The sequence below is a fragment of the Triticum urartu genome, chromosome 7, assembly GCF_003073215.2.
Source record: "Triticum urartu cultivar G1812 chromosome 7, Tu2.1, whole genome shotgun sequence".
Classification (NCBI taxonomy): Eukaryota; Viridiplantae; Streptophyta; class Magnoliopsida; order Poales; family Poaceae; genus Triticum; species Triticum urartu.
The window spans coordinates 703428476-703500564 of record NC_053028.1 but is presented as its reverse complement, the minus strand read 5'-3'; the positions used below and the strand labels follow the sequence as shown (position 1 = coordinate 703500564).

General features: G+C 45.9%; 5 protein-coding genes, 1 non-coding gene and 4 pseudogenes across 6 annotated transcripts; 4 read left to right on the top strand and 6 right to left on the bottom strand.

Annotated features, from left to right (window-relative positions):
• Window positions 1-15863: 15863 nt before the first annotated feature.
• LOC125519502 lies at window positions 15864-21256 on the bottom strand (annotated as a pseudogene).
• Window positions 17139-17210, top strand: TRNAH-GUG. Its single transcript has one exon. It is a non-coding gene; the product is annotated as a tRNA-His (tRNA).
• Window positions 21257-30112: 8856 nt separating the features above from the next.
• Window positions 30113-31195, bottom strand: LOC125519501 (BTB/POZ and MATH domain-containing protein 2-like). Its single transcript, XM_048684294.1, has one exon. The coding sequence runs from the start codon at window positions 31193-31195 to the stop codon at window positions 30113-30115; it is 1083 nt and encodes a 360-aa protein (XP_048540251.1).
• A 5805-nt stretch (window positions 31196-37000) lies between these two features.
• Window positions 37001-38080, bottom strand: LOC125519500 (BTB/POZ and MATH domain-containing protein 2-like). The gene has a single exon (XM_048684292.1). It carries the CDS (start codon window positions 38078-38080, stop codon window positions 37001-37003), a length of 1080 nt encoding a protein of 359 aa, XP_048540249.1.
• A 3648-nt stretch (window positions 38081-41728) lies between these two features.
• Window positions 41729-43582, bottom strand: LOC125519499 (annotated as a pseudogene).
• A 1-nt stretch (window position 43583) lies between these two features.
• LOC125519498 lies at window positions 43584-44650 on the top strand (annotated as a pseudogene).
• Window positions 44651-58353: 13703 nt separating this feature from the next.
• LOC125519496 lies at window positions 58354-59504 on the top strand (annotated as a pseudogene).
• Window positions 59505-60712: 1208 nt separating this feature from the next.
• On the bottom strand, window positions 60713-65176 carry LOC125519495 (BTB/POZ and MATH domain-containing protein 2-like). The gene is made up of 2 exons (XM_048684291.1): window positions 65035-65176; window positions 60713-61584 (listed from the first exon to the last, which is right to left on the bottom strand). Exons 1-2 carry the CDS (start codon window positions 65174-65176, stop codon window positions 60713-60715), a joined length of 1014 nt encoding a protein of 337 aa, XP_048540248.1.
• Window positions 65177-66660: 1484 nt separating this feature from the next.
• On the top strand, window positions 66661-67662 carry LOC125519494 (BTB/POZ and MATH domain-containing protein 2-like). Its single transcript, XM_048684290.1, has one exon. It carries the CDS (start codon window positions 66661-66663, stop codon window positions 67660-67662), a length of 1002 nt encoding a protein of 333 aa, XP_048540247.1.
• A 1801-nt stretch (window positions 67663-69463) lies between these two features.
• LOC125519493 (BTB/POZ and MATH domain-containing protein 2-like) lies at window positions 69464-70459 on the bottom strand. The gene has a single exon (XM_048684289.1). The coding sequence runs from the start codon at window positions 70457-70459 to the stop codon at window positions 69464-69466; it is 996 nt and encodes a 331-aa protein (XP_048540246.1).
• Between the last annotated feature and the right edge of the window lie 1630 nt (window positions 70460-72089).

The following is a 72089-nucleotide window of genomic DNA, read 5'->3' as shown; positions in this document are numbered from 1 at the left end:
AACATCAACTCCGATCTCTATCAAGATCACGGAGGAATCATCTATGGAGCTCGGGGGCTCAACGTCAACATTGCCCACAAGCGACCGCGCTGTTTATTTTGGACAGCGAACTCGTATCTGCCGCCACCACCACCTCGAGTATCTCTTTGGTGGAATTGTGCGGAATTGAATCTATAACAACCCTGGAAAATTTCGTCGAGTTCCGATGGAGGAATCTTTGGCAATCCACGATATACCGGAGCCCTGTCAAATCTGGATGGGAATTTGGATGAGTTTAGGGCGTGGTGTCCAGCTTCTAGCTCGGACGTCCTTTGGAAGATCCAACCGTTGATCGGCTGCGGAATTCCTATATCTACCACCTCTCAAAATTTCAGCTCGATTCGACCGTCCAAACTCCGGAAACCTTCCGATTAGTGCATCACTTTTTGGATCTGTTTTCTGCGCGAAAACAAATCCGACCCGAGTTCATCTTTTTTATGAACGGGATTTCGGACATCCCTTTTGAAGGAAGTTTTGTATGAGGTATTGTGTTTCGTTCCCGAACACATCCCACTAACTTTAAGATCTTTTAAACATGATCTTCAACATCATGCTGGTGTCAAACCAGTCCGGCAATATTACTCCACGGCTGTCGACCTGCGCTAGACACGTCGTCACTTTAGCCGAGCTCAACTTCTTTAGATCATCATCTCGGCAAGCCGAACAAGAGTCCGGCATCACGAAGGATAAATCATCATCAACATCGCCGCCCCACGGATTACACGGAGCGGGCATACCGGCACCGCCGCACGGTCGCTTCATCAAGCCGGCATCGACCACGTCACGACCTGCATCGACAGGGCCGCACTATTGCTTTTCCAAGCTGGTGTCCGTCACGCCGACCTACTTCGACTCATCGGCTGACGTCGAGACTTTGACATCTCGGCTGGACCGGGGGCTTCGCCATCTCTTCATCAACCTACTCCGGACACTTCGGCGTCACTAGCCGACCAGCTCCGTCACGTTAGCTGAGCCGAGGGCTTTGCCTCGGCGAGTCAACCTTTACCAACATTGCCATGCCGTCGTTTTATCGCCCATCAGGCAATGGGTGTGCGGAGCGAGTCCCAATTTTGGGAATCACCTTCCTTCGGATTGCTACAACAAATAAACCAGGTGCTATTAATCTCAGTATTTTTTGCTTGTTTGGGTTCATTTTTCCCAAGAAATTATTACTCTGGTTTGTCCATGATATGTACACAGGTCTATCAAATGGTGACCGCATTAGCGACGGTCGCGTGGTGGTTCGATCAGTTTCCGTACATAGTCCGGCGAACGCCGCATCCGGAGCTCGGACCGACCTGTGAATTCAGGCTTTGCCACGCCTTTACTACATCACGCCGACGCCCTGCATCGACATTGACTTCGGCGCCAGGCCATATTTCTTCTATTTCTCACTTTGCATAAATTATTTATTATGCACCATTTTTTTTAATTATCATTATTACTATTATCTCCGATTTGCACTATTTTTTGTGCACAGGAAAATGATCCGGAGACTTCGGCGTCACTCTGCCGGTCTGCATTGACCGTGCTATGTCACCACTTCGGCGTGTCGAGCTCTCCGCTCCGCCATCTCGGGACCAGCTTGGGGGATGGAGCCTTGCCCCGCATCAATCTCGGACCGCGTCATCAATACCGAACACATTAACCAGCTAAGTCGCTTTCATGCTCAAAGCTTTAATTTCTAACTTGTGTTCGGTTCGACCAAGCATTATACTTTTTTGGAAAAAAGTTGTTTGTAAAAAATTTCCCTGTCCAAACTTTGTTTGTGACGCATAAATTCAAATACCCAATTCATTTGGGGGCTTCCTCCATGAAGCTTTTCCACTTGCATATGATTATACTTGTACGGCTTCGTTCCTTGTTCGTGTATTACGCCACAATATGCACCATATTGACTTAAGCGATTTGCAAGCTGGGTTGCCTCACTCCTGTGTTTACCCCTACGTTCCCGATTGTTCGGCTAGGAAGTAAAGGGAGCACCTCTGCGATTGTCACGATCGGGTCGCCCGAGCCGGACCTTAGACTGGGTGAAGCCGAAAGCTAGCGCTCTTATAGTTTTCAATGATGGTCGGCACACAACAGAACTCATGAGTATAAAAAATCTATTGCACAAGTCTCATAATAACAATGAGCACCGAAGAAAGGTATCAGTGGGGGTACTATTTTCTTCGAAGATGTTTCTTACACTTCACGGTAATATAGCACAAGTTCCCTGAGCGCGCTTTGTCTGTTACAGCCTTATGGCCTGATTGCCTGGTTATTGGAAACACCGTCGATATTCTCGACTGATGGAGTACATAACACTTTTCGGTCCTTGACCGAAGAGGGAGAAGCTGACGGTCGGTTAAGACGCGTTTAAAGTTCGGTTGAACATAGATATGATATAAGTGCTTTGGTACATGCAATCATTCTTCTACCCAAGTCACTTGGGGCTCTTAAGTTTATTTGAGCCGTTTTATAATAAGTGTTCTTCTTCTTAGTCGTTGCAAAGTTTTATTATTATTATTATTATTATTTATCACTCTTTTTTTCGACACGAGTGTGCGGTCACTAGCCGGGGAGCCTAATTTCTCTCTCAAAACCGCTAGAGTTTAGTTTGCTAAACTGGCCTGATGAGAAGTACTCCGCCCTCGGGATAGGAGGTTAAAGCCGTAGGCTGACCCGCTTGAAGTCTTGAGATAGGATGTATCATGTTAAAGCACGACAAAAGCACTTCTTTTTTCTAAGACCAACTTTCGGATTGGCACCGAACACTTGATATTGTTCGGACGTCATGTTTTTACTGACGTTTCTTGGTTTTCCAAGCTTTTTGGCACTTTTAAACTATTTGTGCTTTTCCAGCATTAGTCTCGCAGTGCAACGCCAGACACCTTTAGGGATTCGGCAAAAACATTCTCAGATATTGCTATATATGCATCGGTTTCGAATTGTGTCTTCGGTCAATAGTTGGGTTGCCCCGCTCCTGCACTTGCTTCCTACGTTCCGTTTTGTTCGGCTAGGCGTGCAAAGGGAGAACCACTGTGATTGTGCTTCCAGCTCACACGGTTAAGCACCTCAGTGGAGAAAGTCGAAAACTGACTTTCACAGTAGGCGTAAACTGGTCAGCGATCCGATGACTATATTAAATGATGAGTCGTTCATAACATTGGCCGAAGTGTTTACGGCTTGACCCCGACTATCGCCAAACACTACCGGGGGCTATTAACTGGCCTCCCAAACTAAATCCTTAATATTTTGCTCTTACATTAGAGCTGAGGTTTAATGATCATGCTTAGCATGACAACCCAAAGAAAGGAACCGATAGCGGGACTATTTTCTTTGGAAGACATTTCTTCTGTTAAACAGTAATATAACTCTCTGCGTACCTTTGTTTATAAAACCGTATGGCCAGATTGCCTTGTTTGTTGTAAATCTTTGCCCTCATAAAGGCTTTATAAAGTAGGACAAACACTCCTCGGCTACTGACCGAGGAGGTGGAAGCCGATGGTCGGTCAACAAAGTTTTGTACAATGCGGATCCGAGCATTAATGACGTAAAGTACTTGGATACATAGAGTCATTACACATAATTTGTGATTTTACTATGGATATTGATCCTTAATTCAGCCACCCGTGCCCGCATTAAGCCTCGGGGGCTACTGGGCTTCGGGCTTATTATTTATAAATATTAAAGGGGCACATTGATCCCCTGATCTGGTGTTACCACCTGACCAATGTCTCGGGGGCTACTGCATTGCTTGTCCAATGCAGAAAATTTTATGTGCAATATAGTTTCCGAGGAGATTTTGATCCTCAGGTTGGTCGGCCGCACCCAACCTGAGCCTCGAAGACTGAGCACGCCGCTTTTAGTGTTCCGAAGTATTCTGCCGAGCTTGGACATGATCCTCAGGCCGATTTTGCAAATCAACCTGATTCTCAGCGGCTACTGGGATCAGCGGTCTTACGTCATCCTTCAGGTGCATCTCAGGTTTTAGACCGATACACACCTTGAGGGCTACTGGCTATATATCTCAGCAGAGAATAAATTGCACCAATAAAAAATATTCACAAAAATCGGCCCACATTCGGGGTGGTGCACCACCTCGAAAGCAGCCCGGCATAAAGCTCGGGCGCTAGTGGCTGGCTCCATAGAGGGCATTTACAGCATTAAGCTCGGCTAAACTCCTTCAAACTTCTTTGAACCAAGGTGATTTACGACACCTGGATATAGTCCGGCGTTGGAGCTCGGATACAGTCCGACGTTGGAGCTTGGATATACAGTCCAGCGTTAGAGCTCGGATACATAGTCCGGCGTTGGAGCTCGGATACATTCCGGCGTTAGAGCTGGGAAGCGGTCCGGCGTTGGTGCTCGGTTGCAAAAGATACCTCGAATACAGTCCGGCGTTGGAGCTCGGATGCAAGAGGACGCTGCCGCCCGGAAACAACTTCAAATCCGAGGTGTGGCATAAAAATAACAAGGCATTGGTAAAGGCCGAAAACTTAAAGGGGCTCCTCGGATACCCCGACGTGTAAACTCGTCGAATGCATTTCGGCGATCCTCAAGATCGAAGATAAAGAAGATTTGTTGAACCAGTTTTCAAGACCGACGACCGAAGATGAAGAACAATTCGGAATAATCGAGGAGCGTCCCTAACTTGAAGACCAGTTCAGGGGGCTACTGACGGTGTCCTGGACTAGGGGGTACTCACCACGTCGTCTCCCGATCTATTAGATTGGGCCGAGGCCCCCCATGGCCGTATACTCATGGGCTAGTTCGGACAGCTGCCGCATACAAGGAAGATTCCACAAAGACTTGGCGATCAAGACAAGGACTTCTCCCCACCGGCGTATTCGGCTAGGACTCTTGTTAACCTAGGCCTCTGGTGCATTATATAAATCAGGGCCAGGCTAGTCGATAGAACATACAGAACAACAATCATACCATAGGCTAGCTTCTAGGGTTTAGCCTCTCTGATCTCGTGGTAGATCTACTCTTGTACTACCCATATCATCAATATTAATCAAGCAGGACGTAGGGTTTTACCTCCATCAAGAGGGCCCGAACCTGGATAAAACATCGTGTCCCCTGCCTCCTGTTACCATTCGCCTAGACGCACAATTCGGGACCCCCTACCCAAGATCCGCCGGTTTTGACACCGACAGAGATGCTCTCTCCCATTTATTATTTGATTTAGTTGCCGGTGCTTCGGCCATTATTACGGAAAAACTAAGCAAAATGACTTTGTGAATGGAGTTCTTCGGAGAATTTCCACAAAGGAGTCAATATGTCAAGATGTCGCAATATGTTGATGACACATTTTTTTTCTTCTACAAGATGATGAAAACAACACTAAAAACATAAAATTCATTTTGAGTGCTTTTGAAAAAATGTCTACATCGGAGTAGGATATACTGCTAGACCAGAGTAAAGTACATGCCTAGATCGGAGTAGGATATACAGCTACACTGGAGTAAAGTCCATGCCTAGATCGGAGTAGCATATACGGCTAGAATAAAACCACTTCGATCAAACTAATGAGCAACTAGGAAGGCTATATGCCTTAGACCGGGGATAGTTCTGCTGTTTAAATTCCAAGCGTCGTGTTTGGCTGCGCTGATTAACTGTGAAAGACCGACCCTATTAAGCCAAATGGCGAACTGGTCAATAGATGGATGGATAGGCCATACCCTCTGGTCTGGGGACGTGATTTCACTCCAAAATAACTCACTTTGACTAGAAAAAGTATGCTAACATTTTAATCAAGCAAAACTACAAACAAATTCAAAACCAAAGTTCCGCTATATATATATATGAGTTACTATATTTCTCGTAATAATTTAGTGCGTATATATCTTTCTGGCCATGACAGTTTTTTTTTAAAAAGGAGGATGACTCCCGGCCTCTGCATCTGGGAGATGCATGCGGCAACTTTATTGATTATTCTCGATAACCTTACAAAGTATTATAACAATATGCCTGAATCCGTCATCTTGACATCATATGCCACTACTCCTATCCATATGATGAAGGGGCGCTAAATGGGCCAAATACCCAGTCCACTCACCTAAGCCTATTATCAAAAGCCAGAAGCCCCAGCCAAGCCAAATACCGGTTCTGGGGCATAAACTGGTCTGACGCACTCATATGTGTCGTCGCCGCCATCTTCCACTGGTCCGTCTTCAGAGCAGATATTGAGGCTTCTACCTTGTCAGGCCACTCTGCCATCGACGCCACCATGACGCCAGACAACAACCTCCTCCTGTGCGAGTCCATCACCGCGCATCGGGTGCCGAGTCTCCACTGCACCACGCCGCCGAGATCTGCCGTCATCAATGTGTAGGATGAAGCACCGCTCCACCAAAAAAATCCGCCCACTGGTCCCTCGATCCCGTGTACGCCTCCAAGAATGACGCCCCCAAGGAGGAAACGACACCAACGCGCCGCCGTCATCTGATCTACTGATCTAGGGTTTCCCCCAGAGGTAGCGGATAGAGGTCTCGAGCTTCTCCACGGCGATGCCTTCAAGAAGGTAATGAGACAAAAGAGTGCCGCCAACGCCGGTCTTGGCATCGAGCCGAGAACTAGGTTTTCACCCGGATCCGCTCGAGGAACCTCCATCAAGCATCATGTGCACGGGTCGCCGCCGATCTGAGCCGCCGCACATTGAGCAGGTCACACCGGCCAGATCAGATCTGTCCGGAGGGCAAACCACACATGGCGCCGACCCAACCACCAGGCCCTCCATGCCGCCGCCACCGAACCGAGGTCAGATGGTCCATCGCCGCTGACCCGTCCGCCGCCGCCGAACGTAGCCAAGGTCGCTGCCTGAAGCAGGGCCAGCCGTCGCACCTGCCACCATCCGCCCTAGGCCGAGGCGGCCGCCACGCGCCGCCGGAAGGCAGACCCGCCACGCCACCAAGGCTAGATCGGCCGTGCCTCCACACACCGCGGGGCTCCGCACCGCCCCCATGGCGCAGGAGAGAGGGAAGGCCCCCGCCACCGCAGTCAGCCCCCGCGCTATAGGTCGGCGGCGTCCTTCGGCGGCGGCGGAGGGAGGGGTAGAAGGACGGGGAGCCCCCGGCGGCTAGGGTTGCGTCCCGGCCGTGTCGCCCGAGCGGGGGCGACGCGGGGGTGCGGGGTGCTCTCAAAAGTGTGGCTTTGTCCCTCTGGCCGTGACAGTTCAACTGTCCATATTTTTATCCACTTATTATTTATTAACAACACATTTGATAAAGTTTATTCGTGTCAGAGAAAACCGTGTTTGTATTTCAGTGTATGTCAGCACCTCGATCAGGGCAGGCCAGTAGATCAAACTAGAACAGCTAGACTGGCGCATTTTGGTGTTAATTAAAATTCCCAATGTCACCTTTGACAGTGTAGATTTGCTGCAATTCCAAAGTCAAATTAACTCCAAAGCTCTTGATTCTTTATCTAATAATAAATGACGGAGACTTTCATAGTTCTCCATACGTCATGTGTTTATATTCGTTAACTTTTGTGTAAATCTTAAAGTTTGGCGGCTGAGATTTAAAAGAAGGAAGATTTTTTTTGGCTAAACATAACGATTCACACGTTTCTTAGGCGAAGCACACCCTAGAGAAGGAGGGCTGCTCGAGCACGCCCATTCAATTCGGTTTTCTTTCCCTATAAGAATCGTGGAGGCACAAGGGGAATCGCCGGAGGGGTTCTACAAGGTTCTGTTCGCGAGTTTGGGGATGGACAACGTGGAGATCTCCTCCTGCTCAGCGTCTCCTCCAACCCTCACCATCTCCCTGGCGTCCGTCTCAGCACACAAGTTCTTCCGATGAAGACTTTGGTAGCTTCGCCAGCGATCTCGCCCAGAAGCCCAGCGCGCACCAAAGCCGTAGCCCCAATGGGTGGTGCAGGCGCATGCTTCCAGTCCAACGGCCGACGGGCTTGAAATTGGGCGCGCGGTGGCCATACTGGCGCCCAACAAGGAGGTACGCGAGGAGAGCGCGTGGGGTACGCGACGGGAGGCCCTGCACTAAACTCCGCGGACAAATTACTTGGCGTAAGAACTTCAGGCTTTGGTCGTACGGGTAACAGCAGAAGCCCACATGTACGATGCTGCATCATTGGTTCGACGGATGCAGTGGACGATGTATGAATTTGATTCCTTCTACAGATCCGGCTGCTGGAAAATTGCACCAGCCTGTCCCTCGACGGTTCAGTGGCACTCCAACATGGCACACTCTTCCTCGAGTTGAGACCCCCGGTGCGGGCGTGTGCCTCTAGCAGGAGTATCTACAAGCGTCGGTTTTGCTCGATGCCTCGACACCATCGTTCGCAATCTGGAGGAGGGGGTTGGTAAGACCGAGGTGTGGCATGGCAAGAAGGTGGGGCGGAGGAGTACCTCGTTCTCGAGCGTGCAACAGGCACTACCCAACGTCCGGTGCGTGCCAGTGGAATGAGCTGCTGCTCTCGGGGCTTTAGATGGAAGCATGAATTTTGCCATCTGTTAACCTGAATGCCGAGTTGCTGACTTGCCTGAATGATTTATTTTGGAGCTTCAACAAAACCTACAAATTGAGATGAATATTCAGAGATATAAGTGATACAAACTGCCAATTATTGGGAAGAGCAGATTTTCGTACTGAGGATTGTCGTACCAGATGTGGAATTAGAAAGAGCAGATTTTCTAGAAGTTACAGCCATGCAAGACAAGTCATGGCACAAGAAGCCAACGGTGGAGGGAGAATCACGGTTTGCAGAAAGGAGGCCATGGAGTGAGATCTTGCCGGCAGAAGGCCAGTTGCAGCTGATGGAGGGCCCATGGCAGCGGTCAGAATCCAATCGCTGCTGACCTGAACGACCGATACTCGTCGGCGAAAGGCAGTGGCTAATCTCCGGTGGATGTCTAGAAGGTATTCGCAGCGATCCAGATGATCGAAGACGGACCCTATCAGCTCATAAACGCACGAAGATTAGAGGATTTATTCACCTAGATGGTGAATAAAAGAGAGGGGGTTATCTACTAATTGGTGTTCAAGTGGCTTGCTAGAGACTCATCTCTGATCCATGTTGTTCGTCTGATCTCTGATGGTCCACGACAGAAATTTTCTGATCTTCATGGAAAACCAGTTTTACTGGACACTACGCCACTGATATATGTGCACAGTACCGGTTGCAGCTGATAGTATGATTGGTACTCAATTTGATAGGTAAAGTGCTAATGCACAACTGAGATGGATGCTACTGAATGCTTGCCTCAGCCATATCTGCCTCTCCAAACTGAATATTTTGAAATATTGAAAAAGCTTATTGAGACCATTGATAGTGCTTCTCTACTACTCGAAGGTAATAGATGGCGTTGCCTCGGCCATGTCTGCCTCTCATAACTGAATGTTATGTCTGAAAATATCCAAAAAAAACTTATTGAGACTATTGATAGTGCTTCTCTACTACTGGAAAAGGATAATGAATAATCAATAGCCAATAATGTGATTATTTTCCATTTGAATCCACTACCCTTTTTTTGATGGATTTGTTAGCATCAAACTTTCCCGTCTTTGTAGAGTCATGTTGTGTTGTTTTTTCTTCAGTTGAACGCATTGAATACTGTCTAGAATGCAAGCAATTAGGACATGCTTCATACAGTACTTGGGGATGGTAAAAACCATACGGAGTGTTACTGTGTAAGTTTTTCTGCCTTACATAAGTGCTACTTATCTAATCTCTACTATTGAGTGAAAGGTCATCAATCCATGTATTGATTACTATGATTAACCAATTTAATATTTTTCTTGAGTAATGTTAATTACTGTCATAGATGGACGCATCTAGATTGTTAGGGAGAAGATTTCATCGGTTTATTGCATGGAGAGAGCAGTAGCGTTGTCCATCTTTTTGTTCTCAAGGTGGTGATGTGATATAATTTTTGTTTTATCTGGGTGTGATATAATTGCTAAAATTTATTCGTTCCAAAGAATGGTGGCCTTTTGAATTTGTAATTTAGAAAAGGTTGAATCCCTAAAATATGTGCATCCCCGTTGCAACACACGGCCCTTTTCCCTAGTAACCACTCATAGATCATTGACTGATTTGCTTTAGGTTGCACATCTCAATTGTTCAATAAATTTTAGGGTACAGTGGTGGGCGTTAATTAGGAGTTTGGAATGGATAGATTAGGAAATTAGATGGTTATTTTCCCATCTTTTAATCTATTTGGTGTTCTACACCATAATAGCTTGAGGTTTTGCTCCTAGTTTGTACGTTGGAGACGAAAACAAAATAAGTACAATATTTATCCAAGTTATTTTTTTTCTTCTGAAAGGAGGGCGAAACCTATTGATTGATGCACTACAAACTGATTAATGTCATTGATTGGTTACTCGGTTTGCATTTGAATATGAATACAATTTTGTTTTCCTATGTAAGTTGGAACTGGAATTTGGTTCTGCAGTTTGACCACTTCTCAAAGAAATTGACTATCGACATGGTTAGCACAGATTGAGATCTACCAGTCAATTTCATACCAGTTGTTCACTATATCTGCTGTAACAATGAAGAGTTTATGCATGAGTTCCAGATTAGAATAAATTGATTCATTGTTGTTGATATATCAATGTATCACTTCCATCAGATAGGTGTTTGGTAGCATTGGCTAGAACATGCACTTCTACAGTTGTTACTTTGCAGTTTGCACTAGCTCCCTCTGTGCACAACACCTTATTTTATATTATGAAGTTTGTAATGAAGTAGAAGTCTAAAATATGAAAGATACTAGCAAGCAAGATTATCTTCTGTGTACAAATCTTTTATTTTTCTGTATTATATTTTTTACACTATTGTGCAGTACCGTATCAGTAGAATATTTATAACTTAATTTGTTGGGTTTCTACATATTTCCTTGCTGGTGAGAAGGTTTAGGCGCGCGCTCTTGGAGAAGACGGCGGAGATGGATGCAGCGAGGCAGGAGAGCACCTTCATCGGCCCTACTCTGCGACCTCGCAGCGGAGGCTAGCCTGGTGGAATCGCCTCTGTGAAGCGCCGCGCGGGACTCGGCGGCGGAATGTCTGAGCGACAGGAGGCACTCCTGGAAGCCCTGGTGTGTGTCTGCGAGGAGCAGGAAGGCGTCAAGGAGGCGGTCGCTGGCGTCGCAGGTAGCGTGGCGGGACTCTGGGAGGACGATGAGGTCGGCGAGGGCCGCGTGGAGCGCGTGTCCTGCTGGATCCAGGTGCGGATGGTGGCGATGTAGGCGTGGAGGTTGGCGAGGAGCGGGTGGGAGGAGGTGTCGCATGGCAGGCTGACAGAACGGACGTGGCGGTACTTGGAGAAGGACCTCGCCAGGGTGAGAGGGAAAGAGATGGAGCGGCCCAAGCTGAGAGCCATTTCGAAAGGAAGGTAGGTGCTTCTTCTTGCGCTTGTTGCTAGATGTGTGAGATGACATGCGCTTGTCTCCTGCCTTACATGTCATCTCACACATCTTTTTTTTTTTGAAAAAAAAAAGATGTGTCAGATGACATGTAAGGCAGGAGACGATCTATGTGATATATGTGCGTGGGGGACATGATCCGCTAGGCCGAGAGGTTGGCGGTGCTTCTGTGCTGCGTTGCCCGCCTTAAGTCAAACTCAAAGCTCGACGCAAGGCCATGGCATGCAGGATAGGTGTGGCTTAGGTGTCATCTCCGGAACCGACTAGCCAGCAGTGTGTTGAACATAGACAGCGTCAAGATGATCTGTGCTATGACGCACTGCTGGCCGGCCGGACATAGAATGATTGAAGTACTCATTGTGATCTACCGCTGGATGGATGACCAGGTCAGGTCATCAGCAACGCGCAGTAGGTGGTGGTGTGCGTTCGTGTAAACTGTGCCATATCTCTAGCCCTAGCCAGTCGCCAGCTTGCTACGACGCATATTTTTTTAGCAAATATTCGATCGCAGCGATCCATCTTGGGTGGCCGCCAAGACAGCCAGGATCGCACATGCGGGCACGATTATTTTTCTGTGTAGGCACGTCAATCAAGACTGAGAACAATCGATGAGATGATGAGACATCCGCAACAATCGGATCCGAGAGTGCGTGTGATTTTGTCCCTTCGCATTGCAAGTTGGGGGACATGAGAGATTCCAAATGTGCATGTAGCAGCAGCCTAGATAGCAGCAGCTACCTCTTGGTGCCCTCCATCCATCCCCATGTGTCCACATGTACGTAACACTAGCTGCTGCTCGCTCTTCGGTGGTTGAATGGCTAACTAATAGCATCTAGAGCCGCATATGACAAATATGACCCTTTAAACGCGTGCGGACGTGTTCACAGACAGTTATCGGACACTCCTCAAATAGCGTCGTCCATATACATGTATCTCATACCCTTATTTTCTGCGAGAAATGTTTCTCATATCCAATCCGCTATATCCATACAAATCATGCAACGTCGATCAAACTATGTAGATCAGCAAACGGACATAGAAACGGACATAGGCAAGCACAATACTTTCACCAAAAGATCACGATCCGATGTTTAAAGGACCACCAAAGTTCACATAAACGACGGACAACTTGAAACTACATCTAAAACTTGAAATTAAACTGAAGAAAAGCGGATCTTCACCACTTCCGGTCGCCGGTGCAGCTGTAGCCGTCGGCGGTTGGTGGAGGATCGTCCGAGTTGTCGGACGAGGAGCCGCTGCCGTCGTCATCGTCGGAGGAGGAGACGATGATGAGGCCCTTGAGGCGCCGGACGGCCCGGTCTTGCTAGCACTTGAGCTTCGCCAGCCGAGCCGCCTCCGTCGCCTTCTCCTTGGCCTCGCGCTCGGACTGCTCGACAGCTAGCCGGAGAGCCTTGTCGTTCTTTAGGCAGAGCAGCCGAGCGCCCGTCTCCGCCGTTGTAAGCGATCGGCGGTAGACCCACACTAGGAGCCACTCGTCGCCGTCGGGCTCCGCCGGTAACCCGCGGCGGCGGCCAAAGCTCTCTGTCGCGTCCCTCTCCCTTGCCCTCTACCTCTTGTGGTGGGCGGCGCGCGCCTCCGACTCTGGGGGGCGCGTCCGGGCCGACTGGGCGATCACAAGTACCTACCGGTGCCCGCGTGGGGGAGTAGCAGCCGGCAGGTGGAGTGGACGGTGTGGGGGAGGCGCGGACTGCACAGCCCGCGCGGAGCCAAGCTTGGGCCGGGAGGATCCAACGCCGGCTTCCTCGCTGCGCCTACGAGGGAGAGGTTGGAGAGGCGAGGCGGCCGATCTAGAAATGCCACCCGTGTCCACCTTGGACCTTTCGAGGGCAATGTGGAGGGCCAACTCGTCGGCGGCGGCGGCGGACGAGCGGCTGCCGGCGCTCGACATGGTCGCCGCACTCACCGGAGTCGTCGGAGTCATCGGAGTGGATCAAATTGGAGAAATCGGAGGGAAGAAGAAGAGACGGATCGAGAGTGGAGTGAGGTAGGGTTTTCGGATTGGAGATATTTATGAAGATGGAGTGGGGTCAGGATGGGCCGGGCTGATGTGTCGGACGCACCCGGGCAGCCCTGGATATAAGGAGTGCCGGACAGTCTGGACGTTTGAGGGTCTTTTGAGACGTCCGGCTGGGTCAGATTTTCGTGACTAGCAGTGGCCGGCCCGGCCGACTGTAGATGCTCTAAGCCACTCAATGCGAAGAAACAGTAGGGACACATGGGGTCAAACGGATGACAGCTCAATCTAAATGCAAAACTGGACATTGCACTGGGACTCCAACCTGTACGTGCGCATCATGTCGTGGAATCGCTTAAGTTCTCCACTGCAATTATGTGCGTGATTGTTATAATTTAATAATAGCTACTGATAATAATTTGCGCACGAATGGGTTGTCGTCGTCTTCCTTTACAATTTGTACTAGCTACGTACCGGCCGTCTGGTAGCGTAGCTAGTGGCCACTCAAATGTACTCCCTCTGTAAACAAATATAAAAGTGTTTAGATCATTAAAATAGTGATCTAACTGCTTTTATATTTCTTTACGGAGGGAGTATCAATCAGTTCGTTTGTGCAGGCACACGTGCATCTATTGTTTTACGGGGTTCAACCAATATATATCCAGGTCGATCAACGGATTTCCTTGCTAAGACTTGCCTACAGAATGATTTAACTGAAGAAAATTGCGGGTCTGTCGGCCAATATGCCTGCATGATCTGCTAAGCCAATATTCCAAATGAACTAATTGTGCTTGTTTGGTATGCGCTTTTTCTTTAAAAAGGGAAATATATTAGATATCAAGCGCTTGTTTGGTATGCGCTTGAGTGCTCTGGAGCATCGTACGTGGAGCTAGCTACCTAACGACTAGATATCACTAAGACATTTGATTCCATACAACTTATTTACACGCGCTGGTTTTCATAATTCAATGATATATTTCTTCTGCTGTTGAAATGAGCGCAAGTGAGATTAATACAAGCAAATCTACTGCATCAAAGTTAGTTTTAGCCAATCTTTGGTTTTAGATTGAGACCCGTTCGACCAAATGTATGTAACTAGTGACTCATTAAACTGGAGGGACTAAAAACACACTCTACTCATTAAATAGATCAATACATGTAGTTTTTACAGGTAGTTGGAATAAACTAGATTTTAGTTTTAGCCTGAATTGTTTGCACGGAGACATAACCAGTAAAATTTGACCAATCAAGCTGACATGGCGAGAAATGACTCTGGAGTGTGGACAATCGAGATTAGTCTATCTTGGATATTAAATGCTACTGAGAGATGAGATGAGAAATCTAGAATTCTAGACGAAAATTAAATTAGCTGTAAGTTATTTGTTCTTTTTTTGAGTTAAACTTGGCAACAAGTTCATGGAGATAGATTATTTCAAAAAAAATATCATGGAGATAGTGATATGGACTTCTCTCACCTGCAAATTGTAATTAACCAGAAGACTTGCATACGGGAGCAGAGATTCCATGAACCATCTCCAAATCAAGGATAGAAGATAAAGAAACAAAGGAGACCTAGCCATGGATGCATTAAGATAAACTACTTTGGGTCCAGCAGGACAATGATCATGTCCTTTATAAGTGGGGGCATTCCAGCACAGAAGATGAAACACTCCATCACCACATGATCAATTGTTAAGTTTGAATGGATTTCTTGTGTTTGGATCAGTGTTTGAAGTATATATGAGATTTGTATGGACGGCATATATATCAAGATATCCTAGCTTTTACTTTGCTTCAATTACCAAAATGAACAACGGCAGGCATACTTCACTCCAAGTCTGATCGTTAGCTACTCATCTCAAACAATCCGTTTAAAGGAAATTGCATATTGCTATTGTCCAGCGAACTTGCATAAGGATTAAGGAACTCATACCGTTGGAACTACAGTACGCTTGCAATGAACTTACAAACATTGGCAAGAGACAAAGACGAAATGACAACAACTTTTCTTCGACTACTTTTAATAAAAGGGATTTCTCTCCCAGTTTAATCAAGGAAATAACTAGAATTATGCACAGAGTTCCAAAAAGTATAGCATGTAAAGAAGTAGCAACATCCTGGAGGATACAAAGATAGCAATATGGAACATCCACCCAAAAAGACATCTTGCCGGAAACTTAACTATATGAAACATCCGCCCACAAGGACACATGCTACCCCGTAGCCAGCAAGGGAGAAACGAAACTGAAGATATAGCAATTCCTCGCAAACAAGACAATGTCATTGTTAAACACCTCGGCTGCTGCGTCCAAGAGTCCTCTAGATCTAGGTCCAGGAGCCATCATTCCCTTTTCCTTCTGCAATGACAAACACTGTAAGCAAGAGAAGTGAAAATATAGCCCCAATACGATGAACTAGCATTATTATGAAGAAGTCTTACTTTGCCGGTAGCACGCCAAAGGATCATATCCTTCATAAGAGGGGGTGGGGGGGGCAGCTCCTGCACAAGTGATCAAAGCCGTCCGTGTCCACCACCGCCCTCAGGTTGTCCGGAGACTCCGGACACCGGAGGAACTCGCGGCACGCCTTCTTCAGTCCATGACAACTGTGCTGCCTGGCAAGCGCCAGGATGCTCGTCACCGTACCCACACCGATGTGCTCGCAGAGCTTCTTCTCGCACATCAACCTCAGCCTATGGATATTGTACCTGTCCGCCGCCACGAGCAGGTGCTGCAGCAACACCATGTCCTCGTCATTGGTCTCCTCCTTCACTGCGCACAACGTGTCACCGTAGATGAACCCTAGCATTGCCTTGAACACCGTCGCGTCCATGTCGTCTATCTGCACGACCGACGACGAGGTGCCTGCATTGGACCGAAGAGTGACGCCCTGAAGACAGTAGAGTGGGCTGCCAGGACGGAGCGGTGAGCAGCGATCGTCTTGCCACCAACACAGAAGACCACGTATGTGCCCTGCCCGGCCATGAGAAGGTCAGCAAAGTTCTGTTGCATGTCGGATGGTGGCACCGCAACAAATCGAGAAGTGCCGCATGTTGGATTTAGGACCACGATGTCGCACCGGATGGTGAAACTGTCGTCCTTCAGGTGTTTCTCCAAGGCCTCTCTTTTCATGACCTTGACCTTACAAGTTCGGAAATCGAATATTTCACTGTCGTGGATACATGTCGGATCTTGCTTGTCGGTCTCGTCAACGAAACTGAACTCGAACTGCGCCATCACAGGCTCTTTAGTGCTCTCGATGAGGGTAAGAACAAGTGTGACGATGCGAACATTGTCCCCACTTTTTGGGAAGAAGTGGATGCGCCACCGTTGGCCGCCGATGATGAAGGAGTGAGACCCGATGGGTACGTGGTTTATTGAGTAACCCTGGACGACAAGCAAGTGGTATCCACTGGCTGCGCGGACGTTGAAGATGGGACAGGTGTCAGATCCCAGGAGCTTGCTGCTGGCGATGGCAGATGGCACCTCCTGTGTTCTTCAGAAAAGAAAAACCTCACACACGAACCTACAATTGACGGTGACGGCCAAGAACGGAAGGGCGTACGCAAACCATGGCTATACCTACACTTACGCCGGAAGTTCAACCACACTGGCGTCTTATACAGAGATGATGAAATCATACGAGGACATGTGCCACAATGGCATAGTACTCAACGCGGTTGTCCACGAGCCTTGAATCAAGTTGAGATGCTCACCTATGGATGCATGCTGGTGAGAATTCCACATTGTGGCTGTAGTTTAGTGGTGAGAATTCCACGTTGTGGCCGTGGAGACCTGGGCTCAAATCCCAGCAGCCACACTAATTTTTCTTTTCTTTTTTTCTTCATCGAGCTAGGGTAGTCCCTGCTTTCCACTTGACCATCTAATAGGCGCCATGAGTGGAGAGCACATTGATTTAGATTGCTTTGGTGTTTTTGTCGTGCTATGAGGTGTTCGGCTCGGTTGGACGCGGCCTATTCTGCTCCGTGTCCGTCCTCTTCGCCATTGTTTGGCTTGAGTTTAGGCAAGGCAAGTTGTGTGCCGATGTTGTGTTGGTGGATGTGGGTGTTGACCTCTCGATGTAGCACTTTGCTGAAAGGCATTGTATCGATCATTTCTTTTCTTTTTTTCTTCATCGAGCTAGGGTAGTCCCTGCTTTCCACTTGACCATCTAATAGGCGCCATGAGTGGAGAGCACATTGATTTAGATTGCTTTGGTGTTTTTGTCGTGCTATGAGGTGTTCGGCTCGGTTGGACGCGGCCTATTCTGCTCCGTGTCCGTCCTCTTCGCCATTGTTTGGCTTCAGTTTAGGCAAGGCAAGTTGTGTGCCGATGTTGTGTTGGTGGATGTGGGTGTTGACCTCTCGATGTAGCACTTTGCTGAAAGGCATTGTATCGATCATTTCTTTTCTTTTTTTCTTCATCGAGCTAGGGTAGTCCCTGCTTTGCACTTGACCATCTAATAGGCGCCATGAGTGGAGAGCACATTGATTTAGATTGCTTTGGTGTTTTTGTCGTGCTATGAGGTGTTCGGCTCGGTTGGACGCGGCCTATTCTGCTCCGTGTCCGTCCTCTTCGCCATTGTTTGGCTTCAGTTTAGGCAAGGCAAGTTGTGTGCCGATGTTGTGTTGGTGGATGTGGGTGTTGACCTCTCGATGTAGCACTTTGCTGAAAGGCATTGTATCGATCATTTCTTTTCTTTTTTTCTTCATCGAGCTAGGGTAGTCCCTGCTTTCCACTTGACCATCTAATAGGCGCCATGAGTGGAGAGCACATTGATTTAGATTGCTTTGGTGTTTTTGTCGTGCTATGAGGTGTTCGGCTCGGTTGGACGCGGCCTATTCTGCTCCGTGTCCGTCCTCTTCGCCATTGTTTGGCTTCAGTTTAGGCAAGGCAAGTTGTGTGCCGATGTTGTGTTGGTGGATGTGGGTGTTGACCTCTCGATGTAGCACTTTGCTGAAAGGCATTGTATCGATCATTTCTTTTCTTTTTTTCTTCATCGAGCTAGGGTAGTCCCTGCTTTCCACTTGACCATCTAATAGGCGCCATGAGTGGAGAGCACATTGATTTAGATTGCTTTGGTGTTTTTGTCGTGCTATGAGGTGTTCGGCTCGGTTGGACGCGGCCTATTCTGCTCCGTGTCCGTCCTCTTCGCCATTGTTTGGCTTCAGTTTAGGCAAGGCAAGTTGTGTGCCGATGTTGTGTTGGTGGATGTGGGTGTTGACCTCTCGATGTAGCACTTTGCTGAAAGGCATTGTATCGATCATTTCTTTTCTTTTTTTCTTCATCGAGCTAGGGTAGTCCCTGCTTTCCACTTGACCATCTAATAGGCGCCATGAGTGGAGAGCACATTGATTTAGATTGCTTTGGTGTTTTTGTCGTGCTATGAGGTGTTCGGCTCGGTTGGACGCGGCCTATTCTGCTCCGTGTCCGTCCTCTTCGCCATTGTTTGGCTTCAGTTTAGGCAAGGCAAGTTGTGTGCCGATGTTGTGTTGGTGGATGTGGGTGTTGACCTCTCGATGTAGCACTTTGCTGAAAGGCATTGTATCGATCATTTCTTTTCTTTTTTTCTTCATCGAGCTAGGGTAGTCCCTGCTTTCACTTGACCATCTAATAGGCGCCATGAGTGGAGAGCACATTGATTTAGATTGCTTTGGTGTTTTTGTCGTGCTATGAGGTGTTCGGCTCGGTTGGACGCGGCCTATTCTGCTCCGTGTCCGTCCTCTTCGCCATTGTTTGGCTTCAGTTTAGGCAAGGCAAGTTGTGTGCCGATGTTGTGTTGGTGGATGTGGGTGTTGACCTCTCGATGTAGCACTTTGCTGAAAGGCATTGTATCGATCATTTGGCTACTCCTTTTATGAATATATGATACGCATGATCGTGCATATTTTAAAAAAGAATAGCCAATGGATGCATGCAGGAGACCAAATTGCACTTGATAAACCAAATGCATGCAACGTGGCCATGACCAACCTAGCTAAAACATGACACATGCAAGTACTCCCTTAGTCCCAAAATAACTGTCTTTGATTTAAATTTGCACTAAATCAAAAAATGGAAGACACACAAACACAATTGTGCAGCATGTGTTTCACAGGTTACGGCCCATCGAATGTCTCTTGGGGGAGCTGGTACACGTAGATGCTCACCACGTAGTGACATGGAGGTTGGGGGAGGAGGTACGAAGGAAAAGAGATATCATTTGGCTCATATGATAAAAATGTTTTTACATTGAATCTGAGTTAATGTTTACTTCCCTTAGAAATATCGAGGACAAGAATTAATTCTCTACGGGAACATCGTAGAATTTCTATAGATTTCATATAAATGGAAGAAGCCTAAACTCCCATGATAACAAGACAAGCATACAGTGGCAAAGAAAATCACACACCCATAACGAAAATATCGAGCACATTGATTTAGATTGCTTTGGTGTTTTTGTCGTGCTATGAGGTGTTCGGCTCGGTTGGACGCGGCCTATTCTGCTCCGTGTCCGTCCTCTTCGCCATTGTTTGGCTTCAGTTTAGGCAAGGCAAGTTGTGTGCCGATGTTGTGTTGGTGGATGTGGGTGTTAACCTCTCGATGTAGCACTTTGCTGAAAGGCATTGTATCGATCATTTTGGCTACTCCTTTTATGAATATATGATACGCATGATCGTGCATATTTTAAAAAAGAATAGCCAATGGATGCATGCAGGAGACCAAATTGCACTTGATAAACCAAATGCATGCAACGTGGCCATGACCAACCTAGCTAAAACATGACACATGCAAGTACTCCCTTAGTCCCAAAATAACTGTCTTTGATTTAAATTTGCACTAAATCAAAAAATAAAAGACACACAAACACAATTGTGCAGCATGTGTTTCACAGGTTACGGCCCATCAAATGTCTCTTGGGGGAGCTGGTACACGTAGATGCTCACCACGTAGTGACATGGAGGTTGGGGGAGGAGGTACGAAGGAAAAGAGATATCATTTGGCTCATATGATAAAAATGTTTTTACATTGAATCTGAGTTAATGTTTACTTCCCTTAGAAATATCGAGGACAAGAATTAATTCTCTACGGGAACATCGTAGAATTTCTATAGATTTCATATAAATGGAAGAAGCCTAAACTCCCATGATAACAAGACAAGCATACAGTGGCAAAGAAAATCACACACCCATACCGAAAAGAAAATAAAATCACACACATGAATTAATACAGATGTCACTGAAATCTCATTAACAGAAACTATAGTTATTTTGATCTGACTTTAGGTTAGTTTTTGCCAAGTTTAAGTTTAAATTTAGCTTCATTTAATTGTGATCCTAAATTCTGAGATGAGGAGCATATTAGTATCCACTAAATTTTCGAAACATCCTTTGCAATTATGAGGCCGAGGCTTGGCCCACGGGCAAGTCCAGTGGGCAGGCTTCAACAAGCTGAAGCCTGCCCTCCAGAAAAAGCAAAAAAAAATTACTACTAGTTTGCATCGGCCCGACCCAACTTCTCCACCGCTTAGGCAAGAGCCCATGAGGAAACCTAGCGACCAGCTCTGTATGCGCCGTTCCTTCCCCTCTCGTTCTTCCGTGCTCCTGGTTCGAGCGAACCTGACGCGCCGCCGCCTAACCACGTAGCGGCAGCCTCTGCTCATCCCATCCTCCGGCCATCCCCGCCTCGCCATCCGGCGACGACGCGCCCACCTCTTGCAGGCGGCTCCACAATGCGCGCGGAGCGCATCCAGCAAGCAGCAGCAGTCCGTCCCATAGCATCAAGCACGTCGGGCGTTGGCGACCTCACCGTTGGCTCTTGGCTGGAGAAGCGGAGGCGCCGGCAGCCAACGGCGCCACGCCCTGCTCCGAGGAGGTTGCGACCCATTGCTCGCTGCATCCAGATGTTTAATTTCTAAATTGTTGGCTTCTGTTGATTTCTCTATTAGTTAGTCTAGTGTCAATTACAGTTTGTCTGCAAGTTCATGAACTGTTAATTTATTTAGTGCCAGTTACAATTTGTTTGCAGATTTGAAAATGAAGAGAAAGACTATGGATATGCATAGTTTGTTTGCAAGCAGTTCAACCCCTCCCCAAAGGCCTGCTCCAATCCCTACTGATGTCGAACCTGAACTTGACCCTACCAATGTGACTACAAACCCCCTCCGCTTAATTGCTGTGAGCACAATCCCCGCTGAACCCACACATGAACCAACAGATGAACCCCCAAATGTTGAGAGGAATCAGACCACAATTGATTAGAGTACAAACCAACCAACGCAACCTATACCAGAATTTCATCCAAGTCAAATTATTTCAGATCCAAGACTTAGAATACCATGGTTGCAGAAACTATCATGGTTGTGAATGTCATGATACCTCTAGACGGGGCCCGCTACATACCCCTTCCAAATCACAAATTATCTTTAAATCAAACTTTGAACAAATTTAGGACATAACAAGTCACCGGGGTAACTTGAACCTAGTGGTGGCTACACGGACTAACGAATTATTCTAATGAATCATAACTCATACAATACGTATGCTATGATTTTGACTATTCAAAGCCATTTAATGGTTGCAAAATACAATATAATTATTATAATAGAAAATTAAGTAAAAGAATAAGGGAAGTTCAAATGTCAAGTATATTAGTTTTCCCAATAAGATTATTATTATGTTTTCTATATAGGTTGAGTAGTGTCTTACACATACATATGTGTGCAAGTTATAATTATAAAAGAAACATTTTTAGTTTTTGTTGCTATCGTTGGCCTTGAACTTTATCATGACGGAATAATATATATTCGCCAAAGTTTAGTTTACTAGAATTATCATTAAATATCTCAATAGAAGATTCGAGAGTGACTATATGTCTGCCCTTAGAATGAATTAGTATGCAATTGTATGGACTGGTGATAATTTCAAATGGGTGTCCCAGGTCAACTTTTAGGGGGCGTGAATAGTCATGTAAGAGGACATGCGAATTAGAATGCGTAGGTTAGTATTATAATTTATTTATTAAATACGAGTTGCCAATATTTACAACACCCCCCTTCACCCACACACACACACACACACACACACACACACACACACGCACGCACGCACGCACGCGCACACACACACGCGCGCGCACACACACACACATTGACAAAGTCATTAAGGTCACCACATGCGACGTAAACGTCGCCTTATATTGAAAGAATGATATGCATTAACAATATACACATGCCCTCGAATCTGGAGTTTGATCTCTGGTGGCCCGAAGGTACAAAACTACCTTCCTAACCATCAAACCAATCGATGACTTACTATAGTTGGTGCCAGAACATTTTGTTGCACCTGAAAAAACTTCCAAACAAAACATTTTGTTGCCATTAATAATTTTTCGATGCTCAGAACCCCTGAATTTGCACCAAAGAAAACTACTCCTCAATTTGAATAAAGTTAACGAATTTACAAAAAGTTCATAATTTTTAAAAAAATGTTCTGGTATTCCCGAATTTCTTAATAGATTTGGAAAATGTTCATGTATTCCAAAATAATGTTCAATTTTTTCATTTTCAAAAAAATATTTATGAAATTGGAAAACTTATTGAGAATTTTGAATGTAAAAAGAAGGAAAAACCAGTGTACCAGCAGATTTAGAACAGGAAAATGAAAATACAGTCGGCAGAAGAGGATTCTAGTATGTTCCCAAACCAAAATTAACCACACGGCCTGAAGCGGCTATCTGCTGTGTGCGCTGGCCACGAGTAGTGCACTAAACAGGAAACACACGTGAATGACCTTGGTAATGTTGATGTGAATTTCCAATATGATGCACGGTGCGACAAATTTCTGGTGTATCGAACAGGCGCGAGAAGAGTGGGCAGACTCTTTAATGGTAGAAAATTTCTGATTTTAGGAATGTTCTGGAGGAATCTGCATGGTTTTGAGTCATTATTTTCCTGTTGTTTCTTTACTGATTTTTCATTTTTTTATTTGGTTTTCTTCCTGGTTTTCCATTATTCATTTTCTTCTTTTCTTATCTGTTTTATTTTTTTATAAACTTCAAAATTGCAAAAATGTTCAGTATATTCAAAAATTATACAGAATTTAAAAAATTGTTGGCTTTGTCAGAACAGTTTGGAATTTGAAAAATTGTTCGATTTTCTATAAAATGTTTACATTTTCAAAAAAAAAATTTGAAAATTGTTCATATTTTTTTCAAATATGTAAATTTATTTTAAAATGAGAAATTTATCAGAAATTTATAAAAACTTTTAGGAAATTCGAAAAAAAAACTTCCAAAACTGATTTGTAGTTTCTTAAAAAAAATTCGTTTTTCGAAAAATGTAAATGTTGGTTTTTACGGATAAAGTTAGCTTTTTATAAGAAAATGTTCATTTTTCAAGAATTGTTCATAATTACAAAATGTTTCGCGTTCTTCAAGTAATAGTATAAAATTAAAATGAAAAAACTTCAAGGTAAGCATGTTGATGACCTTTGCTACGTTGGCCCTCATCGTTACGTCTCCGGCTGCGAGGATGACTGTTGACACCGACGATGGGTTCCACGTGGACTTCTTGGCACAATCGGACTGCAAAGCAACGCTGTGTTTTATATAGAAACGAACAGGATCCAAGTTGGGACATCCGAGAGACTTAGTTGAAGACGACGTATACGTAGGAGATGCTTGCATTGATGGCGGGCACCATGCCAGCTATGGATGTCGCGGCATTGCCGGTGACCGCTCGGCCTGACGATGACGACGCTTAGTAGAATAGTGCGAACGAGAGAATATCTCGATTACAAATCGCTCAAGGGTAGTTTCATCACACTGTGTGGAACTGTGGATGCAGTAGTACCACCTCATTTCTCCCTAATATCTTCTAAATCATATATTTATAAATTAGTTGTCTGCAGATGTGTGTGGGCCGTTGTACAAATCATAAACATGGCATGACTTATTGAAATGGCCCTTGGTACAACAATACCATAGATGACCATGCTGATCACGTTGCTTGCATGTTTCTGAAAGTAAAATATTTACCTCCACATTCAATTCAAATATACAAATCATTTATTTTCTTTTTCAGAGAGTTGTCTTTTTTCAATGATTTTTATCATTGAAAACTGCTGAGTTCCTAATTCTCAATTTGTTGTGTCCAACTTATATCAATGTGGCTGCTTGCCTGCATCGCAAATATGATAGAAGCATTTCTAATTGTTTACATAAGGTATATATCAATTAATTATACTCCCTCCGTATCAAAATATGAGATGTTTTTTTACACTATCTTAGTGTCAAAAAACGTACTATTATATTTTGATACATAGGGAGTAGTTGTTATTTTAATAATATAAAAGGCTTTTATTTTAAGTACAAATATGTTCAACGGTATAAATTAGAGCTAAAGTGGTAGTTTTTTTTGTCAAAGTTCGTAATGTGAACTTTTTTGCCATGGTTGGTTGAGTTGTGCTAGTTTTCGGTTAAATACTCTAGGATTTTTTATATATGGTGGCTTTGCTTCCTACTTCAGTGATAGCCAAGATTAAGGGTGGAGTTCGCTAGGTGGAAAGTGGCTGAGAGTGTGACCACTTTAGGATGGTGTGCAGTCGTTTGTGATCGTCTGTGATTGCCACCAATGTAAATCTTTTCTGTAGACTCGATTCCTCTCTTCCCAATACAAAAGGTGCGCAAACACTAGTGCAGAACCGGGCAATAGCACCGGTTCGTGAGGGGCTTTAGTGCCGGTTCGGTAACCGACACTAAATTGTAGGCACTAAAGCCCCCCCCCCCTTAGTACCGGTTCAGCACGAACCGGTGCTAAAGGGCAAACACGTGGCACGAGCCAGCTCCGTGGGCGCGTAGGACATTAGTACCGGTTGGTAACACCAACCGGTACTAAATGTTTTGGTGTGTTTTGGTTTTATTTTTTATTTTTACTTTAATTTTGTGTTTTCAATTTAATTTAGTGATTGTTTTATATTATAATGAGTCGTTAAATCATTCGGTGATTAGTTTGACTGGATGCGTGTGGATCCTAGCTAAGTCATCAAGTATATGTCATATCCATATTATATATACTTGATCACCTACTTAAGTGATCGAGGTAATATGGATATGGCATATATATACTTGATCACTTAGCTAGAATCCATCCAATTGAAACTAATATGCAATTTCTTTCATAAATGATATAATAACTCATCATCATCATCATCATATTAATTAATATAAAAACTCTTGCATCATATATATCATCACCAACGGTTTTCATAGCAAAGATATCATCGAGTTCAACATGGTAATGATATTATAAGCGTTCATAACACCACAAAAGCAAATCACTCTTTGAGATTAAGTTCAGGACGAAGAACACGGACATGAGAGGACAAGTACTAAGAGCATGAACTAGCTAATTAATCACTCCTGCTGCTCTCTCTCTCGGGTAAAATAGCATAGAACATGTATAGCTTTGCTGATTCATCATATTGGAGCATGCAGATGAACCTATCTCCTAATCGTGGGTTGCGCTTCTGATTGCTGCCCCCTAGTACTTCTCTGTGATCGTTCACAATTTTGCTCCAGTCTTTTACTATTAAGCATTCCTCGCTATTAGAAATCCTGAATGCACTAAAGTGCATTGTAGGATATCTTGGCCGTAAGCTAACAATATTCATGGTACCTTTAGTCTCGATCCAATCAGGCACAACATTCATCGGGAGTCCCTGTTGAAGAACATCGTATAGTAACATACTTAGCAATGAAGTTTAGCTTAAAAAAATAATGTATGCAAAAGATGCACTGAGGAGAAATAGTAGAAATCTTACCATCTTTCCTAAATATATGTGACCGTAGTTCAGTACAAACACTATTGGTCGCACGTTTTGAGTACTAACATTTCTAAGTGCAGGAAAGAAATTTGTCTTGACAGCATCAAGATCCTCAAGCCATGAAACATAATGACTTGTCTCCTCGCAGTTTAGTTCAGCCCCGGGACAGTGGATGGTCTTGTCTACCAAGTGCCGGACATGTTTGCTTGATTGGAAGTAAGATGCCAATATTAATTGAGATCTATTAATTACTCAACTGGTTCAAATAATCTCATATCGAAGACATAAATATGGTTGAGAAACTCACATAATGGTAGAACTGGAGGCGTCTGCACATCGACCCAGATGTCTCTATTACCTTCAATATCATCTTCCGGACGAATATCAAAGGTGATAACCATATCAGGCTCAAATGCATAAGCCTTGCATAGTGCTTGCCAAGTTTTGCATTCAAAATAGGTGTATGTGTCTGCATTGTATAATTTGACGTTGAAGGTATAACCATGCTCGGTCTTCAAGTAAACTCTTTTTACCTCCATAGTTTCGTTAGGATTGAAACCTATCTTATCCAAGACAAAGTTCTTGCATGGCAGGGGATACGCTAGTAGAATAGTGAAAAATTAAAATTAAAAGGTGAAGCAAAATGAAGCATAAGTCATGCTTAATTACGAAAAAAGACTTGTCGTTGTGACTTACTGTATCCACTTCAAAGTTCTCATCTAGCTTGATGCTGAAGCGTCTATCATCAACTAGAAAATTTTGGCCGCACAGGTCGCGCTGGTCTTCGCAGTATTCGCACATAATGAAATTGTGTTCGTCGTCAGACGACATTCCTATGTTCATAGGTGAAACATTAAACACTTATTAGTTCTATTAAGTCAACTAATTCTGTTAATTCAACTAGTTCAACTAAGCACTTACGAAGAATATACCTAATTAATTGAACTAATTCAACTAACTAGTTCAACTAATTAATTAGATAATGAAATCTCATATAACTAAATTAAATATATATCTAACATATAATTTATATCTAATATCTAACATATATGTTCATATATAGGTGAAACATTAAACACTTACTAGTTCTACTAATTCAACTAGATAAACTAGTTCTATTAATTCAACTAAGCATTTACTAAAAATAAACTAGTTCTATTAATTTCTTACTAAAATAAAGTAGGTAGTTCTATATAGTAATATTTTGATTAGATCATCAAATCTCATATACCTAAATTTTCTTACTAAAAATAAACTTGTTCTATTAATTTTCATACTAAAAATAAACTAGTTATATTAATTCAACTAGTTCAAATAATCTCATATATATACCTAATTAATATTTAGCTATACTAATTCAACTAGTTCAACTTGTTCTAATTCATGTAAAATATATTTGACATTAATATTTAACATCTTTTTCATATAATTCATCTAATCATTAACATTCTAACATTATTATCTACGTAATTTATCTAACATTAATCTAAATAACAGAAAATAGAAAATAAGTAAAAACAATGTGTGTGTATGTGTGTGTGTGGTGTGTGTGTGTGTGTGTCTCTGTGTGTGCGTGTGTGTGTGGTGTGTGTGTGTGTGTCTCTGTGTGTTTGTGTGTGTACGTACGACCGGGGGGCGGCGGCGGGCGACGACGGGGGGCGGGCGCGGCGGGCGAGAGGTGGCGGCGATGTACAGGCGCGGCGGGGGCGACGGGCCGGGCGGTGACGGCGACGGGCGGCGGGGGCGGCGAGGGCGGCGCGCGATGGGGCGACGGGCGCGGCGAAGAAGTTTGGATCGACAAGAACTACTGGTGGTCGATGAACTGATTTTTTCGTAGGTTCCATATATATAGGAAGGGTCTTTAGTGCCAGTTGGAGCCACCAACCGATACTAAAGGCCAATTTTCGCCAGGCCAAGGGGCGGGAAACGGCCCCTTTAGTACCGGTTCGTGCCACGAACCGGTACTAAAGACCCCCCCCCCCTTTAGTACCGGTTGGAGCCACTAACCGGTACTAAAGGTTGTGCGCTGCCACCGGCGGTGCACAATGTTTAGTCCCACCTCGCCGAGCGAAGGGCAGCCGCACTGATTTATAAACCCAGCCGCGGCTGCTCCTTCAAGCTTCTCTATATAGCAGACTTCTGGGCCTAATTAACAAGGGCGCGCTGCCCTGTGAGCCTGCTGGCCCTTCTGGGCCTGCATTTGCACACCCTAGGTCTGGCAGGCCCACTGGGCAGCGCGTCAACAAATTTTTTATATAGTTTTTTCTTTTCTGCATTATTTATTTTTTTCTATTTATTTTTGAGTAATTTTTTATATAGTTTTTTCTTTTCTGCATTATTTATTTTCTTCTATTTATTTTTGAGTAATTTTTTTGTATAGTTTTTTTTTCTTTTCTGCATTATTTCTTTTCTTCTATTTATTTTCTTCTATTTCCAGTTTGTACACGAAGTGCGTCCAGTTTTTGCCGTCATCCTCTCTACTCTTTCACACATGCTATGCGGGTGAAATGATGATACCATGCCAAGTTTCAACATTTTCATAATTCATTTTGTAGTGATTTTCAATTTCACGGTCATTTAGCTCTCTAAACAATTAGGTAAATGACCGAAAAACAACAAATGATGTCAGAACATGTTGGAAATTGATGACGTCGCTTTGAATGTTGCATACTGAACACAAAAAAAGCCCGGAGTTTAAATAAGTTTAAAAAACATTGAAGTGGCCGTGTAACAGATGAGTTCTCGTCCGAAACCCTGATACTCCGAAAGAGTTTGTCCAGTTTGTACACGAAGTGCGTCTAGTTTTTGCCGTGACCCTCTCTATTCTTTCGCCCATGCTATGCGGGTGATATGATGATACCATGCCAAGTTTCAACATTTTCAGGATTCATTTTGTAGTGATTTTCAATTTCACGGTCATTTAGCTCTCTAAAGAATTAGGTAAATGACCGAAAAACAACAAATGATGTTAGAACATGTTGGAAATTGATGACGTCGCTTTGAATGCTGCATACTGAATACAAAAGAAGTCCGGAGTTCAAATAAGTTATTAAAAATAAAAAAGAGGTGCAATGCTGGTTAATTTGCTTCAAGCCATTCGGAATAGTGTAGACTGCACTGCACATAGCTCAGTGCAATCTATGCTATTCCGCAGGGCTTGAAGCTAATCAACATGCAGGTGAGCATTGCAACTCTTCGTCATTGTCTGTGCACTCACGGCTTATAAACCGCTCATACTGCCTCTCTCTTGACGAGGTGGGACTAAAAATAAGCTTACAAAGAAACTTTAGTACCGGTTCATGGCATGAACTGGTACTAAAGGTCTTCGTGGGGGCCCCAGCCTGACCATAGCCTGACACAACCTCATTAGTACCGGTTCGTGGCATGAACCGGTACTAAAGGTTGCCCACGAACCGGTACTAATGATGCCCGCCCGCCTAGCCGTTGGAACCGGCACTAATGGTCACATTAGTGCCGGCTCAAATTCAAACCGGCACTAATGTGCTTCACATTTGACCCTTTTTCTACTAGTGAAAGTTCTTGCGTCTTCTTGAAAAAGAAAGATGTTTTTTTTAGCATCAATGATTGTTAAGTGCCTAAGTCTCAGTGGTTTGTTAAATTGAACTTATATCAATGTGGCTGCATGGCAAACAGGATAGAAGCATTTCTCATATTTGATGGAAAGGTACATATCAATACACACATAATTTAACTACCTAGCTAATAGATGCAGCTGTTTTACAGCAGCCCGTTTCAAATTATTTTGAAAGGGGAAGTGCATATTTCAGTTGAACAGCGGATTACATGCATGCCAACCAGAACCATATATTGGACAAATCATCTCCTAATCATCAAGGACATAAACAGACGATTACAAAATATGGAAGAGAGCAAGCAATTGCATTAAGATGAACTTCTACTAATTAGGCGGCAGCACGCCAAGGAGCATGTCCTTCATAAGAGTGGGGCAGCTGCTGCAGAGATGTTCAAAACCTTCCGTCTCCACAACCGCCCTCAGGTTCGCCGGATATCGGAGAAACTCATAGCACGCCTTCTTCAGCCCGTCACAGTGGTGCAGGTCCGCAAGGGCCAGAATGGTCGTCGCTGTGCCCACACGGATGTGCTCGCACAGCTTCTTCTCGCACATCAATCTCAGCCTCCGGAGGTCGTACCTGTCCGCCGCCACGAGTAGGTGCTGCAGCAGGACGCCTTCGTTTTCGTCTGCCGCAGGGAAAGGTAGCGTGTCACCATAGATGAAACCTAGCATCGCCTTAAACACCGTCCCATTCATGTCATCTACCTGAACCACCGTCGGAGATGTGCCTTTCTTCATGGGGCCGAAGAGGGCCGCCCTGAAGACGGTAGAGCGGGCCGCAAGGATGCACTGGTGGGCGGCCAAAGCCTCGTTACCGACCTGGAAGACCACATCTGTACCCTCTCCAGCCACGAGAAGGTCGGTGAAATTCTGTTGCATGTCGGAGGGCGGCACCGTGATGAAGGGAGAAGTGGTGGTGGGGATCACATCCCCCGCCACAACAATGACATCACACCGAACTGTGAAACTATCGCCCTTGAGGTGTTTCTCCAAGGCCTCTCTTTTGATGAGCTTTTCGTGCGGGATGTGGTTCCAGTCTTGGAACTCAAATAATTCCTGAGCATGCGCATGGTTGCATGTCGTCGCCGGCTGGTCACTCCCATCAATGAAACTGAACTCGAATTGCGCCTTCACAGGCTTTCCACCTTCCTCGGCGAGGTAAAGACAAAGTGATCCCGGGCCATCCATGTCATGGTTTTTGCGGCCATTGGGGTGGTACAAGATACTCCAGTGGCGGCCCGCCACTGTGAAATAGCGAGAATTGATGGCGATGGATCTGTTGATGCGGGAGTAGCCTTCCACGACGAGCAAGTGGTATCCTATAGTGCTGTCGCTGGCGGTGGTAGGGGAGGTGGGAGAGCCCAGGAGTTTGCCATTGGCGCTGACAGATACACCGGCGAAGGACATGATAGATTGATGAACCTGCAACAACAAGGGATGAAGCTATGACGACGCACATATACGATCCTGCGAGAGAGATGGCAATTCACTAACAAATCCAACAAAATATAAAATTGCAAATGCACAGGTGAACAATTCACTAACAAGCCAATTTCATATTTTACAGTGCTAAGATAGGTTCAAAATTTTGAGTATTGGAGAGAGGAAGTGCAAGTAGCTAGCACCTGTCCTGCAGTGCCCAGATCAGCGCCGTGCTTGCTGGATGCTGCACCGCCGAACTATCGCCTTGCCGGTTGCCGTCCTGTCTTGCGTGCCTGTCGCCGTTGCGCTAATGCCGCGGTCTGCTGGTCCGCTGTAGCGCCGCCACCGTAAGGTCCTAGGGCTAATACTACTACGATTGGATTGGTCACGAGTCGTGCGGTCGATCTTGTCCTGCAGTGTTGCCAGCGTGGAATGCTGACTGGGCTGGCCTGCTGGGCCTCAAAGGTTACTCGGCACTTTTTTCTGATATATATGGTGTTGGGCCAATTTCTCATGGTGTGGCCCATCCTTCCGAAAACCCCTTCTGGGTCTGCCTCTGGGGTGGGAAAAAAACTGTGGCACACCGGTGAGACTTGTCCTCGTTCTTGTGCTTATAAAAAGATGCACGCAGTTCTAAAAAAAAAGATGCACGCGCTGACTTGCAAATTTGCTCCGGCATCCGTCTGCGGACAGGAAGCATTAGTCCACGGTCACGGATGCAGGAGCCGGCCATCCAACGATAACCGCATATAGCAAACCGCCTCCTGTCCCGAGTTTAGATTTTCTCCGCCCCCTGCCGGCGTTGCCGCATGTCTGCCTCGTCCCTAGTGGCCTTAAGGTCATGGAGCCGCGGTGGATCCCAACCCTTGTCGGTGGGAGGGCTCCGTTTCTAGATGTTACTTTAAGTTCTATTAAGGTTTGTGTCCTACTCAGGAAGGCAAGATGGTGGCGGCTTCCTGAAGATGGAATAGAATTCTTCCAGCCTAGCCCTTGCTTCGGTGGTGCCCCTAGCACCGCCTGTGGGCGTGTGGAGATGTGTCTCCGACGGATCTATTTTTGATGGATTTGTTCGTCGTTCGCCTATGTTCATGTGTCTTCAGGTTGGATCCTTTCGATCTACGCTACTTTTCATCGGCGATGGTTGCGGTTCTGGTGTGTTGATCCTATGGTGCCTTTGCACAACGACCTTCAGACTGTCTACTCCAATAAGTTTTACTCGGCTCCGACGAGGGAGAGGCGATGACGGCAGCGCGCCTACGGTTCGCTTCAATTGTTTTAATTGTCGCTAGGTCGTCTATGAATCCGGACGTAATTATTATTTCTAGTGTTCGTTGTATTGTCATCATTGGAGATGAATATATCAAAAGTTTTCTCGCAAAAAAAGATAGCCGCACATGTTCATTTACATTTTAAACGAATTTCAATGAAAGCGATGCAAACTCAAACAAATCGGACGATATTAATTTAAAATTTCATAGTTTTTACATTAAACCGGACAAAACCAAAAACCTACAAAAATTTAATCCTACACTACCCTATACTTACCGGTGACCTCATAGGCCATGTTGGGCTGGCCAGCTGCTCCCTCATCATCATCGTCGGAGCTATTGTTGTCGTCGTCGTTGGTCTTCGGGCGGTGGAAGGGTGCGGCGTCGCGGCAGGGTTTTCCGGCTGCAACCTGACACTCGCAGATGATCCGCTCGGCTTCCTCGTGCGTCATGTGCAGTGCGGGCACAGCCACCAAAGACGTGGGCAGGGGGAAAGGGCAGCGAGCCTAAGAGGAGGCGGCACTGGTGACGGCGATCTCGCTGAGAGACCACTTTTCGCCATACTTGGCCATCTAACAGTCGAGGCGACGGAGACGGTACTTTATCATCTCACCCGTCGTCACAGGCAACATCCATAAGCAATGCCGGACCTCGTCGTCCTCATTGACGATTGTCACCGTTGACATCCTAGAAGCGCGCCCCCAAACGTCCGTTAGAAATGTCAATAGAGCAGATCTAGATGATGAGAGTAGAATGGAAGAAGAAGATTGGGAAACATGAGCTAGAAAGAAGATGAGGTGTCTTCCTCTGTGCCCCGCAAATATTAATGTCCGCGGTCACGGGCGTATAGCAAGGATCCGCGGACGTATAAAATAAACATGTATACTGCCCTGTATTCAGAAACTTAAAGAATTTACATCCATTTTTCATTCATTTTATGTCCAAACATATGGACGGGTCACGTCGCATATAGACCACAAGAGGCATTTCAAATGCTGTGTTCCCCGCACTTATTTTCCCTTGCGCATTTTTGGCATGCATATGTTGTTTCCAAGTGTTTAGGGCATCTCAAACACAGACCTCTAAAATGGGCACACCGGCACAATATTCATTGATTGCAAATTCAACAATACTCGAGTCAGAATCCGTATGCACTGTACTCCTTGAGCTTCATCCAACAATGTATGAATGTAAATGGCCTGCCCTCGGTTCTGTGGTACAAAACTGCAGCACTTCGGGATATACAACATGATGATTATCACGTTGCAACATTGAGTGAATCAATGAGTTGAAGATGATGTATCACCAATGGGCTAGTGAGTTCACACTGTGTCACGGGATCACATGCAAGTCGTAGGGTGCAAAGTGCTTTTGCTAATGAAACAAAGAATGCATGTGCTGTCAAAAGGTTGAGCCCCATTGCCTCATGCCTACAAAAGTGAGCAGATACAACCTTCCATGCATCACACAACAACTCATCCTCCACTACTGTGTACCCCGCCATCGTGCTTACTCTAGGAAACAAAGAGAAGGTAAAATAAAAGCTCAATGACATTTGACCGAATACTTGTCGGGCATGATGTCTGCCATGGATGGCGTCGGCTGGGAGAGAGGGTACGTGACTACGAGTGGATTCGGCGTGGACGACGATGTAGTCAAATGGGGCAGGCACGTGGGTGGGGGTTGCGGACGTCTGGCAATGTCTGGAAGGCGGCCAGAGAGGTGGACCGGCCGACAAGGTTCATTCCATTTCGGTTACCCATCTCAGTCGGATTCGAGTCCACAAATACCATGCTAGCATCCAATGCTACATTGTTTGTGAGATAGAGGCATCCACTATGTTGCATGCTACTTAAATAATGTGAGTCCACAACCTTGACGACTAGAAACGAGTAGAACAATTATCATACACCACATAGTCTCACAAACAAGTCACATACTTATTGATATATATCATCGATAATGTTCAAGGACTATATAGATAAGTTCATTGATACATAGATCATCACAGGATGGCCTCTAGGGCACATTTCCAACACAATAGGATACGAATCCAAAAGAAAGGTCAATAAGACCTTATTATCAATGAACAATGACCAATAAATTTTGAATGCGAAGGACATACAAAACGGTTTATAATTGAAATGCAAACAAATTTTCTATTTGAAGTATGGATCGGATACTAAGAAGTAAAGCCAGTGACACAAATTAACTTCCAAATTTACTCAAAGAATATTGTAATATCATGCCATTCTTATTGATACTCCCTTTCTTTTTGATATGGTGGGCTAGATTTTTTTTAAAATCAAATTGTCTTCCCTAATATCTTCGAAATTATATCTTTATGAATTAGTTACCCACATGTGTGTGGGCCCATGTGCTACAGAGGTTGTAAACTGCTATGCTTGCTATGACTTATTGAAATGGGCCTTCGTACAACAATTCCATATAGATGACCACACCGATCACTTTGCTTGCATGCATGTTACAGAAAACTGAAATACTAACCTCGACATTCTATTCAAAGTGTACAAATTCATTTATTTCTTTTTAGAGTGGTCTTTAAAAAAATGATTTTTATCATGCATAATTGCTAAGTTCCTAAGTCTCAATGTGGCTGCATCGCGAGCAGGATAAAAGCGTTTCTGATTTTTTACATAAGATTTATAACTTCGTATCACTAAATTATGGTTGCTATTTTAAGCTTATAAAATAAGTTGTAACTAGCTGGGTGACCCGTGCAATTGCGCGGCTAGACGTTGATGTGCTATTAGATATATAGACATATCTCATTAGAGCAAACCCAATAGCCAAAGCACTTAAAATTTTTGGTATCTTATGCTAATATTACTTCCGCAGACATGCACTGCCATTCAATTTTACTATGCAAATGTTGGTTCGTGGGCCAAATAAATCCATTATTCTGTGACCCGAAAGGTCAATGGTTTTTTATCTATGGTGCAAAATCAGGAACTTTCAAACTAATTTGTAGGTTATGTCTTGCACACCTCACCCTTTAGTGTCAACCTCCTCACCCCTATTTTCTTAAATTGAAATATATGACTCATACTTAACTTTGCATTCCTCTTCCTCCTTCCTCTGGTAGCCCTAAAGCATTTGTTTTGTTTTGTTGTGTGTGTGTGTGTGTGTGTGTGTGTGTGTGTGTGTGTGTGTGTGTGTGTGTGTGCACTGATATGTCTCTACATGCTATGATGCATCTATATTCTTCTTTGAACTATATATGTCGCTTGCCCTTGTAGGGTGTGTATGTCGACCAACAATTGTTGAAACATGTATCCCTTGCATGGTCTCGACATAGATTGTATCCATGCATGTTGCTTTGTACAAACTTATATGCTTTTGCACATTGGTATGATTTGTTGCTTCAGACTTTATTTTGCCGCAACAACACCATTTTTCTTGGCTCATACAATATGCTCACTTGCACACATCGCACATATTTATTGATATGTCATCCCTCTTCTCGATTTCATGCATGCCTTGTAACACACTTTTTAAAATTTTGATCCTTCCCCGTGTAAAACTTCTCCGTAAACTCCATTTGTCTTGAACATTGCAATTGATCAATTTGTTCTCTGTCGACACCAACCAACGTGGATTTAATCTATACTATAAATATTTTCCCGTAAACTTATCTCAACTATAAATATCTTCTTATATATAAATCTTATAGCTAAATCTATGTTTGATACACTAAACTATTTTTAGCGTGTTATCTTTTTAGTGGGTATCCATCATTACATAATATCTCTGTACAATTTGTTTCAATCTTTAGCTTTTCATGGATTCATACCAGTACTGTAATTTTTTTGGTATTTTATATTAAGAATATCATTTGTAAAATAGGGTTATACTTTGAAAATTCAGTAATATTAATTTGTAGCACGCTCTACATGGATGCACGCATTTACAAATTTGAGTCCTTCACGGAAGTCTGTAGGTGGACATATGCTTCGTACGTATTTGCTTTTCTCTGAACCTACGTGTTTTTTTAAACACCTACGTGCTGCAAAACATCTACGTGCTTTTCTTTTATAAGTTTCTGGGAACCTACGTGCTTGTGTTGGCTTGGTGCCGGTTTGTATCTTTTTTTGTGTGTCCTTTACGGACTCACATTGTCTACCTTTGGTAAACAATGCACGTGACAAACTTGTATAATCGGTTTATTTAGGCAGGCTTGATTCTAGCACCTGGGATGTATAAAAATGGATGGATGGATGGATAGAAGATAGATAGATTTTAACAACAAAGATGTTCTTTTTTAAAAAAAAACAAAGATGTTCAACGGCATAGCGCAACTAGCTATTAGAATTTTCATCACACTGTGGACGCAGTACAACTTCGTTTTAACCACTCCTGAGAGGGAAATTGCATATTTCAATAGAACTTCGCGGATTGCATTCCCAGCAGATATTGGATGAACCACCTCCAAATCAAGGACATAAACAGAAGATTACAAAATATATAAGAGAGCAAGCAATTGCATTAAGATGAACTTCTACTAATTAGGCGGCAGCACGCCAAGGAGCATGTCCTTCATAAGAGTGGGGCAGCTGCTGCAGAGATGTTCAAACCCTTCTGTCTCTACGACAGCCCTCAGGTTCGGCGGGCTACGGAGAAACTCATAGCTTGCCTTCTTCAGCCAGACACAGCCGTGTTGCTCGGCGAGTGCCAGGATGGTGGTCAGCGTGCCCACTTCGATGTGGAGTTTCTTCTCGCACATCGCTCTAAGCCTTCGGAGGTCGTACCTGTCCGCCGCGACGAGCAGGTGTTGCAGCAGGACCCCCTCGCCCTCGTTCTCATCCGTCCTTGGCACGGGCAGCGAGTCTCCGTAGATGAACCCGAGCATTGCCTTGAACACCGCCGCGTCCATGTCGTCTATCTGCACGACGGCCGACGACGTGCCTTCCTTCATGTGGCCAAAGAGAGCTGCCTTGAAGACGGTAGAGCGTGCAGCGAGGACGCAGCGGTGTGCGGCAAACGTCTCACCGCCGACCTGGAAGGTAACATCGGCGCCCTCCCCTGCAATGAGAAGGTCGTTGAAGTTTCTTTGCATGTCCGACGGCGGCACTACGATAGAGGCCAAAGTGTCGACGCATATCGGATCTACGACTACGATGTCGCAGCGGATGGTGAAGCTGTCGTCCTTGAAGTGTTTGGATTTCTCCAGGACGTCCCTTCGCACGAACTTGTGGAATTCTTCTGTCTCCTCCCAGAGTTGGAACTCGAGTACTCTGCTTGCATGGATGCGTGCCGGCTCCTGCTTCTCCGTCTCGTCCACGAAACTGAACTCGACCTGCGCCTTCACGGGCTCTTCGGTTCCAGTGGCTACCTTTCGGAGGAAAATACTAAGTGAGATGAAGCCGGCGTTGTCAGTGTTATTGCCGTTGGGGTAGCAGAGGATATGCAAATGAGTGCCTCCGACTGTGATGCAGCGTGACAAAAAGGGCTCGCCCGCTGGAGTGCGCGAGAGGCCTTCGACGACAAGCAAATGGTACCCGCTAGTGCCAGCTATGGCAGGTGAGGCTGCTTTGCTCAGGATCTTGCCGTCGGCGATGACAGATAAACCCGCGAAGGACATGATTGATTGATGAATCGGCAACTGCAAGTAATTTGCAACGTTATGATGCCGCACACCAGTAGATATGAGAGAGAGAGAGAGAGAGAGAGAGAGAGAGAGAGAGAGAGAGAGAGAGAGAGAGAGAGAGAGAGGTGAAACAGCAAACGAACTAACCAACGGAGGATCGCCTTATGTCGCCGGCCGGCCGGCCGTGTGGGAGACCAAGCTGTTGAACTTGAACCTAGTGCTCGAACTATGGGCAAGATCACAAGGATCGTACGAGAACTGTGGCTACACTTACCCTGGAATTAATCGCACTTTGTCAAATGCAACCAACGCCTTTGAACTTCCAACCCGTGCATGCAACGTGACCGTGACCACAAATACAAGATGGCAACAATGTCTGTTTCTGGAAGCAGATTGTAACAATAGATTAAACACACGAATAGAAGCCAATTTTGTGTGATGCCTCTTCTTATCTCGAGAGAAGCTGACTAGTGATCCGAATAAGGATGCATCATTTAATCTGAGCAGGAAGTTCGACGTATGGGCTTAGATAAGGTGCTAAGCACATTAAATAGTTTAGCAAGTATAGTCCCCAATGCATTGGTGTTTAAGTTGTTGTTGCTAAGCTCCCTTCATTTAATGACTTAGCTACTAAACTCTTTACCGAAAAAGGCTTTCGCCCCGCTTTATATATAAAGCAAAGACCAACATCATCCAGAAAAAACGCACGCCAACACCACACACCCAAGGTAGGATACAAAAGCGCTGAGCTCAGCAACACCACCCCTAGCACACTACCACGAAGAGATGAAGTTGCATACAACGAACCATGGACTCCAAAGCGGCGCCTTTAGGAAGGATACGACACCGGAGCGCCGCCACCGCCAGATCCGAGGATCAGAGTTTCCCCTGGAGCCGCACGACGGGTGGTGAGAGCCGCGACGACGCCTTCAAGACGGGAACGAGCTTCGCCGTCACCGGTCCGTCCGAAGATAGAGCAGGTTTCACCCCGGCCAACACTCACCGCCACTGAACGCTACACCCCGGCTACCACGCCGCCCACACGGCCATGGTCACCGAGTAGCGCCAAGACACGGGCTCTGCCCAAGAGCACCGTGCTACCGCCACCAGGGCCGCCGCCCCGGCATCCAAGACCTTGACACCACCGCACCCGAGACCCGCCGGTACCCCAACCAAAGAGACGAGCGGAAGAGGACCCGCCTTTGCACCCCTGGTCCACTCCCAGTGTCGAGAACCAATAGGTCGGCCAGCACTGGCATCCATCGACCCATCCTGCAGCCCGGAGCGTTAGACGAGTTCGGTCCTGCAGCACCGTGGGGGGGGGGGGACGAGGTCAGTCCTGCTGCACCGTGCGCGAGACGAGCTCGGTTCTGCTGCACCGGGTGCGGGACGAGCGATGGACCGCAGCTGGGAAAGGGCCAGCCCTTCGAAGGGAGTAGCGACCGGGAGCCGAGGAGATGGGTGAAGGCCGAAACGGTAGATCACAGACAAGTCGACAACGGAGAAGACGGTCGCCGCCGCAGGCAGATCCGCCAAGCCACCATGAAGCTGCCAAGACACCGGGAGTCCACCATCGCCGGACCTCCACAATTCGCCGCCCACGGCCGGAGCAACATCCACCCCCGGCCGCTGCCCTACCCGCGTCGCCCAGCGAGCTCCTAGCGTCGGAGCTGCTGGGCACGCACCACCGATGCCATGTGCCGCCGACCGACCCCCACCGCCCGATCCGGCCGGATACAACAGGAGGCCGACTGCGCGCCACCTCCCGAGACGGGAGCGCCGCAGCCTCCCCGCCGCGCGCCAGATCCAGGGCGCCTGCGCGCCGCCACCAGCCAGCCGGCCCGCGAGCTGCTGAACCCCGCGATGTCCAGCGCCACCGCTCGAGGAGGCCGCCCCGTGCCAGCGTCCCACGAGCACAGGGGGAGAAGGGCATAGCCGCCGCGCCCACCGGGCTTTGCCCGACGGAGCTCGCCGACGGCGGCAGAGGGGAGGGGGGTAGGCGGGGTCGCGGCCCGACGGAGCTAAGGTTTGGCCTAGGTTTGCATGCTTGGCATTGGTTCTTCCTGGGGTCACCAAACCCATATCTCTTCTCTTAATTGTCCTGCCACATCAGATTTTTTTGCCTACATGGCAGACTTAGCACCTGTACAAGGTGGAGCATTGGGAGGGGCCTAACTTCAACAGTAACATTGAGTCTAACTCAGCAAATTCTCATTAGCATGCTTCCCTCGTCTAGCCTAATTCAGTAGCCCATCTTAATAAATTTATAGTTGGAATGTTAGGCAATTTTGTGATTAATTCCTTGGCTCATGATTAGCTCTTCTATATTTTGGTATCATCTATCCTTACATATGCATGATTGCATTTTACAATACCCACACAATGCAGGTTGATCGAATCGGTTTTTTGGATGAAATGGCGCATCAGTTATATATCCTTAGATAACTAGTATGCTTTCAGGGCATTTTACTACACGCACGGATGAAATCAGGGGGGCTAAGAGATTTCTTCAGGCAAGTTACGTAACAACCCGTAGGTCCTACGTAAATCTAGCATTTTGGGGGAAACTTGATAACCACGACTTGGTACATTGTGTCCGGTTGGTACACAAACAATTACCCGATGGTACTAGGATTAGGACTTTGTAGCCGGTTAGGTTAGCTCGTGTTGGTTATCCTAGGTGCTTGGATACCAATATATATACCCCTTCAACGAAAAAGGCTTTCGCCAACCATGCACTATTTCAATGTGCACGTTGGCACTGACTATGGTCTTCAACTGGGACTTCTTCCACAATATTCCCATATTTTGTTTTGCTTCAGCACAACCTAGATTATTATTCTTTTTCTGTATGATTATTTTAAAAATAAACCTACAGACAAGTCATTTTTTTGGGGCGGGAAGAGCTACAGACAAGTCAGTTTAACACGGCTGCTATGTTTCAGATACATAGTACTTTCTCTTTTTTTTGCATCGACAATTGCTAAGTTTCAAACAATTTTATTGCAGATTACTAGATCAATATAGCTGCATGACAACAAACTCGATAGGAGTAGAAGCATTTCTGAATATATAGCAATTGACCAGCGGATTTGCATGCCCGACACAGATACGATGAAGCATCCGGTAAACAAGGACATACAGTAAATAGTAATCCTACTAGAAGATTAACGAAATATATAGATTAAGATCCACTGAATTCGCATGAGCTACTACTTAGATGGCAGCTTGGCAAGGAAAGGACGACGCAGCAAACCATTGCACACCTTCTTCATCCCTTCGAAGTGGTGGTTTTGATCACATCATCCGAGGCCACCCAGAGGTCGCACCGGAAGGTTAAGCTGCCCTTGATGAGGTTGTAGTTCATGAACTCTCTTGTGACGAACTTTTCGCAGCCCCAATCCTACTTAGATAGCAATTCGTCCAAAGCTAGAAAACGCCATCCATCACTGAACCAGTGTGAGAAATGGCACCCACCCCTCGACCTGTTAAACACCTCGGTTGCTGCCTCCAAGAGTCTTCCTAGATCAAAGTCGAAGAGCCTTCATTCCCCTTTCCTTCTGCAATGACAAATACAGTAAGCAAGGGATGTGAGAAATTGACGTGAACACAAGAGCTATACATCAATATGATGATGAAGTCCTAGTTAGCCGGCAGCAGTCCAATGATCATGTCCTTCATAAGAGTGGGGCAGCTCCTGCACAAATGATCGAAGCCATCAGTGGACACCACCGCCCTCAGGTTGTCCGGACACCGGAGGACTCGCAGCACGCCTTCTTCAGCCCATCGCAGCCGTGCTACTCGGCGTGCGTCAGGATGGTCGTTGCCGTGCTCAGACAGCTTCTTATCGCACATTGCCCTGAGTCTTGGGAGGTCATACATGTCCGCTGCAACGAGCAGGTGCTGCAGAAGGATGCCTTCATTCTCTTCGGTGCCCGGTGTAGGCAGCAAGCCGCCATAGATGAACCCTAGCATCGCCTTGAAGAGGGCCGCGTCCATGTCATCTACCTGTACCACCATCGATGTGCCTTCCTTCATGGCGCCAAAGAGCGCCGCTGTGAACACAACTGATCGGGCAGCGAGGATGCACCGGTGGGCGGCGAACTTCTCGCCGCCGACCTGGAATGCCACGTCAGAGCCGTTCCCAGACAGGAGAAGGTCGTTGAAGTTCAGTTGCATGTCACATGGTGGCACCATGATGAAGGCACAGGTGTTGCATGTGTGACTTAGGATCATTATGTCACACCGGAAGGTGAAGCTGTCGTCCTTGAGGTACTTGATATGTCCATGCCCTCCCTTCTCGCGGAGTTACCTAGGAATTCGAATATTTTGCCAGCAGGAATACATGTCGGCATTTGCTTGTCGGTGTCGTCAACAAAACTGAACTTGACCAGCGCCTTCACGGGCTCTACTGCAGCGGGCTCCTCTTCATCCTGCAGGGAAAGGGCAAGTGATACCACTACCAGAAACTGAAGTTTTCCTCACAGTGATCATTTTTCCTGTGGGGCCCGAAGCATCTCACAGGATAATGAATTTTCCAGGCGGGTTTACTTAAGCACCGAGGAAAATATCACATTTTACTATAGGTTAGTATATACCTCACAGAAAAATGAATTGTCCCATGAGGCTAGCACACAAGAAAATGGTCAGACCAGTCCTCCAGCGGCAGCGAAACCCACTATCGCGCCAAAGAAACTCGTGCGCGCGTGAAAATTCTCTTTCCGGATTCTTTGTGGAGAGAAGTCGCGCGAAGGCTCGTCCGGATTCTTTTTCCCTGTGTGCAGCGGCCCATGGGAGAAAAAAACTTCGAGACAAAAGGAAACCCTACGCAGAAAAATCACACAGAGCAATTGTCATGGTCAAAAAGAAAAAGAATGCCATTCTCTTAATAATAGCAATGACATCCTATCATTAATAAAAATTTCATCCTCTCAATAATAAAAATATCAACCTCTGTAATTAAAAATGCCATCCTCGTAATAATAAAGTTGACATCCTCTAAATAATAAAGTTGACGTCCTCTTCATAATAAAATGATATGTTATTAATAATAAAATATCATTACTCGGGGCCAAAAATATAGATAGAGGACAGAGAGATGGTAAAAGAAAAGGAAAGACGGGTTGATGTCTGTTGTGCCGAAGGCAAAAACTAAACTATGAGAAATTTTAACTAGGTAAAGATGAGATGTTCTATTCTTTACCTGCCCGCTAAAAAAGAGAAAGAGATGTTTCCTTTACCAATCTCCAGCAAATCCATGTTTATATGGTATAAACCCGGGGCCTCAGCATACTCGGGATAAGGAATTTTCTCAGAGATATATGCTGGCACCATCCGATTCGATCTTGCACCAGATTGAGTTTAGGTCTCTTATTCGTTCCTCCATCATGTGGCGTTGCCTTGTATATATAGCGTACGTACCTGACAGACTTGGCCCTAATCTGCGTACCACGATTTCTGCAGGTACAGGTACTTTAGAGCTGTTTCGTCGATCATGATGACGTTCACGGGTGAATCTGTCTACTCCGGCGGCAATTTCCTCAGCGCGGCCTCCCCCATCATCAACGCGGGCGCAGACAGAGGGTACCACTTGCTTGTCGTTGACGGCCACTCGCGCACCAACAAATTCTTCTGGTCTCTTCCTTTCATCATCCGCGGCCAACACTGGCGCATCTACTATGACCCCCACGTCGACGGCAGCCTGGTAACACTACAACTTTGCCTTGTCATCGGCACTATAGACCTCGTGAAGGCACATTTCGAGTTCAGTTTCGTTGAAGAGAACGACGAGCAAGAGCGGGCACGTATCCATGATGGTAGTGAGATATTCGAGTTCCGAGGCCGGTTCAGCCACCATACAAAGGTCCTCAAAAAGGAGACCTGGGAGAAATTCATCAGAGACGACAGATTCACCATTCGATGCGACGTCATGGTCCTTGCGCAGGGCGCGACAACAAGGACTTCTTCCTTCATCGCGGTGCCACCGTCCGACATGCAGCAGAACTTTATGGATCTTCTCCTGTCCGGCGACGGCACGGACGTCGTCTTCCGGTGGGTGGCGAGACGTTCACCGCCCACAAGTGCGTTCTCGCGGCCCGCTCTGCCTTCTTCAGGGCGCAGCTCTTCGGCCCAATGAAAGAAGGCACGGCGTCGACGAACACAATCCTGCAGATCGACGACATGCACGCTGAGGTATTCAGCATGATGCTAAGGTTCATCTATGGAGACTCGCTGCCAGCTCCTCCCGTGGATGAGAACGAGGGCGTTCTTCTACAACACCTGCTTGTCGCGGCGGATCGGTATGACCTCAGGCGGCTGAGGGCAATGTGTGAGGACAAGCTATGCGACTACATCGACATTAGCTCGGTAGCAACCATCCTGTCGCTCGCCGACCAACACAGCTGCGATGGGCTGAAGAAGGCGTGCTACCATTTCCTCGACTGTCCGGCGAACCTAAGGGCTTTTGTGGAGACCGAAGAGTTTGATCATCTGCAGAGGAGCTGCCCCCGTATTACGAAGGAAATTATCCTTAACATGCTTCCCTCGCCTAGCCTAATTCAGTAGCTCATCTTAATACATCGATTGTTAGAAAGTATTACGATCCTTAACATGCTCACACCGATACATACCAGGAAAATCAAGAGCTCTTTTTTGCCGCCCAGAACAGGTTTGCTGAAGCCAGCACAAATTTGCCGGCCCACTCTGCCCATGAGCTGTTTTTGTTTCACATTGTGTCTTAGTAGGTTTTTCAACAACAGGCCCATTGTCGTATTTTAGGAGCTATATATTTAAGAGCCTATGAAAAATAGAAAAAAATATATTTTCGAGATTGTCCAGTATGTCTTTTATCAAACAATATTCAATGTATATTAAGAAAATTTCTCCGTATATTAAAAGATCTTCATCATTTAATTAATAAAGTTCATTGCGTATTAAAAATTGTTCAATATTCCTCCTCCCCGCAAAAAGGAGATTAGTGTTACTTTGCCTCTCGTGGCCTTAGGAACATGGAACACAATGGATCAAGGCCCTTACGAGTGGGAGGGCTTTATTTTAAGATGTTTCTTTGAGTTCTGTTACGATTTATGTCGTGCCTAGGAAGACGGGCGGCGGCAACACTATGGAATAAGTTTTTCCTCGCCTAGCCCCCATCTTGGTGGTGCGTATAGCATGCTTCGACGGCCTCAGTGATGCTACGAGGCATATGCTTCGACGACTATGGCGACGTGCGATGACATATTTGCAGAGAGAGAGAGAGAGAGAAAGAGAGGCTAGGCTAAGATGCGGTTGTATTCCTTGAATCTCCAGCGGATAATTGAATATATGGGTAAATTCATTACCAAATAATTGAATTGCAGCGGACTGAATTCGGGCTCGGACGCAATAAATATCCTGGGCTTCTTTGTATCACGATACGGCCGGTGGGCAGAAGCGCTTTGACAGCAAATTCATCGATCATCATGTCGTTCATGGGTAAATCTGTCATCTCCAACAGCAAGCTCCTCGGGGACAATGCTTCCGCTAGCATCGACGCCGGGGCAGCAAACGGATACCACTTGCTTGTCTCGCACACCCGCGGATCCATCGGCTCTTGCTTTTTCATCATCGGCGGTCAATGTTGCTGCATCTACTACTGCCCCCATGCCTATGGCGGCCTCGTAACAGTACAACTTGTTAAACATGTCACATTACATATGACTTGGGCATCACATAGAGTAGTTAGGAGGATCTAGTTTGTTAGTACTTGTTTATCTTTTAATGTAATCCTCCTCTTATCTCTTCGGTTGTTTCAACCAACGATGTAATCTATCTATCGATGTATGCCTCTGCGAGAGCTGGCCTCACCAATATCAATATAAATACATGCGGGTTCCCATGTTACGTGAGTTGAGACACTTTACGAAACCTTTCATGGTATACACAGCCTCCTCTCCCACCTCGTCTAGCCTCCATCGTTCCTCTCCTACCCGCCATGGCTTCCCCAAGCCAAACTCCCTCAGCCGGCCTCAACAACACCATCTCTAAACCCTTAACCCGCACCAACTATGTGCTTTGCCGTGCCCAAGCCCGATCCCAAATCATTGGGGCAGGTCTCTTTGGTTACCTTGATGGAACCATCCCTGAACCATCATCCAAAATCATCTCAAAAAAACTCCAAAGGGAAGGACCAGGTCGTTCCCAACCCAGCCTATGCTGCTTGGTTAATCCAAGATCAGCAACTAGTAGCCTATCTGCTCAGGAATCTTTCTAAGGAAGTCCTAGTGCAAGTTGCCTCTCTGGAAACCTCACAAGCCATCTGGTCCGCTCTCACAAACATGTTTGCAGCCCAATCCAGATCGAAAATAAACATCTGCTGCACCGCCCTCACCAACGCCCAGAAGGGATCCCAATCTGCTGCTGCCTTCTTCGGTCACATGAGATCCCTGTCAGATGAACTTGCTATGGCAGGAAAACCCCTCCTAGAGGAAGAACTAATCTCCTTCATAGTTGCTGGCCTTGACATGGATTATGAACCACTTATCTCAGCCCTAGATGTCCGCACCGAACCACTATCTGTTGATGATCTCTTCGGCATGGTGGCGAACTTTGATCAGCGCATGGAGCTTTTCCAGGGCACAGGCGCCGGGGCTTTCAAGTCCTCGGCCAACAGTGCCTCACGGGGACGCGGCGGCGCTCCCAAGGGTGGCTACCGTAACTCACCCAAGGGTGGAAACGGCAGCGGCAACAGCAATTACAACAACGGTGGCGGCGGCTACCGCGGCAACAGCAGCGGAGGTGGTGATGGCGGCTACAACCAGGGCGGCGGTGGTGGCTACCGCGGCTCTGGTGGTGGCTACAATGGCGGCGGTGGCGGGGGCTACTACAACAACAATGGGCCCCCACGCCATAACTACAACAACAATCAAGGTCGTCAAGGCGGCCGTTTCACCGGGTATGAAGAATATGAAAACAAGTGTCAGATTTGCAAAAAAACTAACCACATTGCAAAGGAGTGTAAGTGGCGCTATGCACACGACAACTCTCAGAGGAGACGAGTTGCAGCTGCAGCAGATGCCTCATATGGAGCAGATTCCAACTGGTATCTTGACTCCGGTGCAAATGAGAACATCACCTCCGAGCTAGAGAAAATGACCATGCATGAGAAATACCATGGCCAAGAGCAAGTCCACACTGCAGAAAATGGTCCAGGTATGATGATAAGTCATGTTGGCAAGTCTATTATTAAAACCCCACATCGTGATATTCTTGTAGATGAAGTCCTACACATTCCCAATGCATAAAAAAATCTCCTTTCGGTTCATCGTATTACTCTTGATAATGGTGTCTTCATAGAGTTTCACCCTTTTTTCTTCTTGATAAAGGATCAGGTCACGAGGAGGGTCCTCTATCGCGGTAGATGTGTGGAAGGTCTCTACCCGTTGATTCCCAAGTTTTCCAAGTCAAATAAGCAAGCCTATGGAGCATTCAAGGTGTCTTCAGAACGATGGCACAATCGTTTAGGCCACCCGTCTTTCTCTATTGTCTATCAAATTCTTAGCAAAAATAAGCTCGCTTTTGTTGATGAGCATGATCGTGAAACTATTTGTGATTCTTGTCAAAGAGCAAAAAGGCACCAATTACCATACCCAATTTCCACTAGTGTGTCTACAAAACCCTTGCAACTTATTTTTTCGGATGTATGGGAACCGACTCCCTCCTCTGTTGGTAGGCACAACTATTATGTGAGCTTCATTGATGATTTCAGCAAGTACACGTGGATATATCTTCTTAAGAAACGTTCCGATGTTTTCCAAGTTTTTCTTAACTTTCAAGCTTTAGTAGAAAGGAAATTTTATTGCAAAATACTTGCTATGCAATCGGACTGGGTGGTGAGTATGAGAAACTCAACTCCTTCTTTCAACGGATAGGAATTTCTCATCACATTTCTTGCCCCCATGCTCATCAATAGAACGGTTCCGTTGAACGTAAGCATAGGCACATTGTTGACATAGGTCTCTCCCTCCTTGCTGCCGCATCCATGCCACTCAAGTATTGGGATGAGGCCTTTCTCACAGCCGTCCATCTCATCAATATTCTGCCTAGCCGTGTCATCAATCATGAAACACCCACTGAACGTCTTCTTCACACCAAACCAGATTACTCCTCACTCTGTGTGTTTGGTTGTGCTTGTTGGCCGAATCTACGCCCTTACAACAATCGTAAACTCATGTTTAGATCAACCCAATGTGTCTTCCTTGGTTATAGTGCACAACACAAGGGTGTCAAATGTCTTGATGTTTCTACTGGACGTGTGTATATCTCTAGGGATGTCGTCTTTGATGAAACCGTTTTTCCTTTTGCCAAACTCCACCCAAATGTCGGTGCCCTTCTTCGCAAAGAAATACTTCTTCTGCCCTCATCCTTATCCGGCGTTGATCATGGGGGAGTAAATAATAGTACTGATCAACTTGTACCTAATCATCATATTATGCCTGAGATTACTGCTGCAGATTGTTCAGATGGTGCAAATCACAAAGAAAACAGCCTTCATTTTATGTGCCCCCCAGCTAGAGACACAGGCGCAAACCGAGGCGTATCCACCTCGGGATCTCCATCGCAGCAGGGGCCAGAATCCGCCCCGGGACTTGGGCGTATAGCACCTGGCCCCGCCTTGGGCCTGGAGCGCACTACCGCGCGCGACAACGATGGCTCGGGCCCGCTCCAATCTCCAGATGCAGCTTGGCGGGCGGTTGCGCCTGGCTTACCGGATTGGCCCGCGCCAGATTCGCCAGGCCCCACCAGTCCGGCCCGGTCGCCCACGCCGCAGTTGTCTCCAGCAGGCGCGACACAATCTGCCTCGGGATTAGAGGCGACAGCGCCTGAAGCTGATGCATCCGAGGGATCTTCTGCGCCTGCACACGCTGGAGTTTCTCCTGTGGCTACGCGTACAAGACTTCAAAAGGTAATAACAGCTCGTTTAAATTAGAAAAATTTCTCTAAGTTTGGTATGTCCTGTACAACTGGTGAACCTAACAATTTGATAACAGCACTTGGTGATCCTAGGTGGAAATTGGCCATGGATGAAGAAATCATGGCATTGAAGAAAAATAAGACGTGGCATTTTGTTCCTCCTCAGCAAGGCAGAAACTTAATTGATTGCAAGTAGGTCTATCGAATCAAGAAAAAAATCTGATGGCACTGTAGATCGGTACAAGGCAAGACTTGTAGCAAAGGGTTTCAAGCAAAGGTATGGCATAGATTATGAAGATACATTTAGTCTTGTTGTTAAAGCTGCAACGATACGCCTTGTGCTATCAATAGCTGTGTCCAGGAGATGGAGTCTCAGACAGCTAGACGTACAGAACGCGTTCCTTCATGGTGTTCTGGAAGAGGAAGCGTTCATGAAACAACCTCCTGGGTTTGAAGACAAAAATGCACCTTTTCATGTCTGCAAGCTTGATAAAGCACTGTATGGATTGAAACAAGCACCTCGGGCCTGGTACTCACGGTTGAGCATGAAACTTCAATCTCTTGGTTTCGTTTCATCAAAATCCGACACGTCTCTATTTATCTATAACAAACATAAGACATCCATATTTGTTCTCATATATGTTAATGATATTATTGTTACTAGTTCTTCTGATGGAGCTGTAACAGCACTGCTCAAGGACCTAGGCTCTGAGTTTGCTCTCAAGGATTTGGGAGATCTGCATTTCTTCTTGGGTATTGAAGTTAAGAAACATGGTAATGGTATTCATCTATCTCAAGCAAAGTATGCCGCTGAACTGTTAAGTAGAATTGGCATGCAAAACTATAAACCTTCTCCAACACCACTGTCTAGTTCAGAATCATTATCTCTGACAGAAGGCGAGCCAGTGAACCAAGAGGATATTACTAGTTACAGGATCTTAGTTGGTGGTCTACAATACCTGACTCTTACTCGACCTGACATCTCCTTTGCAGTTAACAAGGTGTGTCAGTTCCTTCATGCACCTACCATAGCTCACTGGACAGCAGCAAAACGGATCCTAAGGTATATAAGGAATACTATAACCACAGGTCTTACATTTAGTAAGTCTTCTTCCACACTTGTCAGTGCCTTCTCAGATGCAGACTGGGCTAGTTGTCTAGATGACAGAAGGTCAACAGGTGGTTTTGCTATCTTTTATGGGTCTAATTTGATATCATGGTGTGCAAGAAAACAAGCTACTGTTTCCAGGTCAAGCACAGAAGTAGAATATAAGGCATTAGCAAATGCAACAACAGGAGTCATTTGGGTTCAGTCCATGCTCAAAGAACTTGGAATAGCACAAGATAAATCTTCTTGCTTGTGGTGTGATAATCTTGGTGCTACCTATTTGTCTGCCAATCCAGTTTTCCATGCTAGAACAAAACATATTGAAATAGACTTTCATTTTGTAAGAGAACGTGTTGCCAACAAACAGCTTGAGATCAGATTTATACCCTCTAAAGATCAGGTTGCAGATGGATTCACAAAAGCATTGCCTACCAGAAGTTTTGAAGAGTTTAAGCGTAATCTCAACTTAGTACAGTTGTGATTATGGGGGAGTGTTAAACATGTCACGTTACATATGACTTGGGCATCACGTAGAGTAGTTAGGAGGATCTAGTTTGTTAGTACTTGTTTATCTCTTAATGTAATTCTCCTCTTATCTCTTCGGTTGTTTCAACCAACGATGTAATCTATCTATCGATGCATGCCTCTGTGAGAGCTGGCCTTGCCAATATCAATATAAATACATGCAGGCTCCCATGTTACGGGAGTTGAGACGCTTTACGAAACCTTCCACAACTTTGCCTTGTCCAGGGCACTATAGATCCTGTGAAGGCACATTTCGAGTTCAGTTTCGTCGAAGAGACCAACAAGCAAGAGCCGGCTCGTATCCATGGTGGTAGTAAACTATTTGAGTTCCCAGACCAGTACGACCACCATAAGAAGGTCCTCAAAACAGAGTTCTTGGAGAAATTCGTCAGGACAACAGTTTCCCCATCCGGTGCGATATCATGGTCCTTGACGAGGATGTGCTCCCTACTGCAACTTCTTCCTTGATCCCGGTGCCACCGCTCGACATGTAGCAAAACTTTATGGACCTTTTCCTCAATATTGAGGGCACGAACGTCATCTTTGAGGTGGGCGGCGAGACGTTCAAAGCCCACAAGTGCATTCTCGCCGCCCGCTCTACTTTCTTCAGGACATTGCTCTTCGGCCCCATGAAAGAAGGCACATCGTCCACTGCCATGATCGTGCAAATAGACGACCGACATGCACGCTGCGATATTCACATGATGCTGGGGTTCATCTACAGTTACTCGCTGCCAGCTCCTCTGGTGGATGAGAACAAGGGCGTACTTCTGCAACACCTGCTCATCGCAGCGGATCGGTATGACCTCCGGCGGCTGAGGGTGATGTGTGAGAAGAACCTATGTGGGTACATCAACATTGGATCGACGGCAACCATCCTGACACTCGCCAACCAGCACAGCTGCCCCGGGCTGAAGAATGTGTGCTACCATTACCTCCAGTATCTGGCGAACCTGAGGGCTATCGTAGAGACAAAAGAGTTTGATCATCTGAAGAGGATCTGCCCCCATCTTATGAAGGAAATTCGCATTAGCATGCTTCCCTCGCCTAGCCTAATTCAGTAGCCAATCTTAATAAATTTATTGTTGGAAAGCTAGGCAACTTCGCGATTAATTCCTTGGCTCATGACTTGGTATATTTTGTGCGCAAGTTTTCATCCATAGGAAAACTTCATAACCACGACTTTTTGTGTCCGGTTGGTACACAAAACAATTACCCAATGGTACTAGGATTAGGACTTTGTAGCTGGTTAGGTTAGTTTGTGTTGGTTATCCTAGGTGCTACTACCAATATATATACCCCTTCAACGAAAAAGGCTTTCTCAACCATACACTCTTTCAATGTGCACGTTGGCACTAACTATGGTCTTCAACTGGGACTCCTTCCACAATATTCCCATACTTTGTTTTGCTTCAGCACAACCTTGATTATTACGTCCTCCTTTCCGGTCTATAGGGTTTATCTCAAAATCTTAGTTTTTCCATTTTATAAGGCTCAATTTGGTTGTTCCCCATCACAATTTCAGATTCGAAGGTGCATTAAATAATTGCATGCAAGTATTAAGAGAAAATCGACCAATGCATGTACTTTATGTATGCATGCATTGCAATTAATACATTGGTAAACATAAATTTTTGAAGAAAACAAGAGCATTAATTGGGTGCTTTTGCAAATTACAAAAAATATTCCACCACTCACCATCTATCTTGGTTGGTGAGATTGTTGAATTGAGCCCTATAAACCGGAAAGGATGGAGTATTTTTTTCTACCTGAAATCTAAAAAGTGCTTACGCACTACTTAGACGAATCGAGCGGTCGGCTCTTGTCTGCACATCACGCTGGCTCCGTCACTTATCGAATGCATGTATGGGCATGTTTTGTCTCTTAGTGCATGTGATTGATGGCATTATGTGAATAGAAAAAACATATCCACATGTATTTATTTCGGATTTTCAATTTTTTAAAAAGTCATATCGTTCAAACCACACATCGAAATTCAGATCCGTCTTCGCCGTTGGATTCCTTGTGACGAGATCTTTAAAACTAGATCACGCATGGGCATGTTTCGACGAATTTTGTTCGATGCCAACTTTCGTGCTATATTATGCAACTTTAGTACTGTATCGTGCAACTTTTTTCAAAACCAATTTTTGGATCTGCATCATTCAACTTTCATGAGGTTGCAATGTAGCAATCATGACAACTTTGATGTGCAACTAGTCTACTATCCCGACCAACTACCAAGTAGTCGTTGTGCAATCCTCCTCCTTACTCGTGGATTCGTAGTTTTTCACTGTTGGTACACCCTACTCTCACCTCCCCTGCAAGCGATTTGTGCAACTTAGTCTATTGTTCAAGCCAACTGCCTATTAGTCAATGTGCCACTCCTTCCCCTTCCTATTTGTGGACATGTATTTTCAATTGGGGGGTAGCAAACAGAGTTGCACATACTCTGCTAGGTAGTTGGTCAGGGCAACATACGAAGTTACACATCTCACAAGCAAGGACGGTTGAATGGTAAAAAATTAACATTCATGAGGGTTGTGCAAAGTTACATATAGACAGAGTGCGAAAGTTGCGAATCTCACTAGTAGGGGTGGTTTGGACCGTGTGCTAGCAGGGAAACTACACATCTATGGGGGTATAGGAGAAAGTTGCAAATCACTGTTAGCCAGTTGGCCGTGGCAGTATCCGAAGTTGCACAACCACTACTAGAAAGTTGGCGGATGCAGTAAATAGTGAAAGAACATCCACAGGCAAGCGGAAAGTTGCACGTCAATTATTAGGCAGTTGGCCTGAGCAACGGACGAAATTGCTCATCTCACTGGAAGGGGTAGTTTGAGGGGATGGAGGTGACATCAGTGAAAATTGTGTGTCCACGGGGTAGGCGTGAAATTGCACATCCACGGTCAGCTAGTTGCATAACGACTACTAGGCAGTTGCACAAAACGAGGTACTAAATTGCACACAAAAAATTCATCGAAACATACCCATGCAGGATCTAGTTTTGAAGACCATGTCGTAAGGGTTCCAATGGTGAAAGTGGATCTTAATTTCGATGTTTGATTTAAAAGTTATGGCTTTTAAAATGAAAAGGAACTCTAAATTAATGTGTTCATATCTGGGTGCTTTCCAATCCGTAATTAAAAACATGTTGCATGTCCTTTCTTTTTTATGATGAGAAAGATTTTTTCTTTTTTGTTTGATGGAAACATGAACTTGCTAAAAGTGACAGCCGCTGCAGAGCGCCTGCCGCTCGCTAGATGCGTCCCTTTTTCTATATGTTTATTTCAATAATAAACCTACTGACAAGTCAGTTGACGGCTACTATGTTTTAGAACATACACGGTACTTCCTCTTTTTTTGCAGCGACAATTGCTAAGTTTCAAACGATTTTATTGCAGATTACTACATCGATATAGCTGCACAGCAACAAACTCGATAGGCGCAGAAGCATTTCTGAATATATCCCAATTGACCAGCGGATTTGCAAGCCCGACACGGATACAATGAAGCATCCGGTAAACAAGGACATACAGTAAATAGTACTACTACTAGAAGATTAACGAAATATATAAAGATAAAGATCCATTGAATTAGCATGGGCTACTACTTAGACGGCAGCATGGCAAGGAAAGGACGACGCAGGAAACCATTGCACGCCTTCTTCAGCCCTAGATCGCATCACCCGGGGCCACCAAGAGGTCGCACCGGAAGGTTAAGCTGTCGTAGATGAGGTTGTGGTTCATGAACTGTCTTGTGACGAGCTTTTCGCAGCCCCAATCGGAGCCTCGGAACGTGAACTTTTTGTCACCATGGGGATGTGCCACCGGCCCGAACCTGATGAACTTCTCGGTCTCGTCGACTAAACTGAACTGGAAGTGCGCCGTCACGGGCTTTGCTGTGGGATCCTCGGCGAGGAAAAGACGAAGCGATACGCAGTCGTCAGTGGCCTTGGGGTTGTAGGAGATGCACCAAGAACGGCCTCGGACCGTGAAATGGCGAGACTCGACAGGTCCGTTCCCGTAGTAGAGCGAGCTTGAGAAGCTTTGGAGGGCGAGCAAGTAGTACCCACTGGCGGCGTTGTAGACGTTGGTGGGGATAGTGGGAATGACCCATGAGACCAGCTTGCCGTCGGTGATGACGGATTCACCCACGAAGTGCATGGTGGATGAATCTGCAAGTGACTGCAAGTATATGTCGCATACTAGCACGAGTGAATATATATAGCACCAAGAAATGAAGGAGCGCAACGCCTCGATTCTCCTCGTATATGTTGATAGCTGTACGCGCACGCGTTTAATTAGTTAGGAGATCGAGAGTCAATCACTTGAAGAGCTGCTACATGCATGCAGCTTTTATGATTTCCACTTCCACTTCCAAGGACGAGGATTCAGTTTCCCTTAATTAATTTATTTACTTGTGTGATCGGAAGTCTCCTCGGGTGCCTACTTGTGTACTGCTCCACTTTTATGGCATCCACTTCCACTTCAAGCGTCACGCCAAGAGATCGCTACACTTTCCACAACCTGGCTTCCGATTTTCGTACGAATCTGTGAACTATGGCTGCAAACCATGGAATGAAACCGATGGCTGGATGGCTGTTGACATGTGTGGTACACAAATCCGATAGAAAGTCTATCCTACTATTAGAAAAGCAAACATAAATTCTCCTAAAGCCACGCAGCAAAATGCACACAAGATAAGCAGGACCATCCGATCAAATCAGTTAAAACATATTCTACCGTCTATATTAAGTTAATGGTCTGTCACCTGAATCAATTTCTCGGATCGATGTTCTGCCGAGCAGACGCCATAGTCTACCAATCAGTGCTAGCGCTCCGCATCCCCGCACACATACATCAACACCCCAAACCAATCTTTGTCCTGAAAAATCGCCATGCCAGCCCGCTCCTCCTCCTCTGCTTCCCCATGGGCGCTAGCGAACGGAGCCACCCACCCGATGCGACCGCCGACCGGAGCGGCGAGAGGCAAAGGAAAGTAGAGGTGGCTTCAGCGGCAGCGGGGGAGGACACGTTGCGGGCGGCTGGCATTCTGATCATGAACGAGGAGTCCGGTGCAATGCATCCTAGAAGGACTCCGAGGGTCAGGTCATCTTCACCACCACACGCGCTGATGCCGCCGCGCGCCATGAAGAGCAATAACACAATATGCACGTCATGGTAGAAAATATGTCAGCGAGCTCCGTGATGAGATCCTCGACGGCCGTCCAAACAGAAAAGTAACATGGCTAAACTCGCCACCCTGGGACACAGCCCAAACCAAACCAACAAGATGACCAACATCATCAAAACTACCGCCGAGGACACATAAAGCGACCATGGCAGCGCCTCCAAGGAGGGAAACGACACCCATAGGAGTCACCGCTGCCTGCATCAAAAGGTCGAGCAAGGATTTCTCCCTAGCCGAGTCTTAGCAATCCCATGTCGCTGGAGCAATAGTCGAGGAGGAGGAAGTCGGGTCGGAGGTCGGAACCACCATTGCAGGAAGGGAAGCAATGCTTGCTGTCAAAAGAGACATAAGGCGTTGCCGGAAGAACGAGCTAGCGAACATGCGGAAGGGAGGATGGAGCTTGGAGGTTGGTGGGGTTGGGCAGCGGGGCGGGAAAACGAGGGGAGGGTTGCGACGGTGGCCGAAGACCCGAACGAGTCAAGATCCGGAGAGGAGCGCAGGTCCGGTCCAATGAGACCAGAGCAGCAGGAACGCCCGATGAGCCGAAGGAGCTGGAAGGGGGCGCAGCTCCAGAAGCACAGTGGTGTATAACCCACATCAGGGTGGATGTCGACCGACCAAGGACGCCTGTAGGGGGTGCTTGCCGAGCTACCGAGACACCGACAAGCCGGATGAGCCTGAGATAGACGCAACTCGGTCGCGGGAAGCGTCGGATCTGGAGCCGGACCCATAAACCATGGACACTGGAGGAGGGCGCAGGTCCATGGCTACCGGGGCCGAAGCCGCACGCGCATGGTAGGGGGACGAAGGAAGCTCGCAGGCGTGCTCGACACCCGGCCAGCACGCTGGAGGAGGCAGCCACTGCCGGACAACCACCGAGGACCACCGAGATGAACCGCCGCCACAGAGCCATGGCCGTAGCCCGGGGAAGAGCGCCACCGCGGCACCCCTAGGGCTGCCCAGCCCAGCCTAGAAGCCCGTGCCCCTTCCTCCCAGGATCCGGCACTAGTGGTAGCAGGGGTGCTTCGTGTCGCCATCGGGTGAGGGCCCGAGGGGGGGAGGGGGGAAGCATGCCGGCGCCGGTGCGCGGCGGAAGCCAACGGGAAAGGGGGGGTGCGTGGCATGGATCCAGGCCAGCCGAAGCGCCCTTCCGCCACCTTCCTGGGAGCTGGCACGGGGCTCGTGGAACGGCTACAGCTATTTAGGTCTGATTGATATGACAGTCTTATTTTAAGCTAGCCTAGCATGTACTAATAGAGATGACCATAAAAATATGTGTATAATGTTTTTTTTGTTTTTTTGCGAATTCTTGTTCCATCTACAACTATTAAGATCTGCACTAGCAAAAGGGCCCGTGCGTTGCGACGGGAGAAAAGAATACCAGACATTCTTAATTTACAAAAAGTGGCCCAAACAAAGATGGTCTTGCCTACAAAAGCGCAAGTTCAAGATTTCACTTGTCTTCTATTCAAACACGGCTTGCATATAAATTTAATACATACAAAGAAAATGGAAAGTGATCTTCAATTTCGTCTTCAATCCTGATTTTGCTGACATGTTCATCCACAATTTGGATCAGTATCGATATGAAAGAACGTCGGATAATGCACTTTGATTAAGATTGCACCCTTAGCTAGTTTAAATGGTTAACAGGTAAAATAACATCATATTCAGATTCTATATATTTTTCTAGTCAAATTTCATATATAACATGTAGTTACAATTTAGAAGATATGAGTATTTAAAAAAAACATTTTATACGTACTTACGGGTTTAATGTCAGACACATCAGGTTGTTTTTTATAAAATAGCATGACGGACTAAGAATACCTATTTTTTTTATTAGTAGGTATAGATATAGATGATATTGATCTTGAGCCACCGGGAGTACTAGCGGTCGTCAATTTTTATTTGTTGGATGAAAATCAATCAGGGATAGGGCAAGGACTACACAATGCAAGAATATAACACAAATATCTACTGAATTTACCCACCGGTTGGCAAGATCGGATCTTATTAGACACGGTTCTCATTATATATATCATATCAAATTATAAGGTGGATTGAAATTCGGTCTCGCACAATGAATACAACCGTGAGATCTTGCCTTGTATATATATGCTTGCGTGCCTATACATTATGGTTTACCACCGTGGGGTCCTTGTATAATATAGATCGGATCCTAACACCTAATCTGTGTATCACGGACAACAATTATTTTGACAGCAGACTCGTCGATCTATCCACCATGTCATACGCGGGTGTATCTGTCATCGCCGATGGCAAGCTCGTGGGCGGTTCTACCTCGCCACGCATCGACGCCGGCACGGCCAGCGGGTACCACTTGCTCGTTGTGGAAGGCTACTCGCCAACCAACAAACCCATCTGGTCTCGCAGTTTCACCGTCGGCGGCCAATGATGGGGCGTCTACTACAACCCCGGCGGCAACCACCTGGACATCGCCGACGTCATATCGCTTGAGCTTTGCCTCATGGACATCACTTCATGTCCCGTCAAGGCACAATTCGAGTTCAGCTTCGCCCAAGACACCGACAAGCAAGATCCTGCGCGTATCAACATTAGCGAAGTATTGGCCCTAAAGGAACACATCAAGCACAACAGTTTCACCATACGGTGCGACATCATGGTGCTGGACGATGACACTGCCGCCGCCCCTCCTCCCATCATCGTGGTGCCACCGTCCGACATGCGCTAAAATTTCACTGACTTTCTCCTGACCGGGGAGGGCACCGACATTGTCTTCGAGGTCGGCAGCGAGATGGTTGCCGCCCACCGCTGCGTTCTCGCAGCCCGCTCTACTGTCTTCAAGGCGTTGCTCTTCGACCCCTCAAAGAGAGGACGTCGCTGACGACGACGGCCACTATAGTCCAGCAGGTAGACGACATGGATGCGTCGGCGTTCAAGGCGTTGCTTGGGTTCATCTACGGCGACTTGCTGCTTGTGTCGGCCGACGATGATAACGAGGGTGTCCTACTGCGGCAGCTGCTCGTCGTGGCACATCGGTACGACCTCCCGAGGCTAAGGGAGATGTGCGAGAATAAGTTGGGCGAGGTGCCGTCATCCGATATACAACAGAACTTCACCGACCTTCTTCAGTCTAGAGAGGGCACCGACGTGGTTTTCGAGGTCGGTGGCGAGACGTTCGCCGCCCACCGTTGTATCCTCGCGGCCCGCTCTACCGTCTTCAGGGCATTGCTCTTAGGCCCCATGAAGAAGGAAGGCACGTCGACGGTGGTACATGTAGATGACATGGACGCCACGGTGTTCGAGGCGATGCTTGGGTTCATTTATGGTGAATCTCTGCCGGTGCCGGCGGACCATGAGAACGAGGGAGTCATGCTACAGCACCTGCTCGTCGCGGCGGATCGGTACGATGTCCCGAGGCTCCGGTTGTTGTGTGAGAAGAAGCTATGCGAGAACATTTGCGTGAGTACGGCGATGACCATCTTGGCACTTGCTGAGCAGCATGGATGCAATGGCCTGAAGAAGGCATGCTACGATTTCCTCCGGTTTCGGGATAACCTGAGGGAGGCGTTGGCCACGGACGGCTTCGATCATCTCTGCAGGAGCTGCCCCACTGTTATGAAGGACGTGATCCTTGCCATGCTTCAATTTTCATAGGAAAGGACTGCTGGTCAACTGCAATATGCAATTTTCACTTGTAGAGAGATACAAATTACTACTACTGGCTATCTTCTGAAAAAAGTGTACTACTACTAACTCTACTAGTCTACTGATGAAAATACTTCTATCGTGTTTGCATGCTAAAAGTCCACTGAAACTTAGAGATTAAGAGTGCCAAAGAGATCAGGACATTCATTTGATCGTTTGAAACGCTGCTAGATACGAGGAAAATACTGATCTAGACAGATAACAATGTACTACTAAATGAAAGGTTGCACATCAAAGGGCGTTACAATTCTCTTTCTTGAAAAACGGTTCTGTTGCACCAAAGGGCGTTACAATTCCATAGTTCTACTACAACTAATTACAGTCGAATGTAACGAGGGAACAACCATCACGGTCGAGAGGAAGAGCATGCTTGACTGTTTCGAGGAGGGCACAAAACATGCATGCATCGGAGGTGTCAAGTCCTGGCCTGCAATGACGTTGCTTGGTGAAAAAACTCTGACGGGTGTAAGGGGGGGACCAGCAGGGGCCCTGGCCCCCCTAGTGTCACTGGTTTATGCCTAATACTAGTGTAAACATTGACTTTTAAGCTGTTAAAACAATGCATTTTAATAATCTGACCCTCCCAAATAAGGTTTAGCAACGTTTGGCCCTCCTAATTTGATTTTCTTGGCTCCGCCACTGCGGGTGTACCAACCATATGAGGAAACGACAACTATTCGACGAGAGTAGCGCCATGCGGCAGTCTTTTCTATTTTTTTTCGCTTCTGTTTGCGGCTCTTGCCGATTGTTTTAATTAAGGAAATTACTAGGGGTTTGCACAATGTTCCAAAAGGTCGCATGTAAAGAAATAGCAACAGTCCTGGAGGATTCAAGGATAGCAATATGAAACTGAAACTCTTGCAGGATAATTAACTAAGGTACATCCGCCCACAAGGACACATGCTACACCGTCGCCCGCAAGGGATGAACGAAACTGAAGATATAGCAAATTGTCGCAAGCTAGACAATGTCATCCATTAGTGATCCAATGGCACCCACCCCTCAGACATGTTAAACAACTCGGCTGTTGGATCCAATAGTTTTCTAGATCTAAGTCGAAGAGCCTTCATTCTCTTTTCCTTCTGCAATGACAAAAGAGTAAACGAGGGAAGTGGGAAAATCGCCGGAATATGTAGAGCTTGCATTAATATGAAGTCCTACTTTGGGGGTAGCAGGCCAAGGATCATGTCTTTCATAAGAGAGGGGCAGCTCCTGCACAACTGATCAAAGCCGTCCATGTCAACCACTGCCCTCAGGTTGTCCGGACGCTGGAGGAATTTGTAGCACGCCTTCCTCAGCCCATTGCAGCCGTGCTGCTCGGCGAGCACTAGGATGGTGGTCGCCGTACCCACTTCGATGTGCTCGCACAGCTTCCTCTCGCACATTGCCTGGAGTCTTGTGAGGTTGTACATGTCCGTCACAACGAGCAGGTACTGCAGCAGGTCGACCTCGTTTTCATCCGCCACCAACGCATGAAATGAGTCACTGTAGATGAACCCAAGCATCGCGTTGAACACCATAGCGTCCATGTCCTCTATCTGCACGGTGGTGTCCGTCGATGTGCCTTCCTTCATGGGCCCAAAGAGAGCTGCTCTAAAGACCATAGACCGGGCCGCGAGAACACGGCGATGGGCGGCGAAGGTCTCACCACCCACCTGGAAGACCACGTCGGTGCCCTCCCCTGCCAGGAGAAATTCGGTGAAGTTCTGTTGCATGTCAGACAGAGGCACCTTGATGAACGCGGTGTCGCATGTTGGATTTAGGACTACGACGTCGCACCGGATGGTGAGACTGTCGTTCTTGAGATGTTTGTCCAAGACTGCTCTCTTGATGTACTTAATCGCATGAGTGTGTTGGCCTCGTAGCTCTAATATTTTCCTACCATGGATATGTGCCAGCTCTTGCTCGTAGGTCTCGTCAACGAAGCTAAACACGACGTGCGCCTTCACGGGATCTGCAGTGGTATCATTTTCCTCGTTGAGGAAAACACAAAGTAGTATATAGCCGTCTTCGTTCCGGTAATAGCTCACTAGCAGAAAAAGGATCAAATGTGAAGCACATTAGTGCCGGTTTGAATTTGAGCCGGCACTAATGTGACCATTACTGCCGGTTCGAACGGCTAGGCGGGCGGGCGGGAAAATAAAAAAATTACTCAAAAATAAATAGAAGAAAATAAATAATGCAGAAAAGAAAAAACTATATAAAAAACTACTCAAAAATAAATAAAAGAAAATAAGTAATGCAGAAAAGAAAAAACTATATAAAAAATTTGTTGGCGCGCTGCCCAGTGGGCCTGCCAGACCTAGGGTGTGCAAATGCAGGACCAGAAGGGCCAGCAGACTCACAGGGCAGTGCGCCCTAATTAATTAGGCCCAGAAGCCTGCTATATAGAGGAGTTCGAAGAGGTAGCCGCGGCTGGGTTTATAAACCAGTGCAGCAGCCCTTCGCCGGGCGAGGTGGGACTAAACTTTGGGGTGGCAGCGCAAGGCCTTTAGTACCGGTTGGTGGCTCCAACCGGTGGCCTGCTCTTCCCGCCTCTTGGCCTGGCCAAAGTTGGCCTTTAGTACCAGTTGGTGGCTCCAACTGGTACTAAAGGCTCATCCTATATAAGCAGCACTTCCGAAAATTTCAGTTACATCTCCCCACTTTCGTCTCCAACCTCTCGCGACATCGCCGCGCGCCGCTCGAACCCGTCTCGTCGCCGCCCGTCGTCCGTCGTCGTCCTCGCTGTCCCCGCCGCTGCCCGTCGTCGTCGTCGTCTCGCGCCGCCGCCCCGAACGCCGCGCGCCGCCGTCCGTCGTCGTCACGCCGCGGTCCCGTACATCTCTCGGTCTCGCGTACCCGCGCCGCCGTCCGTCGTCGTCGCACCCGGCCCATACGCCGGCGCCCCCGCCCCGTACGCCGGCGCCCCCGCTCGTACGTACGGGGCGGCGGTGTACGGGGCCGCACTGCAGTGTACGTACGTATACATACATAGACACACACATACACACACATATATACGTACATATACATACACACACACATACACACACATACACACACACACACATTTTTTTTTACTTATTTTCTATTTTCTGTTTTTTAGAAAAGTTAATTGGATGATCGAATGTTAGATTAATGTCGAATGTTAGATGAATTAGCTAGATAGAAAATTGTCGAACTAGAGATTTGAATTAGTTGAATAATTAATATAACTAATTTATTTTTAGTAAGAAAATTGTCGAACTAGTTTATTTAGGTTTATGAGATTTGAACTAGTTGAATAATTAATATAACTAGTTTTTTTAGTAAGAAAATTTAGGTATCTCAGATTTGATGATCTAATTAAAATATTATTTGTTAATGAGTTTTTCTGTTTATTTAATTTTTTATATATTTTGAGTTTATATAAATGTTAGATTAATTTCGAATGTTAGATAAATTAGATAGAAAAGTTAAATATATAGTAATGTCAATTGTTAGAGATGAATATAGTTAGATATATTAATGTCAAATGTTAGATGAATATATATTTGGCTAGATAATAATTAATGTTAAATAGTAATAAGTGTTTAATGTTTCACCTATATGAACATATATAGGAAATGTCATCTGACGATGAAAAAGATTTCATTATGTGCGAACATTGTGAAGAACAGCGCGGCCTGTGCGACAGAAATTTCCTTGTTGATGGTAGGCGCTTCAGCATCAAGCTGGATGAGACATTCGAAATGGATACAGTAAGTCACAACGGCAATTATTATTTGAATGCAAAACTTATACTTCATTTGCTTCAACTTATAATTTTAAAGCATGACTTATGCTTCATTTGCTTCAACTTATAAATTTAAATTTTCACTATTCTACTAGCGCATCCCCTGCCATGCAAGAATTTTTGTCTTGGATAAGATAGGTTTTAGTGCTATAGATGATATGGAGGTAAAGAGAGTTTACTTGAAGACGGAGCATGGATATACTTTCAACGTCAAATTATATAATGGAGACAGATACACCCATTTTGAATGCAAAACTTGGTAAGCACTATGCAAGGCTTATGCATTTGAGCCTGATATGGTTGTCACATTTGATATTCGTCCGGAAGATCATATTCAAGGTAATATAGACATCTGGGTCGATGTGCAAACACCTCCAGTTCTACCATTATGTGAGTTTTTCTCAACTATGCATGCATATGTTTATGTCTTTGATACAGTTTATTCAAAAATAGTTGACAACTAATTTGTATTGTCAGCTTATTTCGGTTCAAGTAAACATGTCCGGCGCTTGGTATACATGACCTACTACTGCCCCGGGGCTCAACTAAACTGCGAGGAGATAAGTCATTATGTTTCATGGCTTGAGGATCTTAATACTGTCAAGACAAATTTTTTTCCTGAACTTAGAAATATTAGTACTCAAAACGTGCGACCAATGGTGATCGTATTGAACTACGGTCACATCTATAATCGAAAGATGGTAAGATTTTTACTATTTGTCCTTAATTAGTGCATCTTTTGCATACATTATTTTTGAAGCTAAACTTTCATTGCTTAGTATATTAATTACTATACGATGTTCTTCAACAGGGACTTCCGATGACAGTTGTGCCTCAGTGGATCGAGACTAAAGGTGACATGTCAATGGTTAGCTTACGGCAAGATATCCTACATTGCACATGAGTGCATTCAGGATTTCTGAAAGCGAAGAATGCTTAATAGTGAAAGATTGGAGCAAAATTGTTAACGATCGCAGAGAAGTATTAGGGGGCAGCAAGGAGAAGCGCAACCCAAGATTAGGAGACAGATTCATCTGCATGCTCCAGTATGATGAATCAGGAGAGCTATACATGTTCTATGCGATTCTACCTGAGAGGGAGCAACACTAGTTCATGCTCTTAATTAGTGTCTCATGTCCGTGTCCTGAACTTCGATGTTGGTGATGATTATGTTGAACTCAATGATATCTTTGCTTCTGTTAGAAAGTGAATGTTTCCTCTTTAAGCTAGCCAGTGTTGGTGATGATTAGATAGTTAGCGGTAATGACTATGATGATTAAATAGTGGTAATTAGACGACTACGATGATTTTTAGCTAGCTAGAGTTTATTTATTTATTAATATGTGATGATGATGATGATGATGATGATGACGACGACTACAACTCATTATAATGTAAAACAATCCTAAATTAAATTGATAACACAAATTTAATTAAAAAATACAAAATAAAACAAAAACCCACAAACATTTAGTACCGGTTGGTGTTACCAACCGGTACTAAAAGGCTCCCGGCCCCCGGAGCTGACTCGTGCCACGTGGTTTCCTTTTAGCACTGGTTCGTGCTGAACCGGTACTAAGGGGGGATTTAGTGACCACACTTTAGTGCCGGTTATGAAACCGGCACTAAAGGGCCTTACCAACCGGTGCTATTGCCCGGTTCTGCACTAGTGGCTGTCGGGCTTATACAAGATTTTCCATCAGTGTCCACCGAGGGCGAAACCGTGAGATAGCAAGGGTTGGCGCATGCGCGAGTGGTCTTGGACGGCAAGCAAGTGGTACCCGCTGACACTGGCGGTTGCAGTTGAGGTGTCAATGCCGAGACGCCTGCCCTTGGCGATGACAGATACACCGGCGAAAGACATGGCAGAATAATCTGCAATATGTTGGATATTAGTCCACGAGATCGATCAGATTAAAAAACGATGAACGCACGTGCTAAAAAATCTGTAGCCCAAGCAGCATTAAATAAGATTAAGATTGACTCTACAGTTGTCAATATGACTAGAAATATTCCCGTAAAGAATTAGATCAAACATATTACTCCTCACGGATCTCACAATCGAATAGAAAGAATTAAACTGAATTGGAAGTACAATTTCTATACGTATAAGATAAACGTCTGAGAGAGATGAGTGATGATAACAATTAGTGCTAACCTTGCCTAGTTACCAGGGCCGCAGAAGATTTGCTGGGTGTAGCCTACTGGACGCCTCGCGACGCCGGCGTCGTGTTCGATCGACAAAAGGGAGGGCAGGAGGCAGCGGAGAGGCGGCCGGCAGAGTCCTCTAGGGCATAGGACGACGCTGATTCGCACAGACTCTAGCGAGGCCATGTAACATGCGCCGGCCCGTTTAGTTACAGATCCTGGTTTTGGAACCTTCTATAAGGTCCATGCCGGCTTTAACCAGTTTGCGAACCATCTAGAAGGTTCAGGAACATGTTTTTTTCTCTCTAAATTTTCGTTTTTTCTGTTTCTTTTTTCATTTCATTATTGTTTTTATAAAAACCCATAATTTCAAATAATGTTTAACACATACAAAAAATCAGTTTTTTTTCAAAAATATATTAAAATTCCAATAACGTCTTCAAAAATTTCCAAAAAAAGTTAGGAATTTTAAAAAATATCTGGCTTTCAAATTTTTTCAAAAGTCCAAGATTAATTCATGGATGCTCATGTTTTCCAAAAGACGTTTGGAATTTCGAAATTTCATCATCTATCCATAAAACGGCCCAAAATTCGAAATTTTCTTCCGGTTTTCAAAAATCGTATGCTTTTCCAATAAAAATGTAATTTAAAATTTTGCTTACGTGTCAAAAAAACCTCGAAATTCAAATAAAAAAATATGTTTTAAAAAATTCTTTGCTTTTTTGAAAAAATTTGGAATTTGGAATTTTGTTTACGTTTTAAAAAAAATCCCGAGGGAGAGAGAGACAAGCGTGTGGACGCGCACGGAGCAGAGGTAATAAAAGACGTGCTGATCTCATCTCATCTCATGGATGAGGTTGGCTCCACCCCCACTTGATCCGCAGTCTTTCTTTCTTTTTGTTTGAAGAAAAATGGAAACGAGACTATCTTCCCACCTAGTTCTAAGGAATAAAACCACGTGATGTGGAAAGAACAGTTAAAGAATGGGATATACGACGTCATTTACGCACGGGGTAGTTATGGAAACAAATCAAGTGGCCGGACGCGCCTCCTCGGAGGCACCTGACCTGCCTGACCCTAAGGGACCGGACGCAGAACGCTCCTCATACGACGACGTGATTTGGGAAGCAGATATCTCGCTAGTGCTCCCCACGTCAAAATTCGATCTGGCTGGTACCTATCACATCAGATCCATAAATCATGTCTTCCACAGGTGAATCCATCTTCACCGGCGGCAAGCTCCTCGACGACGACGCCACCCCCATCATCAACGCCGGCGCGACCAGTGGGTACCACTATCTTGTCGTTGAAGGCCACTCGCGCTGCCGTGGATCCATCTGCTCTCGCATTTTCATCATCGGCGGCCAACATTGGTTCATCTACTACTACCCCCACGCCGACGGCGGACTCATAACACTTCAGCTTTGCCTCTTAGAGGGCAGCGTAGATCCCGTGAAGGCACAGTTCGAGTTCACTTTCGTTGAAGAAAAAGATAAGAAAGAACTGGCACGTTCACGCATCCATGGTGAAATATTTGAGTTCCGGGGCCGGTACGACCACCATAAGAAGGTTCTGAAAAGAGAGGTCTCGGAGAAGTACGTCAAGGACGACTGTTTCATCATCCGGTGCGATGTCGTGGTCGTCGGAGAACCGCCGTCCATGCAGGAGAATTTCACTGAACTTCTACTTTCTGGGTTGGGCACGGACATTGTGTTCGGGGTCGGTGGCGAGACGTTCGCCGCCCACCGGTGCGTACTTGCGGCCCGCTCTGCCGTCTTTAGGGCGTTGCTCTTCAGCCCCATGAAGGAAGGCACGCCGTCGACCACCTCTGTCGTGCAAATAGACGACATGGATGCTGCAGTATTCAAGGCGATGCTTGGGTTTATGTACGGCGACTCTCTGCCGGATGAGAATGAGGGCGTCCTTATGCAACACCTGTTCGTCGCGGCGGATAGGTATGACCTCCCGTTGCTTAGGGCAAGGTGCGAGGAGATGCTGTGCAAGCACATTGGCGTGAGCACGGCAGCAACCATTCTGGTGCTCGCCGACCAGCATGGCTGTGACAAGTTGAAGACGGCGTGCTATGGTTTCCTCGGCTGTCCCGCGAACCTGAAGGCTGTCGTGCAGACTGAAGGGTTTGAACATCTGCAGAGGAGCTGCCTCCATCTTATGAAGGACATTATCCTTAGGATGCTGCCCTAGTCTAAATAAGTAGCTCCTCTTAATACAGCCATGCCTAGCACTATTCTATATTTTGTTATCTTCTATTCTTACATATGCATGATTGCATTTCTAGTACCCACACAATGGAGGGTGCATGAATCGGTTGTTAGATAAAGTGGATTGTTAATCATATATGTTTGGATACCTAGTATACTTCCAGGCCATTTTGATTAGCTATTGGATAATCATAGAGAGATCTAACCGAGAGATTCGATTTAGTATTTTGAATTTATGATCCATCCCTTTATCTAATGTGAGCACACAGGAAAGCTATAAATCTCCCACGATTTGGCTACAATTGTGCCGCTATTGCAGATGAAAAATCTCAGGGCTAACTGCCTCTTATCTAAATCGCCAGAAATGGCATTGCTATCCCATAATTTTGCACCTGCCATGACAAGGTCCATCGACTGTAATTTTAGTCCTCGGCAAATAATCACACTTTTTTTTACAATGAGCACATCAAACTAATACAAGAGAATCCATGTTAAAATTAATTTTCTCTGTCAATTATAGTTTGCACATGACCGCAAAGTTTGCCAAGCTAGTCAGTCACTCATTCTAGAATCATACTGACATATACCCATAAAAAAAATTCTTCTTCTTTTTCGTGTTTGAAAAAGAAAAAAGAAAACAATTTTACATGTTTGATACAATCTATATTTTCGTGAAATGTATAATAATTAATTGGATTTTAGCTACCCATGGATGCATGAAGATAAACTACCTCGGGGCCAGTAGGACAAGGATCATGCCATCTCCAGCACAAAAGATGAAACCCTCCGTTACCGCGACTGCCGCGATCTTTCGGCGTGATCAATTGCTATGTTTTGTTGGAATATTAGGGAAATTCATGATTAATTTCAGTATATAACTCGTGACTAAGTAACATGCAACAATCTAGCATACTAGATGAACTGGAAAACATGCACATCAGCATTGCACATGTAACAAAAACTACTAATAGAGTCATGAACAAATCACAATTAGTACTTCACCGCAGTCGATCGTTAGCTAATCATCTCAAGCAATCCGTTAAAATAAAATTGTATAACGGTATTATCCAATGAACTTGCAGAAATGCTGGACACACGGATGTGGTTTAAGCAACCAACGAACTTACCTTTCCCCCCTAACTAATCTGGGTGGGCCTGTGTCCCCTAATTGCCAATCACAACAGCCCACATCGCCCTAGCCCTGTGAACTCATGTAAACCTTACGTTGATGTAGCATTGCTCAGCGAACTTGCGTAAGGATAAGGAACTCATACGGTCATAACTTCGGAACTACACTGTGCATGCAATGAACTAACAAACACGGCAAGAGGCAAAAACAATGTGAAAACAACTTTTCTTCTACTTTTTCTTAAATAAAAGCGATCACTCTCCCAATTTAATTAAGGAAATCACTATATGTTTGCACAAAGTTCCGAAAATGCAGCATGTAAAGAAATAGCAACATCCTGGAGGATACGAAGATCCCCTCTTGCAGGAAACTTCTATGAATCATCCGCACACATGCTACAACGTAGCCATCAACGAAGGTATGAAACTAAAGAAAGAAATTCGTTGCAAAAGCAGATGACGCCATCCATGAGTGATCGAAGGGCGTCCACCCCTGCAAAACACATAGGCTACTGTGTTCAATAGTCTTCTAGATCAAAGTCGAAGAGCCTTTATTCCCTTTTTCCTTTTCCTCCTGCAATGACAAAGGGAGTAAATAAGGCAGGTGAAAAAAATTGACGGAATATATGAAGAGCTAACACTAATATGGTGAAGTCCTACTTTGCTGGTAGAACGCCAAGGATCATGCCCTTCATAAGAGTGGGGCAGCTCCTGCACAAATCATCAAAGCCGTCCATGGCCACCACTGCCCTAAGGTTGTCCGCACACCGGAGGAACTTGCAACACGCCTTCTTCAACCCGTCACAGCCATGCTGCTCGGCAAGCCCTAGTATGGTGGTCACCGTGCTCACGTCGATGTGCTCACAAAGCTTCTTCTCACACATCGCCCTGAGTCTTGGGAGGTTGTACCTGTCTGCCGCGACGAGCAAGTGCTGCAGCATGGCCTTGAATACTGTAGCGTACATATCGTCTACATGCACAGTGGCGGCCGTGGACGTTCCTTCCTTCATGGGGCCAAAGAGAGCTGCGCTGAAGACCGTAGACCTGGCCACGAGAATACAGCTATGAGCGGCGACTGTCTCGCGGCCCACATGGAAGACCACGTCGGTGCCGTCCCCTGCCAGGAGAAAGTCGGCGAAGTTCTGATGCATGTCGGACGGCGGCACCGTGACGAAGGCGGTGTCGCATGTTGGATTTAGGACCACGACGACGCACTGGATGGTGAAACTGACGTTCTTGAGATGTTTGTCCAAGACTGCGCTCTTGATATACTTAAATGCATCAGTGCACTGGCCTCGTAGCTCTAGTATTTTGCTACCATGGATACGTGTCGGCTCTTGCTTGTCGGTCTCGTCAACGAAGCTAAACTTGATGTGCGTCTTCATGGGCCCTGTAGTGGTGTCTACTTTCTCGTCGAGAAAAACACAAAGTACTACGACGCTGTCTTTGCCCAGGTCATCGAGCGCGGGGTTATACACAATTTGCCGGCGGTAGCCTCCGACGGAGAAACAGTGAGATATGTTGGATTCGCGCATGCGCGAGTGGCCTTGGACGACAAGCAAGTGGTACCTGCTGGCGCTGGGGCAGGTAGGCGAGCTGTCAGAGCCGAGGAGCTCACCGTTGGCGATGACAGATACACCAGCGAACGACATGGTAGACTAATCTGCAACTCACTGCCAGCGATCAATGAACTTTGGGTGGCTAGTTAGCTTGACTGTAGGAGAATTACGCTAATCGCCTTTTAATAACTTTAGGGCGTAGGACTGTAGAAACGGATCGGAGGAGGTCAAGATCTTAAGTGGGCCTTTTTTTCATGGATTAAGTGGGTCTTCTTTTTCTGACGACACTGGCATGTTAAACGTGCAGGCGTGCTACAAATTAAATAGTGCATTCGTGTCCGTTTGCATTGGTTTATATAAACATATATAAACATATATAATCATCAACGCTAATGTTGCTGCTGCATGTGCGTCAATTGCACGGGCAGTTTGTTAGACTGTTAGGGCAATAAAGGGTATCAATGCCACACCTGCGGCGCAAAAAGAATCGGGTGATAGTGAATACTTTTCACTCTATGAATGAAAACCATATTCTGTCAAGTTACACATTATTGATTAGAAGAATTGAGTGTGTATAATATATTTTTGTCCGGTGGCAACGCTGGTTGTATCCACGCAATATTAACCAAATATCTATATTTCAGATAGATTTTTGTTTATTAGGTTTTAGATGTTTTTCCCATTTTGAATGTTTTCTCCTTAGGTTCTCGTATTTAGCGTGCAATGGCACATATCTTTAAGGAGTCATGATTTACTCTCTTTTAACATCTACAACTAAGAGGTTATGGGTGGTGATAGTTTCCCCTTCCCCTTCTCGTCGAGATAGTGGATCTCCAGCTCCTTATTTGTCCATTGCCCATTCTTTTGCCGTTGAGATAGTGGGGCCCTGACTACTTGGTCCGCTGCTCAAATGATAGAGAGGTCGAGGGCACCGTAGCGCCTCTATGCCAGCGTGTACATAGGGTCCACATTTGAAATTTACTAGGGGATCACATCAATGGCGAGGATGACGCTGCATGGGTGCCCGTTTGGTTGCTGGGGATTTAGAGTGTGTTTGGTTGCAGTCCTCGCACAAAGGTGCCTGGCCTGGAGGGGTCCCTCAAGGCTGCCTGGACCTTGTTTGGTTGTTGGCCTGGTATTTTCTTTGCTAGCCTGGCATGGATGGATGTATAAGGGTGATTAGCCTGGCCAACATGCGGGCACACAATTAGCCTAAGGCTGGTTGTAATAGGGAGTATCATATACTAGTATCATGCACATGATATTAGTGTGTGATACTACCTCCGTAATGCATAGTATCATAAGTTAGTATCTTAGATTGCCTTATTAATTGTCATGCATGACACAAACTAGCGGAGCATTTAATATGATACGGTATCATAATATAATACTACATCCTCTATTTTCTCAATTAATTGTGTGCCACATCATCCAAAACGTCTAGTTGACATGCATGATACTATACGTATGATACTCCCACTACAACCAGCCTAACACAGGCGATCGGGAAGGTAAGCCTGGACACATAAATCAAGGTGCCTGACGAATGCAAACAAGGGGTTGCAGTAATTAAAGAGCTCTGACGCAGCATAGTACTAGTTAAATATTTTTTCACGTCAAGGGAGGAAACCAAACGCCTTCAGCTCAGGCAGCCTGGTTAGGCAAAAATCGTTCGCCTTTCAGGCACAGGTCAGGCATCTATTTTTGCCTGGCGCCGAGACCA

What these genes read in the sequence shown, in the direction of transcription:
- LOC125519501 (XM_048684294.1), bottom strand. Translation starts at nt 31,195, where the DNA reads ATGTCCTTCGCCGGTGTATCTGTCAGCGCCAATGGCAAACTCCTGGGC.
- LOC125519500 (XM_048684292.1), bottom strand. Translation starts at nt 38,080, where the DNA reads ATGTCCTTCGCGGGTTTATCTGTCATCGCCGACGGCAAGATCCTGAGC.
- LOC125519495 (XM_048684291.1), bottom strand. Translation starts at nt 65,176, where the DNA reads ATGTCTTTCGCCGGTGTATCTGTCATCGCCAAGGGCAGGCGTCTCGGC. An exon ending in CCAACCCTTGCTATCTCACG is followed by an intron (nt 61,585 to 65,034) that starts GTTTCGCCCTCG and finishes TTTTTCTGCTAG; the next exon opens with TGAGCTATTACCGGAACGAA.
- LOC125519494 (XM_048684290.1), top strand. Translation starts at nt 66,661, where the DNA reads ATGTCTTCCACAGGTGAATCCATCTTCACCGGCGGCAAGCTCCTCGAC.
- LOC125519493 (XM_048684289.1), bottom strand. Translation starts at nt 70,459, where the DNA reads ATGTCGTTCGCTGGTGTATCTGTCATCGCCAACGGTGAGCTCCTCGGC.